Source organism: Astatotilapia calliptera, chromosome 9, assembly GCF_900246225.1.
Source record: "Astatotilapia calliptera chromosome 9, fAstCal1.2, whole genome shotgun sequence".
Lineage (NCBI taxonomy): Eukaryota > Metazoa > Chordata > Actinopteri > Cichliformes > Cichlidae > Astatotilapia > Astatotilapia calliptera.
Genome location: NC_039310.1, coordinates 33,314,974 through 33,378,259, shown reverse-complemented (window position 1 = coordinate 33,378,259; position 63,286 = coordinate 33,314,974). Strand labels below are relative to the sequence as shown.

The 63,286-nt window shown below is 40.3% G+C and overlaps 2 protein-coding genes and 1 pseudogene across 3 annotated transcripts; all 3 read left to right on the top strand.

The window, feature by feature from the left end:
- Nucleotides 1-27,746: 27,746 nt before the first annotated feature.
- Nucleotides 27,747-31,291, top strand: LOC113029636 (zinc finger protein 239-like; the record flags this gene model as incomplete). The annotated part of the gene is made up of 2 exons (XM_026180611.1): nt 27,747-28,439; nt 30,815-31,291. Coding segments are annotated over 2 exons (1,098 nt in total), but the record flags the coding sequence as incomplete, so codon positions are not given.
- Nucleotides 31,292-33,945: 2,654 nt separating this feature from the next.
- LOC113029633 (zinc finger protein 239-like) lies at nt 33,946-37,316 on the top strand. 2 transcript variants are annotated; one of them, XM_026180607.1, is made up of 4 exons: nt 33,946-34,058; nt 34,606-34,729; nt 35,805-36,560; nt 36,698-37,316. In XM_026180607.1, exons 2-4 carry the CDS (start codon nt 34,712-34,714, stop codon nt 37,112-37,114), a joined length of 1,191 nt encoding a protein of 396 aa, XP_026036392.1. In that variant the 5' UTR covers nt 33,946-34,058; nt 34,606-34,711; the 3' UTR covers nt 37,115-37,316. The 2 variants fall into 2 exon arrangements, with proteins under 2 accessions (XP_026036392.1, XP_026036391.1); XM_026180606.1 differs by having other exon boundaries at nt 33,947-34,058; nt 36,695-37,316.
- A 16,039-nt stretch (nt 37,317-53,355) lies between these two features.
- LOC113029631 (zinc finger protein 271-like) lies at nt 53,356-59,888 on the top strand (annotated as a pseudogene).
- The last annotated feature ends 3,398 nt before the right edge of the window (nt 59,889-63,286 follow it).

The window sequence follows — 63,286 nt, the reverse complement described above, 5'->3', positions numbered from 1 at the left end:
GCTCTTCAGATATAATTCGAGGAAGCACATCCTCAAGGCGAGATGAAATTACTTTAGCCAATACCTTTGCATCGGCATTAAGCAGAGATAATGGCCTGTAGGAACCACAGGAGGTTGGGTCCTTGTCATTTTTGAGAAGGAGCGCTATGGTTGCTTGTGTGAGAGTAGGTGGTAATGAACCGGTTTCCAAGGATTCGTTAAACACAGACAAAAGCAATGGTGCCAATTTACCAATAAATGTTTTATAGAATTCAATTGGAAACCCATCCGGGCCCGGGGCTTTATTAGACTGCATAGCTGTAATAGCTTTTAATACTTCTTCAACAGATAATGGGGAGTCCAATTGCCCCGCATCATTAGCACCAATAACAGGGTTTGAAAGATTATGAAGAAATGCATTCATTTTAGCTTTATCCGTGGGAAATTCGGACCTGTACAACAAAGAGTAAAATGTTTTAAAGGTAGAATTAATTTCCAAGGGATCTGTAGTAATATTGTCATCAGAGTGTTTAATAATGGGGATCACACGCGAGGAGGCCTGACGTCGTAACTGATGTGCCAACAAGCGACTAGCCTTGTCACCATATTCGTAATATGAGCCACGACTGCGTAGTAATAAGTGCTCAGCCTCTTTGGTTGACATAAGATCAAATTCTGCTTGCAAATCAAGGCGCTGCTTCAGTAATTCTGGAGAAGGGTTCAGTGTATAACTTTGATCAAGGTTACTAATTGCAGCTATAAGTTCTTTAAGCCTGGCATTAATCTTTTTATTAGCACGGACAGAGTAAGAAATAACTTGACCTCTCAGGTAGCATTTAAGAGTCTCCCATAGCAGAGAATATGAGACAGAATCATCCTGATTGAAGGACAAGAACTCCTCAATAGAGCCTGAAATAAATTCACAAAATTCTTTATCCGCCAGAAGGAGAGAGTTAAATCTCCAAAGTGGAGGGCTACGTTTATGGGTAGAAAGATGAACATCCAATAGCAGAGGAGAATGATCAGATATTACAATACCAGAATAGTCGGAAGAATTAACACATGAATTAAGAGTTCTGTCGATGAAAAAATAATCAATCCTGGAATAAGACTGGTGGACCTGAGAGAAGAATGAAAATTTTTTGATTGAAGGGTTGCGAAATCTCCATGGATCAACAAGATCATTCTGTTTCATAAAATCTGAGAATGTTTTAGACATAGATGATTGAGTCAAATTACGAGGACTAGATCGATCCAGAATTGGATCAAAAACACAATTCAGATCACCACCAAGGATAAGCAAATGTGTATTCAGAAAGGGGATGTTACTCAGCAATCTATTAGCGAATTCAGCATCATCAAAATTCGGGGCATATACATTTACCAACAAAACCTTTTTCTGCATTAGGGTACCAGCAACAATGATGTATCTACCGTTCCTATCAGCGACAACATTGGTCAAAGTGAATTGAACTTTCTTATTAATGAGAATGGCCACTCCTCTAGCCTTCGAATTAAAATTTGAGTGAAAGACCTGACCTACCCAAGGGCAATATAACCTATAATGATCCTTAATGCGAAGATGAGTCTCCTGTAAAAATGCTATGTCAGAATTTAGACGTTTCAAGTGAGTAAAAACCTTAGATCTCTTAACAGGGTTACCCATACCTCTGATATTCCAACTAATGAATCTAAGAGGCATACCTGACCCAGCAATGCTGGGGTCTATATTTCCATTAACCATTTACAAAAAGGAAGAGGAAAAAGACCAAACCAAAATGCCAGTGGCCATGAAGAGCCGAAATGGGACAGCCCCCCCCCCAACCCAACCCTGAACACAAATACACCCCCAAGTCTCCACAGAACAGAACAAAGGAGACAGCAGTGTACCCCCAAAGTAGCAAAAATGATTCACCAAAGTGACTGGACTAATTGTTGTCTAAACAAAAATAAAAGCGAGAGAGGGAAAAATAACCTCTCACCAACTTCTCTACAGCATAACAGTGTGCGCGTAACAGTAAACATGTTTTTTTTTTTAAAAAGGAAAAAAATAAAAAGGAAACCAACCAACCAAAAAAAGATCACAGTACAAAATATGACTTCCTCAGAAGGAGAACTTTCCAACAAATCACCGAACGTGCATAAAATTTAAAAAAAGACAAAAAACAAAAACAACATACATAAATAGATAAACAATTAAAACAAAAACAACCAAACAAAAAAATAAATAAATAAAAATTTAACAGAAACGAAAAACAACTCAGTCCTATGCAAATCAATGCAGCAAGCTTGGAGAAGATTGTGCCGGACCGGTCCGAAGTTCAAGAGTATATTATATGATCCAGTTTCAATAAATAACAATGAAAATAAAAGGAACCAGCACACCAACAGTACAATAACCAGCACAATGGCCTAAGAAAACAATGCACAGGTGGCGTTAAACCTAAGGAGAGCGTGAACCCTTAGCAGCATTACAGTGTCAAACTGAGGAGCTAACGAGGCTCACCCAGAAATCAAAGTTTTGACATAATCACTGGCCTCCTCTGCCGAAACAAAGTCCTTCTCGACACCCTTATATGTGATGCGGAGTCGCGCTGGATGAAGCAGGCCATACCGAACACCGTCAATGCCACGGAGTTGCTGCCTGACCGTGTTGAATGCAGCACGAGCCCGTGCCACCCTGGCGGTGTAGTCGGGGAAGACTGAGATGGTCCGATCTCCAACTTTAATCTGTCGGCGTTCTCTAGCACGTCGTAAAATGTCGACACAGTCAGTGTGGTAATGAAACCTGCATACAATGGCTCGTGGACGGTCGCCAGGCTTAGGTGCGGGTTGGAGGGTCCTGTGCGAACGATCCAAAAGCGGCTCCTTCCCCAGATCAAATGCTTCTTTTAGCAAGGAAGCTACGGCGGCAGTGGTGCACGTGTCAGGGCCCTCCGGTACTCCCACTATCCTAACATTGTTGCGCCGCGATCTGGACTCCAAATCTTCACACTTACTTTCCAGCTTGGCTACATGAGCTGTGAGACCCTTGATAGTGTTTTTCATCTCAGCTATATCATCAGAGCAGACAGTAAGTGCGTGCTCCATCTCCTTCACCGTACCTTTTAGCTCAGACATGGTAGCGTCATTTGCAGCTTTATCGATCGCCAGCTGCGTCTTCACCGCCTGCAGGTCGAACTTAATGGTAGACAAAGCATCACCCAGAGTATCCTGAAGTTCCTTTTTAAAGATGTCGGCGATATCTTTCCTCAGCGAAGCCAGCAACTCGACCTTGAGAGCCTCAACATCAGGATTAGCTTGACATGTGGGGGGCTTTGCAGGAGACGACGGCTCACTCGAGGGTGTGGTCGCGGTTTGCAAACTAGGCCTCAGTTGTGTCTGAATAGTACTGCGGGTTTTAACATTTTTTGCTGCCATTTTACGCCGGCCCGAGTAAAACTTCTCAACAAGACAATCCACAAACCAAAACAGGACTGAAAATACGGCCAAAACGCGCGAAGCTGATTTTTTTCCTGAAAGCTGCTGCATTCACACAAGAAAGAATAAAGAGAAACAGGAACACAATCGTGTGAATGCCTCACGGCATTTGCACTTCTGCTGTTTTAATTGTGTGAATGCCGTGTGGCATTCACACAATTAAAACTAAGTAGCTGCCACCATAGTTGAAAACTGGAATTGGCTGAGCCACGCTATGAATTCTGGGATAGGCTGGTCACGAAGAATACACCTGACCCATCCTTCAAATCTAGTGAAATGAAGCACGCATTTGTCGACTGCATTTGGAGAAGTCTTCTAGTTTGGACAGCCTTTGTTATCACCTACGATACTGGAAACTGCTTCTTCTTCTTTGGCGTTTAACGGCAACTGGGATTCTTGTAGATGCAGTGCTGCCATCTTCTGTTTCAGTCCGTTAGTACACTCTTGAATCCTACGTATTCCTGTGTCTTTCAGGATCTTACAAAGCTTCAAAGGATGCGTCAACTATTAAATTAGTTGTCAGCAAATTTAATAGTCGAAGTAATCGTGACTAGTTGACAAATCCTGGCAGCCCTAACGGCTAATGCCTCCTTCTCTATTTGAGTATATCTTTGTTGTGTGGGGGTTGATGCTTTTGAAGTGAAGGTCACTACCTTGGTTGAGTCTTCCTCTTGTTTCTGAAGTAGCACTGCTCCCAGTCCATAGGAGGATGCTTAAGGCTGATACTGTTGTTTGTGCTTTGGGACTGTAGACTGCCAGGTACTCAGTACTGACTTAATGCTGTCAAACACTGTTTGTTGAGCCTCACTCCAACAGTACTTTTTTGCTACGGAGTAGTTCTCTCAATAGCTGTTTTTTCTGCTTGGTGGGGAAACATTGCCTTGATGATTAACCATTCTCAGAAATTGTCTCGCTCCACTTACATCAGCCTCCATGTTGCTGACCATGTTCACTTTTTCTGGGTCTGCTTTGACGCTTGTACTGTCAATGATCTGTCCAAGCAACTTGATCAAGGTTTTTGCAAAGTCGCATTTCTCACTTTTCAATGTCACACCTGCTTTTGTGAACCACACAAGGACTGCGACTAGTCTCTTGTCGTGCTGGGCCTGTGTGTCCAAAATGTCATCCATTTGGCAGACAACTTCGTCCAGCCCCTCCAAGACTTGAGACATTCATTTTTGAAAATGCTCAGGAGCTGAAGATATGCTGAAACAGAGTCTATTGAAACAATACCTTCCAAATGGCATGATGAAGGTTGTGAAAAGAGCTGACTGCTTGGAAAAAGGTATTTTCCACAATTCTGAGTTAGCATCGAGTTTTGAGAAGAACTTCGCGCCTTCTAGCTGTCCTACGGTGTGCTATACTGATTGCAACATGTGTCTTTCTCTTTTCACAGAATTGTTACGTTTGGTCAAGTCAATACACACACTTCTTCTCTGTTTGGTTTGGGTACTGGAAAGATTCCTGCACAGCAGTCCAGTAGACTGCTACACTCTGGAGATTACCCCTAACTCTTCTATACAAGCTAGCTCCTTTTTGATTTTAGGCAGTAGGGAAGTGGGACCCTTCTTGGGGTCAACAGGTAAATGGCTTAGCATCTGCTTTAAGCTCAATTTTGTATTCCCCCTCCATTTGTCCTAAACAGCTAAGTAGCTTCAGAAACTGCTGCTTTACCGCCTCTGCTGAAGGGAGTGACGCTGCTTCTATTCTGTCCACTAACCCAAGCTCTACACTTGTTGGGCAGCTAAGTAACCCTTGTGTCAGGTCTGCTACTACATACACAGTATTGTAGTGTTGCCCGGAGTACTCAGGTTAGCTGTAAATTTCTCTGTAACTGCTAACTGCTTTCTTTTGTAACTGCTTTTTTCTTTCAGGCAAGACTGTTACGTCCGCTCTTTTGTCAATTTTGAGCCAACAGGTCTATATTGTTAACTTTTTTTTTTAGTCATCCATGCATCCTCAGTTCTATCAGATGCTACTGTGCTACTTCCCTCTCTTCAATGTCACCACCTGCTGCCCATATTTCTCCCAGTGCCCCCGACCTGCACACTCTTGCATAGTGACCTTTCTTTTTACACTGATTGCAGACTACCTCTTTGGCTGGGCACAGCTTTTTGCTGTGAGGTGTTGTCTTTCCACATCAATTGCATTGCCTTGTGTCATGTTTCATGTTCCTCTCTGTGTTTTGTGGCACAGTCTGTTCTGGTTTGAAATGTTTTATCTTTGCTAATGATGTCCACGTTGCAAGGATTCTCCTGCTTGAAGTTGTTTTTAAGAAGATGCTGGTGCTTCTTAACAAGCTCACTTTGGGGAATCCCTATCACTGCTTTTTCTAACATGAGCTCTGCATCCACTTACAGTTCCTCCGAGAGCCTCTTGTCTCTCATTCCGACAGCGAGTCTGTCAATTATCATTTCACTGTACAGCGCCCCGTAGTCACAATGCTACGCCAAGGCATATAGGGATGTAATAAACCGATCTGCCGTCTCTCCCACTTCTTGCTGCCTTCGGTTGAACTTTTCACGTTTAAAAGATAATGTTTCTTCTGACTACAAAGTGTGCCTTAAGTTTGTTTTTGAGAGTGTGGTACTCACCTCCGTCAGGTTCATTGAAGTGATCATGTCTTCAGCTTTATAGCCCAATGAATATATTAGAGAACCAGGGCTGGCCATTATTCTAACTCACCCTGGTGTGTGATGCTGTGCAGCTTCCTCACAGAAGCTGATGTCACAGGATGTCACAGCATCTCTATAATAATCCAAACTGTTAATAACAATCCTGAAAACCTGCCAGTCGGTGCAGTCCAGACACACCTGCAGATTCTCCACAGCCTCATCAGTCCACTGCTTCAGTGTCTTCACAAAAGCTTTCGAGAGTTTCAGTTTGTGCCTGCTTGCAGGGATCAAGTGAACCATGACATGCTCTAAGAATCTTGACGTAATGTCAGGTAGGGCTGCCACAAACGATTATTTTGATAGTCGACTAGTCACCGATTATTTTTGCGATTAGTCGACTAATCAGATCATGCATCCATTGGACGTAAAACGTGGAGCTTATTGCACCAGCAGCATCTGCTCTTATATAACTATCATTAGCTTACAGCTTTAAGTGTTTAAGGTATGTGCTAACTAAAAATAAAGACAAGATGATAGTTTATCAAATTTTAATGAAATTTGCAGATTGTTTCGGTGAAGTTTAATAAACTCCTTGCTATCTAAAATATAACGGGACACCGGAGTATATTCTCGAGCATCTCACACTTCTGATAATCAGCTGTCTGCTTGACGTTTATTCAGCTGTAAAAAAAAAACAAAACTATAACTTTAATCTCAGCCAAACCGATTTACTCAGGAACAAATAAAATACTAAAAAAAAGCCAAACAATAACATGTTTAAGTTATCTAAGTGACTTGTATATCATGTTTAACCTGAGTAGCGAAAGACGGCGGTGGGTTTGAAAACGATTTGCCGGGAGTCCGGTGTTCCCACGGGCTCTAGTGAGCCTTGCCCCCGGCTAGCTATTGAAAATATGCGGTGTCTTGATAAACTGAGCAGATATTTGAGGTTTCCACAGCTACATTCTCGCCTGAAAATATGTTAAACGTTTATTTTGTGACCCAGAAAGAATAATAAGAGTAATATTTGCCATTGTTGGAAACTGAGCTGGGCTGCGCTATGAATTCTGGGACAGAGCTACCTCTTTTCCGGGGTTTAATGGCAGCTGGCATCCTTGTACATGCAGTGCTGCGATCTTCTGTTTCAGTCTGTTATTACACTCTTAAATCCTACTACTTATTCCTGCGTCTTTTGGGATCTTACAAAGCTTCAAACGACTCGTCGACGATTTTGATTTTCGACGTAATTGTGACTAGCCGACTAATCGTGGCAGCCCTAGTGTCAGATGATGACCCTCTTACTATCAGCTCACCTTCAGTTTTTCAAAGTTTTTATCCAATTTGTTTAATAAAATCTATGAGGTTCAAATGAAGCACCAAACTAAAGTTATTCAGTCAGTGGAGGTTCAGTAGTGCAGTTTCTCATCACTGTCGTTAACTGGAGGCTGACACACTGACTGAAGATATTTAGTTTGAGTGGATTTGAGCTTTCCATCTCAGCTTCTTTTGGTCAAGGATGAAATACATATAAATATATTTTTTGTTCCAGCTGATCATCAGGAGGAGACAAGCCATTTAGACTCAGCTCAGCCACTACAGAGGAAACAATGACTTCAACCCAAAAGGTGAGCAAGAATATCTCTGTTATTGAAACTGTGTGCAGGTTACAACTCTCATTGTAGCTCATAATTGTAATGTGATAATATCAGCAGAAGGTGGCAGTAACCAGTGTTGGTCAAGTTACTTGAAAAAAGTAATCAGTAACTAATTACTGATTACTTCCCCAAAAAAGTAATCTCATTACTTTACTCATTACTTATTTTCAAATGTAATTAATTACTTAGTTACTTAGTTACTTTTTAAAAACACGATTTACAACCTGAAGAGGTGATAAAGCGATAGATCTTTCAGCCCAATTCTACTTTTTCTACATAATCCATCATACAAAATGTGATCAAATGGAAAAGTCTCTTTTTTAAACTTGTTTTATTAGTTTTAATCTTTTAACTTTATGCATCAAGCAAAAATGTAATTATCTGCAACATTCTCTGAGTTGAATAAATGAGTTTAACATTTAAACCTATTTTCTGCACATTCCAGCACATAAAATAAAATATTTTTTTTGTTTACACTCACTCTTTCAAATAGATGCAAGTAAAACACAGCAGAAAATAAATAAAGTCAAAGACTCAGCGGTCCTGTTGCTCTATTTTCACCTGTATAGCAGGACTGGGGTAGGCGGAGGGTTGCCCTGGTGCAGGTGTGCCGCAGCGGTCAGTGGAAGAATCCGCGAGTTTCTCTGTGAGTTTCCCATTACGTCGTTGTGCACTCGGTGCTTGTTTGGAAGTTTAGGGCTTTTTTTCGCTGTAAAAAATAAGTTTTCTTCCAACGCACGATGGACGCTAATGTTTTTGTCACTTTTTATGGAATCAAACTCAAAGTAAGGTCAGTACTTCCACGCTTTAAACGCTGCACGCTCATACTCTCTCCCGCACTCGATATATTATTCATTGTTGATCTGCACACAGCTGTTGCCACGAACGTCGCACTCGCTTACGTCACTGTCATGAGACATTCTGGCAAAAAATCACAGTTTTAGTAACGCAGTAACGCAGCGTTCCTACGGGAAAGTAACGGTAATCTAATTACCGTTTTTGCAATAGTAATCCCTTACTTTACTCGTTACAAGTAACGCGTTACTGCCCATCTCTGGTGGTAACACACCTACAATGTGTTTGTTGACATCTTTGATTCCACTAATGGAGTTTCAGTTTGTTCCACGACTGCATTTCACTCACTGCCTCTGTTTGTATCTCTGTCACTGCAGGACCAACATGGAGCGAGAAGTCAGCGCTCTCAGGAGGCCGACAAACCTCACAGAAGAAAGGGAGAGAAAACATACAGCTGTGAGGAGTGTGGGAAGGATTTTGCCTGTTCTAAACACTTGAAAACACACCAACTCATCCACAGTGAAGTTAAAGTGTACAACTGTGACGAGTGTGGAAGATCTTTTACTGATCCTGGAAACTTAAAAAGACACCAACTCATCCACAGTGAAGTTAAAGCATGCAACTGTGACTTGTGTGGAAAATCTTTTGCCCACATTGGAAGCTTAAAAACACACCAACTCATCCACAGTGGAGTTAAAGCATACACCTGTGACTTGTGTGGGAAATCTTTTGCCCAACCTCGAAACTTAAAAGCACACCAGTTTGTCCACAGTGGAGTTAAACCGTTCACCTGTGATCAGTGTGGTAAAACTTTTGCTCGCAGTAGCCAGTTACAGTGTCATCAGGTTACCCACTCTGGAATTAAGGCATACAGCTGTGACATTTGTGGAAAAACTTTCAGTCGTGTAGAGACCCGAAATAAACACCTCCGCATTCACACTGGACATGACGTTTGGTGCTGTGATCAGTGTGGCAAACTGTTTACAACACATGCACGGTTACAAAACCACAAGTTTACCCACACTGAGGAGAGACCTTATAAATGTGACCTGTGTGAGAAGACTTTTAAATCTCCACGTTACCTGAAAGAACACCAACAGATCCACACCAGGAAGAAACTCTGCAAGTGCAGTTACTGTGAGGTATGTATGTATATTCTTGTCTTCTAATTTAAGACTGACTGTTTGGATCAACTCTGCTCATTAAATTATGTTCGCATGTAGTAATTCTACTGGACTCAATGGCATCTACTGGAATTTTGAAAACGTCAGTAAAGAACATAATAAGTCTTCAAACTAAGAACAATCATTACTGTAACTTTGTATCCATATTTGAGGATTTACAGTTGCACTTGTTCTGATTCATTATTTAAATTATTTGTAATTTTCAAATCTCAACAGGACATAAAAACTTTATGCCAGGGGTGTCAAACTCATTTTAGTTCAGGGGCCACATGGAGAAAAGTCTATTCTCAAGTGGGCCGGACTGGTAAAATCATTGTATATACTAACTTAAAAACAACAAGTTCAAATTGTTTTCTTTGTTTTAATACGATCAACATAAAAATAAAGCTAGAGCCTGCGGACAGTATGTTCAAAATAGTACAGGCACAACATAGCTATTAATTACAAAACACCTCAAGTTATTTGAAAATTCTGAGGACTAAGAACACACAAGCACACAGTGCCTCAGTGATTCACAGAAGTATATCACAGATCACAGAACTACATCAGGGTGTCTCATGCAGCACTTTCAGTGGGGTTGCATAGTTTATTTGACTCCTAATACCTGGCATCTTTTAGCTTTCACCAGCTCATCAATATCAGGCTTCACATCCTGAGCGGCAGCTAACTTCAGGATGTGATTCGAGTGCCTGTGCGTGAGCCTTGAGCGCAGTTTTGTTTTATTTATGCTCACTACAGAGAAAACTTGCTCACAAAGATACGTGGTTCCGAACATGCACAACAGTTTTGCTGTGAGGGCTGTCAAGTTGGGGTAACCTGGCAAGAGATTCTGATAGAATGTGTTCAAGCCAGCTGCGGCAAATTTGCCCTTCAAATCCGAGTCACACTGCAAGTCTATTATTTCAAGTTGGATCCTGACAGGCAGATCAAAGGGATTCACGGTGAACAGCGAGCAAAAACCTTTGAAGTCTTTCTCCAGTTCACCAAAAATCTGAAATCGTTGATCAAACTAGTAACAGTCCCGTTATTTTATCTTTAAACCGCTTCATATCTGCCACACTTTGGAAGTGAGCTGCATCACCACCAGCGAGCTGCGTCTCCCACAATAACAGCTTCAACTTGAAAGAACGTATGCTGTCATAATACTGCGTGACAACGTGCAGCTGTTTGTTCAAGTTATTCAGGTCCTCTGTAACATCCACCATAAATGCAAGGTGCTGCATCCATTCTGCGGAATGAAATTCTAACACTGGTTTGCCCTTTTCTTCCATAAACTGTTCAATTTCTTCTCGTAAATCAAAGAAACGCCTCAGCACAGCACCTCGGCTCAACCATCTTGCCTCAGTGTGGCATGGCAGGCCATAGATGTGGTCTTTCTCTCTGAGAAGACTGTCAAACTGACGGTGATTGAGGCTTCTGGATCGGATGAAATTAACAGTTTGGATGACCACCTTCATGACGTTATCCATTTTCAGTGACTTGCAACACAAAGCCTCCTGGTGCCAAATACAGTGAAAAGTCCAAAAATCACGTCCTCCATTTGCAGATTGCACTTTATCTCTGAACTTTTTTACAACGCCTGCTTTGAGGGCGCACCATCTGTAGCCAGGCTAACAGCGCGCGACCAGTCCACCCTGTCCAGCGCGCCGACGAGTGCAGTGAAAATATCAGCTGCGGTCGTTGTATCTGTCATCGGTACCAACTCCACGAACTCCTCGGTGACGGTCAATGTGTCATCAACTCCGCGGATGAAAATTGCCAGTTGTGCAACATCTGTAATGTCCGTGCCTTCATCAATTGCAACTGAAAACATAATAAATAACTTTACTTTTTGCTTCAACTGGCTGTCCAAATTCCACTGAAAGATCAGAAACCCTGTCTGCAACTGTGTTTCTTGTCAGGCTGATATTTGCAAAGGCCTGGCGCTTTTCAGGGCACACAATCTCCGATGCCTTCATCATACATGTTTTTACAAATTCACCCTCACTAAATGGTTTTGAAGCTAGTGCAATGTCGTTAGCAACGAGGTAGCTAGCTTTCACTGCAGCGTCACTGATGTCTCGGCTGTGAGTAAACACAGACTGCGGTTTCTTCGGACCCGCCAACAGTTCATTCACCTTCTCTCTTCTCCGCTGTCCTTGAAAGTTGTCGGCATGAAGACTCACATAGTGGCGACGGAGGTTATATTCTTTCAGCACTGCAACATGCTGGGAACACACCAAACATACAGCTTTCCCATTCACTTCTGTGAACAAATAGGAGGATGACCATTTTTCTTGGAACACTCTGCACTCTGCATCCACTTTTCTCTTTTTTGACAGAGACATATTGGGGCAATAAGGGTGCCAAAGCACATCAGGTTTAAATTTCGCGGGCAAAACAAAGTAGCTCACAATTGCTATTGCGCCATCCAATGGACACAATTGGAACAGCAGCTTCTTTATTGAAAAATTGCTGCTCATTTTTATACTTTACAAAATCATCTCACGGGCCGTTTTAAACCCGTTTGTGGGCCTGATCCGGCCCGGGGGCCGTACGTTTGACACCCCTGCTTTATGCACAGCACAGGTGTCCAAACTTTTTGTAAAAAGGGCCAAATTTTATAAAGTGAAGATGCACGGGGGCCAGTGGTTGCTTTTGACATTTTTTCTTCATAACAATGTTACATGTAAAGACAGGGTGGGCCATTTATATGGATACACCGTAATAACATGGGAATGGTTGGTGATATTAAAGTCCTGTTTGTGGCATATTAGTATATGTGAGGGAGCAAACTCATCAAGATGGGAGGTGACCATAGTGGCTATTTAGAAGTCGGCCATCTTGGATGCAACTTTTGTTTTTTCAATAGGAAGAGGGCCATGTGACACATCAGATTTATTGGTAATGTCAGAAGAAAAACAATGGTGTGCTTGGTTTCAATGTAACTTTATTCTTTAATGCATTACTTTTAATAGTCTATAGGTTTTACTTACATTTCCTCAAAGTATGGTGAGCCTCTGTTTGCAGCCAGGGTACCAGTGCTTGTTGCTGTTCCTCTACATCAAAGACAGTTATTGTAGCCCAGTAAGCTGAGTGTTATAATGTAAACAGAAGAAATGTAATTGGACGTTGGCAGAGATGCTCTTTATTTCAGGCAACGTTCAGGATGATAAAGTTGAAGGAATTCCCTGACTTACTCTGTCTTTGTGTCTTTGTTTAGAAGCAGAGCGACACAGATGGATCCACTTCTCAACCCTGTCGTCACTGTGGTGGTGGGAAAGACTTTCGATGTGACCTTTGTGGAAAAACTTTCACTCTGCAACGAAACCTAAAAATACATCAACGTAGACACACTGGAGACAAAATGAACTACTGCAAAGAATGTGGGAAAGGCTTCCCCACGTTAGGTGATTTAAAAAAACACGAACTCTTCCACAGTGGTGTTAAAAAGCACATCTGCGACCAATGTGGGTCATCCTTCACCACTGCAGGTGAGCTTAAATGTCATAAACGAGTCCACACAGGAGAGAAACCATACAAGTGCAGACACTGTGACAGAAGCTTTTCACATCCAGGGTCTCGTAACAAACATGAAAATAGACACATGGAAGAGAACTTCAGCTGTGACCAGTGTGACAAGAGTTTTAGGAATCTCACTACATACTCCGATCACAAACGATCCCACGTTTCAAATAAACTCTTTCACTGTTACCAATGTGTAAAAACGTTCACTTCATTATCTGCTCTGTGCAAACATCAGCGTCATCATGAAATCACTCCCATCTCTGGATCACAATGAATCTGAAGATCCTCTTCTGGTTTCTGGGTCAGACTTAAAATCAGATCAGGCTCCACAGAGTTCAGCTGGAATCTGCTGCAAAAAGTGTCAGCTGATGTCAGACTTGGATCTGATGATGTAGCTTTGATTTCTGGACCTGCAGGAAGTAATCCTGAATGTTTAATTTGGGAAGGTGTAAGTAAAGATATGCACATCAATTTTCCTTCTTTTAATTTTGCATAAATAAGATAAGATAACCTTTATTTGTCCCACGCGTGGGAAATTTTATTGCTCTAAAATGTTATCCCTCTTACATTCAAATAATTTTCCTTCAGGAAACAATAGTGTTTAGCAGTAGTGCTTGTAATATAAATCTATAGAAATATATTTTACATCCAGTTACTATTACAGCAAAAGTTCAAACTTCATGTTTAAAGAAGAACACTGCAATAATCTAATCAGTTCAATATTTTTCTAGTTTTATATTTTCATTGTTTTTGAAGTCTTTATTTCTATTTTACTGTTTAAAATTCTGTTTGAATCTGAATTGGCTTTGGCTGCATTTCAATGCAATAATTTATAAAGAAATTTATACCACAAGGTGGAGCAGTGAGTCTATTTATGCTTTATTTAATCAAGCAAAGAACACATTCATATATACAGTGTTGGCCTGCAGAGGGTAAAGTATTTTTAGAAAATTTGGATAAAGCATCAAAGAACTGTTAGAGATTAAAGTTCTCAGAGGACTGTTGTTTGTCAGCTCAGGGCTTATTTCTAATTGGTTCTTTAATTGTTTAGTGTGAGGGACATGAGTGATGTCTCTGTCAGCAAAAGAACTGCAAAGCTGACAGTGATAAAGATGCTAAAGAAAACCTTTAAAAACATTTTTTCAGTAGTCAAATGAATAAATCAGTTTCTATATTCTTATTGTGCAGTGTGGAGGTTTTTTTTTCTTCTTTTTGTTTTTTCTTGAAGGATAAAGTGTCATGGTCCTGAGTCTGAGGACTCAGTGTTTTGTGTTTCCTTATGCTTTTGTTCATTCCGAGTATGTATTCTGTTGTGATTTTGCCATTTGTTAGGTTTCTGTTCTTTGCCTGGCTGCTCCCTTCTCTGTGTTCCCTCTGTCTGTCCATGGTGTTATTGTGTCTGCTCATGAGTCTGCCTGTCAAGTTCAGTGTCCTGTCTGGTTCTCTGTGTCTGTTAGTTTCCTGTTTTATTCTGAAAGTTCATGTCTCATGTCAGTGTGTTCAGTTTTACCTCTCCCTGTCTCGTTAGCCTAATTGCTCCCAGCTGTGTCTCCCTCCTGTGGCCCATTCCCTGATTACTCCCTGTGTATTTAAGCCCTGTGTTTTCCTGTGCTCTGTCACGTCGTCTGTTTAGTTCCATGTCAGTCTGCATTATTCTGTTACCCGGTATTCATTCTGCATCTCTCTGCCATCTCTCTTTGTTCATTTTACTCCTCCTCCCGTGAGTGTCTGCTTTAAGTTTTGTTCTTTAGTTTTCCCAGTTTAGGTTTGTTTACTCCCTGCTCTGCTCTTCCTGTTTTGTCACCTTCTCACCGCTGTAAATAAAAACTCACTCGAACCCCAGCCAGTACCTGCATTTTGGATCCTTTTTTCAATACACCACACGACTGCCCCCAGCCGTGACATAAAGGTTACTCTTTCAACTTTGGTAAATGACTCTCCAAAGGAAACGCTTGTACTATAGCGTAAAATCTGGGATCTCCATCAATTGGTCTCAGAACTGAAGAAGTCCCTCAAATTATAGGTGAAAATGCTTGAAGAAACACAAAGAATTCCAGTCACAATTCTTTCAGTCACCATTGCCTTTTCCTCTGGTTCCTCTACAAATATTTGGATCGGTATCTGCATCGATCTGCGCACCCTTGTCTCCTGGATCGTAGCTGAGATCAGCGTGAACCACGTGGGTCTCTGCTCCCTGATCTGTTTCCTGTGTTTGGAAAGAGTTCCAGCTTCATCACGGAGTTTCTACCAGGGTGAGATGCTGGAAGCAGATGTGACCTACCTAGCTAGAGAAGCTCTCGTGGAGGCTGGCTTAATTTTGGAGGAAGAAGGTAGACAGCAGTTAGCATAAGCTGGCCTTTGACTGGACTACAATGAATGAATTGACGACAATGAAAGTCTGGTTGGAACGCTAAGTTGGAAACGGGCGATAGGGGAAATTGGTTCAAATGAAGCGAGTGCTTCAAATAGTAAGAGAGGAATTCAAATTAATATTGAACCTTAAGAAGAAGAAGAATGAGAACATACGATTAAGTCCAATTGTGGTATCAAGAGAACTGAAAAAGATGATAGGAAATGTCAAACAAGCAAGAATTCTAAGGTATGGGAACCTGTTGATGTCAGGTAAGACAGAGGAGGAAATAAAATAATGCGTACTGAGAGGATATGTAAAAAGACTGTTGTAGAAAGGAGGCTTGAGGGAGAAAATAAAACAGTCATTTATGAGATCAGTCGTTGTTGATCAATGGACATGATAATTTGCATATTAATGATCAAGGAACTGACCTCACAGAATATTGTTCAGCTGAGACTGAAGTCACTTAGATGAGAGATTAAATGTTTCTACCGCTGAAAACACTACGTTCAGATAAACTTTTTAGGATTTACTTATGTGGAAGATAAATTAATATCATTAACAAGCTCTGTGACATAATATTGGGTCTGTTCTTTAGATCTGTTGTTTAACTTCTTTCACTTGGGATATCACCTCTCTCGCGACATTCATCATACTCCAGCCTCTCATTATCACCTTGACTGCATCCCAAACTAAAGTGGGCTCAACCAGGCTATTCTTATTCTCTTGTAAATATCCAATGATTTCTCTCCTAGTGTCTTTTATAATACTTTCATTGTTTAGTATACTCATGATCAGTCATTTTACTCCTGGATAAATGGATTGATTGTCTTATGGTCAGAGACATCTGCTGTGTTGGTAGAAGACTAATTGTTCTGATGCCTGTTCACTACATTCATAAGAAAGTAATCAATACCAGAACATATATAATGAGTAACTGAGAAGTGTGTATCTCCAACAGTTGATTCTGTTCATCTGGACGTAGCGTTTTGTGGAACAAACGTTTCATCACTCATCCAAATGACTTCTTCAGTCTCAGCTGACTGCAGGTTTCCCCAATCTTATAAACAGTACATTTGCATAATGACTGAAACCAGCCCACTGAAGGAACAAATGGGCTGGGAGGTCAGTTCCTTAATCATGATTATGCAAATTCTCATGACCATTGATCAACAACCACTGACCAAAACCCACTGATCAAAGAGTACCGAGCCATGAGTACCGTTCACAGAGAATTGTGGAATGGCTGAAATCACAGCATTGTAAGATGGGGAAAGATGTACCGTTAGGCCCCCTCCTCGATTCAGAGATGGTCTTTCCCTTTTCACATAAATGGCCTCCTTGACTCCGCGGCTTTGGCTGCATTTCAATGCAATAAATGCAACTGGCCGCTGTGTCAGTGGGGATGGTGTTCGCTCTGTGTTGTAGCGTCCTAATGACACCCAGTTTGTGCTCCAGTGGATGATGAGAGTCAAACCTTAAATATTGATCCGTATGTGTAGGTTTACGGTGCACGCCAGCTTCCATCAGTATGGGGGACATCTAAAAGCTGACGTGTACCGTAAACCTACACATACGGATCAGTATTTAAGGTTTGACTGACTAAATATTTTTATCCCAGCTGGACTTTTGTCAAAGCTGGAAAAGCACCTAAAGAAAGCTCCAGCTGATCCAGGAGAGAAGGACAACCGCTGCCTAAGCGAAAACCTGTAGTGATCCCATATGTGTCAGGAGGATTGGAGCAGTTGAGACACATTTTTTCTAAACACCGGGTCTCTGTGGCTTTTAAACCCCAAACACGCTGCACAAAAAATTGGTCCACCCCAAGGATCGGGTCCCCCGACACAAACAGAGTAACATAGTGTACGCTGTTAAGTGCCAGGAGGATTGCCAGGATTTATACATCGGGGAAACCAAACAACCTCTGGTCTATTTACACCTACAGGCCAGTGGACACTCTTTCAAGGATGAGGATGTACACATCTTGGACAGGGAGTAGGGATGGGTATCGTTTTGGTTTAATCCGATACCAGTACCAAACCGGTACTTTTGAAACAGTGCCGGTGCTTAAATAATGGAGAACACACAATTTGTCCAAAAAACTCTCACGTTTAGCTGGGGGGGGGGGGGGGGTGGTTTGTGAAAAGATAACAATGTTAACCTTTTCTGCAGATATGGGGCATAAATAGTATCACTTTCGGCTGGAAGTTGTGCATAATCAATGGAGAAAAAAACACAAACTTTGTCCAAAAACCTCTCATGTTCAGCTGTTTTCCACTTTTTCTTTGGTCATTTTAGCCTTTTTAGCCAGGGTGAAGGGAGTATCTGCCATCAAACAAGAAGACAGCTGCATGTAGCTATGATGATGTTTGCTAGTTCACCTTACATGCATTAATGTAATAACGTGGTTAGCCTACTCAACGTAAATTACACACGAACAACATTAAGCTACTCACGCAGAGAAGAATGGCTGCTGCTGCATCATCATCCTCATCATTTCTGCTACACTGGCAGGGCTAGGGGCCAGGACTCTCCTCTTCGGGTTTTTGGGGATGTTGCTAACTCCGGGTCCGATAACAGGCACCACACCCACAGTAGATGTGCTCGGTGTGAGGTCTCGCAGCAAGCTATCAAATACGGCGCATTTCTCGGCTTTTAACAAAATGCTATACGTCACCAGGTGTTTCATCAGATTCAAGGAGTTACCTCCTTTGCACAGTGTCAGCTTGAAGCACTTGTTGCAGGCTGCTGAGTTTGCATCTTTTGCTGTGAAGTACAGCCAGACTTTTGACCTCTTCGCCTTGGGCATTTTTAATCTGTAGCTCTGCTCTAAAAGAACGTACGTACCTGTGCCCGCCTACTACGCTCGCAAAGGTAAAATGATTGGCTAGAATTCAAAGCATATTACATCTCGGGGGGGGGGGGGGGGGAGCACTGAAAGAAAGCACAGAAATGTGCTGTGAATGTGTAACACAGTCATGTGTGTACAGAGTGTACAGTAGGGGACTCAGTACACAGCCTTGTTGAGAGCCGGTGTTGAGGCTGAGGGCTGAGAAAAGATGAGGCCCCACCCTAACTCTCTGTACACGATCTGAGAGGAAGTCTCTGATCCAGCGGCAGGTGGTAGAAGGAAGTCCAATTTCCAGCAGTTTAACTATTAGTCTGTCTGGAAGTATCGTATTGAAAGCAGAGCTAAAGTCAACAAAGAGCAGCCTGGCGTAACGGCCCTGCACTTCCAGGTGAGAGATGGTGGTGTGGAGCGTTGTAGCGATGGCATCTTCAGTTGATCTGTTAGCTCTGTATGCAAACTGGAGCGGGTCGAGTGTGGGTGGCAAGCAGGACATTTTGTGACATCGGACTAGTTTCTCGAAGCACTTCATTATAACAGGTGTTAGAGCAACTGGTCGGTAGTCGTTGAGGCTGCTAATGTTAGTACGCTTTGGCAGTGGGACAATTGTGGCTGACTTTAGGCACGGCGGGACGCAGGACTGGGACAGTGAAGTGTTGAAGATCTTAGTGAAGACCCCAGCCAGCTGGTCTGCACACTCTTTTAGGACCCTTGCGGTTACCCCATCTGGTCCGGCGGCCTTCCTGGGGTTCACAGCCCTCAGTGTGCGCCTCACCTCATATTCCTGTACTATGAGGCTTGGGCTGCTGTTGCTGTCCGATGTTTTTGCTGCTGCTGCCTCTGGTCCCTTCACCTCTAAGTGTGCAAAGAGCAGCACAATTTAGTGGTTCAACAATACAGAATAAGCTCATGATTCATATATGAGTCTCTCCCCGACAACAGCGAGGAAATTGAGATAAATACGAGGAGGCTGAAGGAGAACCAAAATGCTTTTGATATAAGAGACAACTGTTCTGATAGAAATCCCTGAGCACTGTGCAAAGTGTTCTGAGGATTAGGACCCAGGTACAGATTTATCCAGAGGACAGATGCATCAGTACAAACGGTTTCATCCTATAAACCTGAACTCTATGAAAACTGACTGTTCAATGTGCTAAAGAATGGAAAACATTATTTCCCATCATACCATGAGCAACATTCAGGCATGTAACACAGTAAAACTTTTATTTTTTACATATTCAGCAGAGAGAGTTAGCTGTGTGCACTGCAAAAACAAAAGAAGTGTAACTCATTTCTGCTTGATTTCATTAAAAACTGTGTTATTAAGAAATAATAAATGGGGCTAGCCTCAAAACACTCAGCGTTGGGACTGACTGGAGAATTTCAGGACAGAGCCAAAGTTTTGGAACTGAAATAAAAACTTAAGCCAAATTACACAGTTGTTCCACAAACATTTCCCATCATAAAGTTAAACTGTCCTAACACCTACAGGCATAAGACAGGATACGTTTTTTTTTTTCAATGTTGGATTTTGTGCAATTTGCAGTAAATTGTGTGCCACAGACTTTGTAATTTACATTTGTGTGACTTATTTAATTATTTTTCTCCTGAAAGTGAACCTCTTACAAAAACATATGCCAAAACTTTTAGTCGCAAACTAACACTGAGCCGCTTCAGTAAATCCAGAAGTTTTTTAACATCAAAAGAAGTCTTTGCTGCTGCAGACGTTAGTAAATCTGACCCAAAATGTTACTTCCTCTTTAAAATTCAAACTTTGTAAAGGAATATTTTTAAGAGACGGTTCTCATTTATATGACCACCATAAAACAACAGGGTTAGAACATATTGTGGCGAAATAAGATGTTTGTTTTGTAATCTTCAGCACATTGTAGTTTCAACAGGGCGGACAGCCGGTGTCACATTGTTAAAGAGAGATGAGAGTAAGGCTGTTCAAATTCTCAGCCCGCTCTTCTCTTTTCCTTAATCCTTAACAATTCTACTTCCAACGATAACTTTCTCATAGAACACAAGGAAAAGAAGAAAGGGGGTCGCTTTGGAACACACCCCACGATGTTGCGCTGTGCAGCTGATTCACGTGACCGGACACCAACAAACCACGGCAGAGCAGGAAGAAGAGGGCGGAGCAAAGTGTGTGAGCAGGAGAGGAGTCGAGCAGAGAGCGCTGCTTTGTCATGAAACGGACGTAAAGGACTGAACTTAGAGAAGAGAAACTAAAGCATCGATCATAAACCACTACCAACGTCCTGATCGATATCTGCATCGATCTGCCCACCCTTGTCTCCTGGATCGTAGCTGAGATCAGCGTGAACCACGTGGGTCTCTGCTCCCTGATCTGTTTCCTGTGTTTGGAAAGAGTTGCAGCTTCATCGCGGAGTTTCTCTCGGTTTGTGGGCTCATCTAAAGGTAAGCACGGAAGCGGGGCTAGCGATTTTTCCAGTCGGGTTAACAAAATCTATCTCTGCCCGTCGGGCTGTCATAGGAAGGAAAAATATATGTCAATGCTTTTGCATTCTTTCAGAAATGTAGCTGGGTAATTATGTCTTTGGCATCGGTGAGCCACTGCCAATATGTGACATATTGAAATCACGTTTGAATTTGCGCTTGTTTTTTGCTTTCACGTTGCAATCGCGCGAACTGTGTATAGAGAGCGACAGCACTGATTGGTGAGTGATGATAATTTGTGCACCAATTCCTCTGACGTCGTCTTATTAATCGTTAGCTTACTATGCAAACATGACGAGTGAAATCTCCCGCAGCAAGCTTAAACATGTGAGAGGTTGATCGCGCAGAGAATCGCTGAGCTTTACAAGGAGTGCAGAATTATTAGGCAAATGAGTATTTTGTCCACATCATCCTCTTCATGCATGTTGTCTTACTCCAAGCTGTATAGGCTCGAAAGCCTACTACCAATTAAGCATATTAGGTGATGTGCATTTCTGTAATGAGAAGGGGTGTGGTCTAATGACATCAACACCCTATATCAAGTGTGCATGATTATTAGGCAACGTCCTTTCCTTTGGCAAAATGGGTCAAAAGAAGGACTTGACAGGCTCAGAAAAGTCAAAAATAGTGAGATATCTTGCAGAGGGATGCAGCAGTCTCAAAATTGCAAAGCTTCTGAAGCGTGATCATCGACCAATCAAGCGTTTCATTCAAAATAGTCAACAGGGTCGCAAGAAGCGTGTGGAAAAACCAAGGCGCAAAATAACTGCCCATGAACTGAGAAAAGTCAAGCGTGCAGCTGCCAAGATGCCACTTGCAACCAGTTTGGCCATATTTCAGAGCTGCAACATCACTGGAGTAGTGATGGGCAGATGAAGCCCCATGAAGCACTGAAGCTTTTCATCCAATTGGTTCACCCCAACGCGAAGCTTCATGAAGCTTCATTTGCTCTAGTAGGACACCTACTGGACGTAAAAATAATAGCTGGCATGAATTTGAAGAGTGTGGCATTTTGCACACAGCCTGTAAATGTCAACAACAAAAGGAGTGTGTAAAACATCTATATTGTAGTGATGCAGTATACTGTGTATATTTATAGTGGCAGTATGGGAAATGATTATTTGGAAATGCTTGAAATGGAAACGATCATTTACTGTGAGGTGAGGTGTGGTTGGGGTGTGGACAGTAGTTGTGCTTTTGTAACGTTGAGGTATGGACAGCTACACACTGAGGCTTTGAGCCTCAGTCCTGCCTGTTCACATTTTATTCTGTAAAAACTAAATTTTCACTGCTTTTATGACCTTTTTAGTGGGGAGAACATAGCTAGGATTTAATGATTTAACAAATCTTTTGAATCCTTTGTCCTCCACAATGCTAAATGGCTGGGAGTCCTCAATCACCATGCTGACCAGGTCTTCATCTATTTGAGATTGTTCTCCTGAGGAAAGACAATAAAGACAAAGCACAAATATAAATATCACACACGTAACTTATAACAGTTGTATAATATTGTTATATCATTTAGTAACATTACTGCATGCTATATTATCATTGCATTTGATGCTCACCTGGTCTTGCTCCACAATCGGTGTCCCCCTTATTCTCATGCAAAGCTCTGTAGTGCCTAAGCATGGATGAGGTGTTGTTATATCCCAGCTCCCTGGCACATAGCAAACACTTCACCTTGTACAAAAGTCAAGACAGCTTAACATAAATTGTATTGCACCATCAGTATTATGAAAATACATCTTCTGTAGAAATGTACATACCTTGTTGGGAGGAATAAGATCAAAATGTTCCCACACAGGGGAGGACATCCTCCTCTTCTTAGCTGGCCCCATTCGAGTGCCAAAAGCACAAGGTGTGCAATACTCAGAGACATGGCCAAGGTAAGAAAGGCTGAAAGACGACCACCACTGAACAAGACACACAAGCTGAAACGTCAAGACTGGGCCAAGAAATATCTCAAGACTGGTTTTTCTAAGGTTTTATGGACTGATGAAATGAGAGTGAGTCTTGATGGGCCAGATGGATGGGCCCGTGGCTGGATTGGTAAAGGGCAGAGAGCTCCAGTCCGACTCAGACGCCAGCAAGGTGGAGGTGGAGTACTGGTTTGGGCTGGTATCATCAAAGATGAGCTTGTGAGACCTTTTCGGGTTGAGGATGGAGTCAATGGTGAACAGATCAAAACACTGACAGAATCCATGGATGGCAGGCTTTTGAGTGTCCTTGCAAAGAAAGGTGGCTATATTGGTCGCTGATTTGTTTTTGAATGTCAGAAATGTATATTTGTGAATGTGGAGATGTTATATTGGTTTCACTGGTAAAAATAAATAATTGAAATGGGTATATATTTGTTTTTTGTTAAGTTGCCTAATAATTATGCACAGTAATAGTCACCTGCACACACAGATATCCCCCTAAAATAGCTAAAACTAAAAACTACTTCCAAAAACATTCAGCTTTGATATTAATGAGTTTTTTGGGTTCATTGAGAACATGGTTGTTGTTCAATAATAAAATTATTCCTCAAAAATACAATTTGCCTAATAATTCTGCACTCCCTGTATGTGAGTCCGTGTGTAAAAGCAGCAGGATATATATTTCAGTTCTGCTGAGCCAAATAAGACAGGTCAGGGTGAAGAAGTGACAGCCAAAGAAAAGCTTACCACAAAACGGAGAAGTTATGACAAATCAGACTATAAGGCAAAAAGAAAGTGCAGCTTTATGGTTTCATGGACAAAAGAATTTCTGTGGCTGCAATATGACGAGCTAAATAACCAGGGCTGCACATAAGTGGTCCACAGGTGCGCATTCGCTGTCAAAATAAAAAAAAACGTGCACAAGATAAGAAGTTGCAACGCCTGTTTGCGTACATAAGATTTTCTGGAGGAGGACAGACATTTGTTTAGAACTCTTAAAGATGTCGAAGAAGCTCCTTTAAGCAGTTACTTTGGTTTTCCTCTACCTCCAAAGAAATGTCAGGAGTACAAACCACAAAAGAAGCGCGTATTCTCGGAAAAGTATTTGCAGGAGGTGAGCTGGCTTCAAACAAATGATGAACGCACAGAGATGTGGTGCAGAATGTGCCGTGAAAATCCCACTCTAGTGGACAAAAACAGTGCTTTTTATATGTACGCAAACGCGCGCTGCAACTTCTTATCTGGTGCGTCTTTTATTTTGACAGCGAATGCGCACCACTTATGTGCACCCGTGTAAATAACATAATGTTCTGCCGGGTGTGTTGTTGGTTTTCCCTCAATTTCTGAGTCAAGTGCCTTTGTTACTGGGACCAATAATTTTAAGAAAGGCCCCCATTAAGACCCATTAGAAATGCACGAAATGCATTATTGCTCAGTCTGCAATATCTTTCCCAGAACAAACACAATTGCAAATAACATACTAAAAATACCTTTAGAACTAATTATTGTAACTCAAATTGGCTTGGTAAGCTCAGTGACCCCTGACCTACATACACAGGTGAATCCAATAATGAGAAAGAGTATTTAAGGGGGTCAATTGTAAGTTTCCCTCTTTTAGTTTGTTCTGAAGAGTAACAACATGAGGGTCTCAAAACAACTCTCAAATGACCTGAAGACAAAGATTGTTCACCATCATGGTTTAGGGAAAGGATGCAGAAAGCGGTCTCAGAGATTTAAGCTGTCTGTTTCACAGTTAGGAACATATGGAGAAAATGGAAGACCACAGGCTCAGTTCAAGTTAAGGCTCGAAGTGGCAGACCAAGAAAAATCTTGGATAGACAGAAGCGACGAATGGTGAGAAGAGTCAGAGTCAACCCACAGACCAGCACCAAAGACCTACAACATCATCTTGCAGCAGATGGAGTCACTGTGCATCGTTCAACCATTCGCCGCACTTTACACAAGGAGATGCTGTATGTGAGAGTGATGCAGACGAAGCCTTTTCTCCGCCCACAGCACAAACAGAGCCGCTTGAGGTTTGCTAAAGCACATTTGGACAAGCCAGCTTCATTCTGGAATAAGGTGCTGTGGACTGATGAAACGAAAAGTTATTTGGGCATAACAAGGGGCGTAATGCATGGAGGGAAAAGAACACAGCATTCCAAGAAAAACACCTGCTGCCTACAGTAACATATGGTGGTTCCATCATGCTGTGGGGCTGTGTGGCCAGTGCAGGGACTGGGAATCTTGTCAAAGTTGAGGGACACATGGAGTCCACTCAGTATCAGCAGATTCTGGAGACCAATGTCCAGGAATCAGTGACAAAGCTGAAGCTGTGCCGGGGCTGGATCTTTCAACAAGACAACGACCCGAAACACTGCTCAAAATCCACTAAGGCTTTCATGCAGAGGAACAAGTACAACGTTCAGGAACGGCCATCTCAGTCCAGACCTGAATATTATTGAAAATCTGTGGTGTGAGTTAAAGAGTGCTGTCCATGCTCTGAAGCCATCAAACCTGAATGAACTAGAGATGTTTTGTAAAGAGGAATCGTCCAAAATACCTTCAACCACAATCCAGACTCTCATTGGAACCTACAGAAAGCGTTTAGAGGCTGTAATTTCTGCAAAAGGCGGATCTTCTAAATATTGATTTTATTTCCTTTTTTGCAGTGCCCAAATTTATGCACCTGCCGGATTTTGTTTAAACAATTACTGCACACTTTCTGGAAATCCAGTAAACTTAATTTCACTTCTCAAATATCACTGTGTGTCTCCTATATGATATATTTAACTGACATTTTTAATTGTAGCAACCAACGATTTATACAGGAAAATAATGACTATTAACAAGTTGCCCAAACTTTTGCATCCCACTGTATATGACTTCATAGTTTTATGAGTTGTCCAACTGAAATGTAGATGTTTTGTATAGACAAATGGTCCTTCAACCAGAATCCAGACTCTCATTGGAAGCTATGGGAAGCATTTAGAGGCTGTTATTTCTGCAAAAGGAGGATCTACTAAATATTGATGTCATTTTTCTGTTGAGGTGACTAAATTTATGAACCTGCCTAATTCAGTAACTATTGCACACTTTCTGTAAATCCTATAAACTTCATTCCACTTCTCAATATTACTGTTTGTCTGCTATATGATATATTTAAATGAAATTACTGATCCAAAAAAACAATGAATTATGAAGAACAATCCTGAATATTATCAGGGGTGCCAAAACCTTTGCATACCGGGAGAAACGTTTCATCACTAATTCCAAGTGACTTCTTCAGTCTCAGCTGACTGCATAAACAATACTTTTGCACAATGACTGAAATTCACCCACTGAATAAACAATGGGCTGGGAGGTCAGTTCCTTGATCATTAATATGCAAATTCTCATGACCACTGACCAAAAACCACTGATCAATGGCCATGAGTACCATTCACAGAGAGTTGGGGAATGGCTGGAATCACAACATTGTAAGATAGAATAGAATAAACCTTTAATTGTCCCACAAGGGGAAATTTAGTGATCATGAAAGATGTGCCTTTAGGCCCCCTCCTCGATTCAGAGATGGTCTTTCCATTTTCGCGTAAATGGCCTCCTTGACTCTGCTCAAACTAGCGTTCCTCCCGGTCCAGGATGTCTCATCATTGAAAGAGTTCCCACTGGCCTGTAGGTGTAAATTGACTGGAGAGTCCTGGCCCTACTAAAGAATGTTATCTTGTTTCAGGATACATAATACCTGCCATTATCCAACCCATTCACAGTGTTGAGGAAAGCCTAAGCTGAGAAGGCACCTAAAGTAAGCCCCAGGCGGTAGAGAAGGACAGCTGCTGGTTAAACGAAAACTCTTAGTGATCCCTCATGTCAGCAGTATTGAAACAGTTCAGACATGTTTTTTTCTAAATGTAGTCTAAGTGTCAGGAGGAATGCCGTGATTTATACATTGAGGAAACCAAACAACCTCTGGCAATGCAGATGGCACAACACAGAAGAGCTACCTATGTTCACATCCACAGGTCAGTGTGGCCTGTAGGTGTAATTCTTAATTCCACTCTGCCTAGATGATACCCATAAATCAGGTGATGTTATGCCATCATTTCTTAGTACACAACAAACACTTCACATTAGAATGAAAAAAAAATCCCAAGTGTGCGGAAGTAGAGGCAGTAGTAGCACATTTAATTATTTACAAGCATAATGTTTGTTTATTGACATACATGGGCAATCAGAGCAATCTGCTGCAGTATCAGGGTCACAATAAACTTTATTGTCCAGTTGTGGATGGTGGAGAGTACCAGCTTTTTAAACCCTGGTAGGGGTTCTCCCTAAAGAAGTGTAATTGACCCACTTTTGATCACATGCCTTATCACATAAGGGATAAAATGCATATCTATACTTTTGTGTCCCAGCTGAGTAACAGGAGGAGAAGAGTCTGGTGGAGCAGCAGAGGAACAGTTTCAGCCATTTGGACTCAGCTCAGCCACTACAGAGGAAACAATGACTTCAACACAGGAGGTGAGAAAAATATCTCAGTTACGCTGTTATTGAAACTGTGCACAGCTGGTTGTTAACAGCAGCTTTATCTTTTCCATCCTGGGCTCCTACATACATACAGAAGCTACATTCACAAACAAAAACCACAGAAGTTACAAGAAAATACAAAGATCACATTTTATCAGAACACATTGAAACAACAATGTCATCAGTTGGACTCAGAATTTGTTATGAAGTACAAGATTTTCTCAAGTAATCAATATTTCTTTAATAATGTCATTTTCAGTCCAACTCTCATTGTAGCACATAATTGTAATGTGAAACTATCACCAGAAGGTGGTGGTAACACACCTACAATGTGTTTGTTGACATCTTTGATTCCAAAATGGAGGCAGGTTCAGTTTGTTCCACGACTGCATTTCACTCACTGCCTCTGTTTGTATCTCTGTCACTGCAGGACCAACATGGAGCGAGAAGTGAGCGCTCTCAGGAGGCCGACAAACCTCACAGAAGAAAGGGAGAGAAAACATACAGCTGTGATGATTGTGGAGAAGATTTTACTGGAAAGTCTAACCTGAAAATTCAACAACTCATCCACACTGGGATGAGACCATTCAGGTGTGACTTGTGTGGAACGTCTTTTACCAAGACAGTAAACTTAAAAAGACACCAACTCATCCATAGTGGAGATAAACCGCACAGCTGTGACTTGTGTGGAAAATCTTTTACCCAACCTGGAAACTTAAAAAGACACCAGCTTGTCCACAGTGGAGTCAAACCGTACGCCTGTGATCAGTGTGGTAAAACTTTTAATTGCAGTGGCAACTTACTAAAGCATGAAGTTACCCACTCTGGAATTAAGGCGTACAGCTGTGACATTTGTGGGAAAACTTTTAGCCTTTTAGGGAACAGAAATAGACACCAACGCATTCACACTGCAAATGGTGTTTACTTCTGTGATCAGTGTGGGAAACTGTTTACAACAGATGCACACTTACAATTCCACATGTTTACCCACGCTGATGAGAGACTTTATAAATGTGACCTGTGTGATAAGGCTTTTAAATCTCCACGTTACCTGAGAAAACACCACCAAATGCACTCCAGAAAGAAACTCTACAAGTGCAGTAATTGTGAGGTATGTATTTATATTTTTATCTTCTAATTTCAGTGTCACTGTTTGGATCAACTCTGCTCAGTAAGTAAGTAACTTGTTAGCAAGTTAGTAATTCTGCTAGCTATAACAGCAGTGCTGGCTGATGATCAGATTTCAATCATTATTTCTTTTCATCCATGATCATGAAAAAAGTTCATTATTACTTTTCTGTATTCACAATATCCACGTTGTACCATATTTAGGCCCACATTACATTTGCCATGGCTGCTGGAATTTTGACAGTGTCAGTAAAGAACATAATAAGTCATCTAATTAAAAACAACGGTTACTGTTACCTTGTAGCCATATTTGAGGATTTACAGTTGCAATTCTTTTGAAGCGTTATGTTAATTAACCTTAAATTAAAATCTCAATGGGATATAAAAATACTTCATTTACAGAATATTCAGTCAACTCTCTCACAAATCTCTTAAAACATTCCTAATATAATACAAAGTGAAAATTTCTCCCTCTTCTATCTAACATTCACACTCCATTGGATCCATCGGAGAACAGCTTGGGGTTAGTATCTTGTGACATGCAGAGTGGATTATGTAGATCAGCAGTCGCCACTAATCATTTTTATCGTTAACTGGGTTTCCCTGGGTCTTTTCCCGTTTTTTTTTTTGGGGTACTGGTTTTATTTTGTTGCATTTATCCTCCCCTCCTTGAAGGCCGATTCGTGAAAATATACACAGACATCAAACAGTCCGTGGCACAAAAAAGGCTGGGGACCGCTGAAGTAGATGACCTGCTCTACCTTCTGAGCTACAGTCACCCTTGAACAGTGGTTCTTAACCTTGTTGGAGGTACCGAACGCTACCAGTTCCATATGCACCTCTTTAGCGAAAAATAAAATACAATTTTTTTTTTCAAATTCAAGACATAGATGAGCCGTGCATGTCACGGCGGAGGCTTTACCGAAACCCTGAAACAGACTCACCGAACCCGTAGGGTTCGATCAAACCCAGGTTAAGAACCACTGCCCTAGAAATTCCTCAAGTATAGAAAAACTATCTGTATTATATGGTGTCCGTAGAGGTGTTAAAGATGGGAGGCAAAAGCAGAGAGGGGCTTTTTCTTCTAGTCCCGAGCCGGTAAGTAGGATGCGAGAAGACTGAAGATCTGCAGTGAAAAGACTTAGAGAGAGGGACGACAGAGGAGAAGTCATAACCCTTCACCGTGGATCGACTGATTGGATTATGAATTTTAAACTGCGTACTCATTGTATGCTGAGTTAGGATCAGAGTCAAGAAGGTGAAGTCGGGGAGCCTTGTACTGGAAACTGGATTCTATCAGTGCGCACGATGATCCTCCTTCCCTCCTAAAAGAAGACACACCTCAACAACGGTTGTAGTCACTCAGCAACAAAATAGTTAGTTTATAGTGTGATAAATTGATTATTTGGATTTGATTGATTAAATTGCAATTAAGCTGTTTGCTAACGCCTGCTGAAATCTTGCTTTAATAAAAATTATTTATCTTAATTCAAAGTCAGAATTGTGGACATTGATTCTATTACCTTCTTAAAACAGTAAATGGTAAGACTTTGTGTGTTAACCCATAACATCAGATTTAGGTTCTTATAGGTTATTCTAGTACTTCATTATAATACGTCCTTGGGATGTACTGTCCAGGTCACAAAATTTTACTCAGCACAATAACAAGTGCTATAGATCATTAGAGGAGAGCTGCCGTTAATAACTGTGGCTTACAAATATGTTTCATTAAGGTTGCAAATGAGAGCATAGAGTCAAAGGAAGTGCAGGGCGGGCACTTAGATGAAGGCAGTTAGAGGCTGAGCGAATCTCCTCGCCGCCGGCTTAAACTAGTCTCAACTTCACCTATCAGGATAATACCCGTAGGGAGTAAGCGACTCTGATCCAAAGGATGGAGAGCTGTCCAGACCACCTGTACAGGGGTAACTGGGATCTAACAGTGTGAATGAGGTATGTTGCATAAAGCACTTTGAGTGCTCAGACAGAGTAGAAAAGTGCTCTGTAAGAACCAGTCCATTTTACTTGTATTCACTGACTGAACAACAGGAGGGTCATCTAACTAAAACCAATCAGTGCATCCCACCTGACCCCCTCAAAATCAAATTCTTTTTAATGGTCTGTAAGTTTTATTTACATGTCCTCATAGTATGGTGAAAGGATGTCTGCAGACAGGGTACCAGTGCTTGTTGCTGTTCCTCTACATCAAAGACATTTATTGTAGCCCAGTGAGCTGAGTGTTATAATGTAAACAGTAAAATGTAATTGGATATTGGCAGAAATGCTCTTTATCTGAGGCAACGTTCAGGATAAAAATGTTGAAGGAATTCCCTGACTTACACTCTTTGTATCTTTGTTTAGAAGCAGAGCAACACAGATGGATCCAGTTCTCGACCCTGTCGTCACTGTGGTGGTGGGAAAGACTTTTGTTGTGACCTTTGTGGAAAAACTTTCAGTCATCAGTGGAACCTTACAATACATCAACGTAGACACACTGGAGACAAAATGAGCTTCTGCAAAGAATGTGGGAGAGGCTTCCCCACTCCAAGTGAATTAAAGCGCCATGAATTCATTCACAGTGGGGTCAAAAAGAACATCTGTGACCAGTGTGGGTCATCATTTTTCACTGCAGATGATCTTAAAAGACATAAACGAGTCCACACAGGAGAGAAACCATACAAGTGCAGACATTGTGAGAAATGTTTCACACAATCAAGTAGTCGTAACCTTCATGAAGGTACACACGGAAGAGAACTTCAGCTGTGACAAGAGCTTCAGGAATCTCGGTTCATACTCCGAACATAAACAATCCCACGCTGTAAATAAACAGTTTCACTGTTACCAATGTGCAAAAACATTCACTTCATTTTCTGCTCTGTGCAAACATCAGCGTGATCATGCAGGACTGAAATCACTGTATCACAATCAATCTGAAGATCCTCTTCTGGTTTCAGGGTCAGACTTCAAAAGCTTGAGATCAGGCTCCACAGAGTTCAGCTGGAATCTGCTGTAAAACGTGTCAGCTGATGACACACTTGGATCTGATGCGGTAGCTCTGATATCTGGACCTGCAGTGAATAAACCTGAATGTTAGGAAGGAAGGCACAAGTATAAATATTTACATTAGTTTGTGTGTGTGCGTGTGTGTTTTAAAAGGAATTTTAACACTTATCCCCCTACAAAAAGTAGTGTTTAGTCTCAGTACTTCCATGGATGCTTTTGGTGTTTAATAACCAGTAACCATCATGGCTTGATAAATAGACAAATAGATATATTCCCACTCTTAATACACCCAATCACTGCAGTGTCATTAGATAAACATTTACAGGTGGCATGTTTCTGCTTTCTACTAGAAATCTGAGGTGTATAAGGTAAACGGCAATGGAGATCAAAATCCTTCGGCACTATTATTCGCCCTGCAGTGAACTGGAACCTGTTCAGCATGTACTATTAGAATGTCAGGTCTATGTTCAAGAAAGGAACAAGGCATTAATAGCAATTTTTAAGAAGCTGAATGTGACTAGGCTCTTTGACATTCATTTAAACACGAAGCTTCAGAAGGATTTCATAAGATGATCTATACCGCAGTTAGACTTCGGTCTAGCAAAGAGGTGATAAAGATGATTGTGTTACTAACTCTATTGTGTCTTTTTCTTTTACTGTCTGTTGAATTCCCAGTGCCACCAATCTAGGCAACACAGTGGTATAGGATAGTGATGTGCAAATGAAGCAAAGAACCATTTCATCAACTGAACTGAAAATGGGTTCATTAATTCAATGCTTTGTTTCAGCGCATCTAGTGGCGAAATGGGAAACAGTGGAAAAAAAAAGTCTAAATAATCATGTACTAAGCATAACTGGGGGTTGTGCAAAAGATACAAATATACTTGTGTAAAGATGGATTTACTGGTCAGTTGATTCTGTAAATGTACGTACTGTAGCTGAAGGAAGGATGTGCTGGGATGGTATGGTGTGCTCATGTAACTAGGGCAGGGTGTGAGAAGGGATGAGGTGCCGAACATTTAGTTTTTATTAAAAAATAATATTTTTTCCTCTTTTTAGAATTGCCTCATTTTTTGCTGACAGTTTCTTCATGGCACTGATGAGGCTGGGTGTTGCTTTGCTACCACAAACAAATGTAAGGAATTGCTTGGACATGTTCTCTCCCATCAGTTCTGCTGTCATGTTGGTGGTATTGCCCATTATGGCCATCTTAATAAAGATCTATCTGTCTATCTATGTCTCCGTGACTCTCTTCTGCTGGAACATTTCCACTGTTACCATGTAAAATGGGTTGAGCAATGCTAAATAAGATGCTATTTTTCATGGTCCTTGGAAGAGAGAAGATTAACTTCTGTTCTGAGTGATGCCGTATGTGTTAACAGACCTCTCTGCATTGAATCATATCTGTTATTAACCTCTGTCTCTCTTCCACAGCATGTCTTTCATCCTGTTTTCCTTCTCTCACCCCAACCGGTCGCAGCAGATGGCCCCGCCCCTCCCTGAGCCTGGTTCTGCTGGAAGTTTCTTCCTGTTAAAAGGGAGTTTTTCCTTCCCACTGTCACCAAAGTACTTGCTCATAGGGGGTCATATGATTGTTGGGTTTTTCTCTGTACCTATGTAGCGCCTTGAGGCGACTTTTGTTGTGATTTGGCGCTATATAAATAAAATTGAATTGAATTGAATGCCCGAAGTCCTTGAGCTGTCTGCCTCTCATCAGGTAGCGCTGTAGCATTAAGAAGGTGCTGTTCCAGGGCCTGTACATAGGAACATGCAAACAAACATTTTTAAACATTTGATACATAACTATCAAGGTACATAAGCTGTGTCCAGCCTACGAATCCGCCCGACAAATGTGTCCTGTTTTTTTCCCCAGATTTGAAGGATGGGTCATTGTGTCCTTTGTGGTCCACCATTTTCCAGAATTCATAGCACGGCCCAGCCAATTCCAGTTTCCAACAACGGCGGCCACTACTAAGTTTTAATATTACTCTTATTAATCTTTCTGGGTCACAAAATAATCTTTTAACATATATATTTTTATTTTTAAACCCATGAAAGCATCCTTTTTCCCAGTAGCTAAATCACTTTTTTTTTTTATCTTAAATTGTGTCGAGTGGAAAGTTTAGATTTTTAATGTCATGTGTGATGTTCTTGTATGTGATTTATTTACTCAGAAATTCCACAAATGTGCCTCTTTTGACAATAATCATTGTATATCTCAGTTTTAACTTTCAGTTCAGTTCCAGTTCAGGGTCACCTACACGGTATCTGCCCACCCCGAGTCCATCACAGGGTTAAATAATTTTGGTCTAATTGAGTAGGATTAATGTGAACTCATCATAAGAAGGTTTTAGGTTTATTCTTTAGTCCAGGCACTAGGACTACCTCAAGCCTTACTTGAGTCAGGATTCAAAGTTCTGTCTGTCATTTTCCTTAATTATGTTCAGCTGTGTCCAGTTCCCAATTAGCCCTGAGTGTGTGAGAGAGTATTTGTAGCCCTGTCTCATATCTTTTTAGTTAACATGTTAGTTTATGCTTCCTGAGATTCTGTTGCTCTTCGTTTTCCTTGCATTGTGGACTTGAGTGGATAACCCAAATAAAGGTTAGTTTGTGTTTATTCTGTATCCCTGTGAGTCCTGTGCTTTGACTTATGCCTTGCTGAGCCCTGACAATGTAAGAACTTCTGAATGTGCCAGAATCTATTTGGGTCTTAGTTACAGAGAGTTCACTCTGTTATGGCGAAGCATGTGGTCATCATCATGACTGGTCCTTAAAAAACGCAGCATCCAACAGGAATACATGCCTTCTCCAGAAGTCTGCACTAAAAGGCAAGATTTTTATTGTTGTTAGGTTTTTAAAAAACCCAAGTTTTCTGTGTCATAAGAGTGGTTCACCCGTTACTGGGTTACACTGGCATACTGTCACTAACTGGCTCAAAGCAATTTATGTTCAAGTTTGGGGGCAAATAAGCATGAAACACTGCCTACAGACCAATAAATTCTCTGATGATGGTCAAAATCTGTAGAAAATCACTGAGACCTGTGATTGGATAGTAGGTGGGTCTAAAGTCTGTTCTGTAGAATAAGCATGTGTTTGAAATATTTTCGTATTTTTATTTTTTACATGCCTCGATACTGAAACGCCACCAGATCTGTTTGTGTCCCTGCTGGTTAGCAAGTGGAGAAGAGTCTGACGAAGCAGCAGAGCAACATTTTTGAGTCATTTAGGCTCAGTTTAGCCACCACAGAGGAAACGATGACTTCAACAGAAAAGGTATGGAAAATATGTTTCAGTACTATTGAAACTGTGCCCTTCATCGTCTTCGGTTGGTTTGCTTGATGATGGTCACAATTTGCTCAAAAGTTGACACAAAGATGACACAAAGTTCATTTTAACGGGCACCAAAACACAGGCTAGGTTTATATTAAGCCCCCAATAGTACATCATGTAATGTTATTTGTATATATTACTCTTTCTATAATATAATTTTAATTACTGTTGTAGCACACATTACATTTACACTTTTCCTTCATTAGATATTATTGTATTACAGTTTGGAAATGTTATACAGTAGTTGTTGTGGTAATCCCTAGTCTCTCATCCTGTAGTTCAGCAGACTTGAACGCCACTGTGTTGGAGTGCAGCTGGTGGCAGTAGTACTTGCTCTGCTCTGCTACATGCTTTAGGGTCACTCTAACCAGAACCTGCAAAAGTTCCACATTTTACTATTGTAATTCTTTATAAAATTCTTGTCAAAATAATGTGAAATTATTTTAGGGTTTGGCCTAGTAGTCTCATTAAATGTAACTCTAGGGATAAACAAATGCTGGTGTAATGACGGTGTCAGCAGTCTAAGGTGTTCTAGAATACAATTTAAAAACCTGTAGAAATATAGACCTCTCCCTTTCCTATCCCCCAGCCATGTCTGCCCAGTCTGTAACAACTGAAAATAAAATGGAAAAATAACAACAAAGGTTGATCAAATGGACCAAAACGGCAAGGCCGTGATGATCCGTTGGGTATCCTTGTTGGCTTTCAGCTAAATTTGTCTAATCTAAGCAGTCAAATCAAAGACAAGAACAAGACTGAATATTTGTGTGTACAAGCACTAGGAATGGCGATGACGTGAGAATATTTAAATACTTAAATCTGATAGTTCCATAGACTATACTACCAAATTATTGTTTGGTTCTTCTGACCATTTGTATATAATGTACTACCACTAGTAGATGGTTGAAATGGGCCTCTGGTTTAAAATTATACAGAAAACTGGAGGGAGTTTGACTGTTCAGTTTGTTCCATGACTGTATTTAACTCAATGCCTCTGTTGGTATTTCTGTTGCTGCAGGATCGAAATGGGCAAAGATGTCAGCCCTCTCAGGAGGCTGACAAACCCCACGGGGGAAGAAAATACAGCTGCAATGAGTGTGGGAGAGCTTTTACTCGAAAGGAGTCCCTAAGAAAACACACAGACTTCCACACTGCAGAGATTCTGTTCATCTGTGACTTGTGTGGAAAATGTTTTACTTGCTTTGGTAAATTGCAAAGACACCAACTAATCCACAGGGGATATAAACAGTTTAGATGTGACTTGTGTGGGAAGTCCTTTACTCAGCAAAGTGCCCTAAAAAAGCATAAAGTCTCTCACAGTGATATTACAGCATACCGTTGTGATCATTGTGGGAAGCGTTTTACTCAGAAAGAAGGCCTGGAAAACCACAAGTTCATCCACAGTGGAGTTAAACCATACAGATGTGATCAGTGTGGTAAAGATTTTACTCAGAGTGGTAGCTTACGGAGGCATAGAGTTACCCACTCTGGAATTAAGGCATACAGCTGTGACATTTGTGGGAAAACTTTCAACCATTTAGGGAACAGAAATAGACACAAACGCATTCACACGGGACATGATGTTTACAGCTGTGATCAGTGTGACAAGCAGTTTACAGAAAAAAGATACTTACAACAACACATGTTTACCCACACTGAGGAGAGACCGTATAAATGTGAACTGTGTGAGAAGACTTTTAAACTTTCATCGTCCCTTAAAATGCACCATCAGATCCACACCAGAAAGAAACTCCACAAGTGCAGTTACTGTGAGGTATGTATTTTTATTTTTATTTTCTTTCTGGGGTGTCAACGCTCGTTTCTGTTCCTCTACGTCATAGAAACAAAATTTATTTTAAAGTTTATTTAAACGTGTAACTTATGTTAAATGTATTTGTCTTTGTTTAGAAGCAGAACAACCCAGAAGGATCCAGTTTTGAACACTGCTATCGTTGTGGTGGTGGGAAACCATTTCGTTGTGACATTTGTAAAAAACCTTTCAGCCAGGAAAGGACCTTAAAATTACATCAACGTAGACACACTGGACACAAAATGAACTACTGCAAAGAATGTGGGAGAGGCTTCCCCACTCCAAGTAAATTACGACGACATGAACTTATACACAGTGGCATTAAAAAGTACCTCTGTGGCCAGTGTGGGTCATCATTCGCCACTGCAGGTAACCTTAACATGCATAGACAAATCCACATGGGAGAGAAACCATATAAGTGCAGTCACTGTGAGGAAAGCTTCTCACATTCAAGTACTCGTAACTTTCATGAAAGAACACATAAAACTACACCTGTGACTAGTGTAACAGGAGTTTGATCTTAAAAGTATTTTAAAGTGTAAATAATTTGTTTTATCTTTGAGGAATTAAATGTGGTATAACCTCCACACACTGTCCTGCTTACCATTAAAGTTGAATATTGGTAAGTGTGGCTGTGTGGTGCTTATACTATTTTTCTCCACAAAGAGAAGGTTCCCAAGTTTCTTTAAGAATTGTTTTTTTTTTTTTTTTTTTTTTTTTTTTTACTTTAAATGAATAGAAATTTCCTACTAATTTTATTTTTTATCTTGTATAGAACTTTTTAAATGCTTATTTAACCTGCTGTGGTAATCCCCACTACTTTTCACAGAACTGATCCAGAAAGGTCAAATGCAACGTAAGAAAATGTTAGCGAATGGGGAGAACTGCTGATACAACGGTAGAATACAAAATCACAAAAGACAATGCGCTTCTGGGGAGACAATTTTGCCAACGAGCTTCAGAAGGGGGAAAACTACAAATAATGGGACATATTACACTTAAACACATTTAGAAAGGGTGGCGAGTTCTCAAGTTCTTTGACGGGGGAAAAAAATAAAAATTTGGCGTTTTTTCATCACAAAATTTATGTAGTATTGTAGATGTTTAATGTTAGTGGTTTACTGTTAGCCTGTTACTTTTGCAGCTTTGCCATTACATGATTGTCTTCTCACAAACGCTTCCATTGAGACTTGTCCAGGATGCTGGGTGTAATTTATTTATTAACATTTCTAGGCCAATTTAAGATTTGAAGACTTTTTTTTTTTTTTTTTTTTTTAAATGTTCTGGGGATGTTCATCAAATATGACTAAGGTAACACTAATTTGGTGTAAAAATAAATAATTGGTTTCATAACAAATATTTGAGCCATGATTTCACTTCCACCGTCTGAGTAAAGACTAACATGACAAATGGTAACATTTAACAGTCTGAATCCAATTTTTATTTATTTTTTTTATTTTTCTCCCCCTGACACAGATGGACGATTATTGGAGATTGTTGTGTTTTTTGTTTTGTGTGGGTTTTTTTTTTTTTTTTTTTTGGGTCCCATTTGAAATGAATGAGAAACTTTATAAATTCTGCTAAAACTTGCTTGATTAGATTATAGCTTTTCTGCTAAGACAAAGGATTTCATGTAAATCATAGTATTTTTACAGAGTCAGTGTTTCTGCTAAATCATTGTATTTCTGCAAATTCATAGTATTTGACACTGCAAAGTATTTTTATTATTTTTTTAGCACAATCAATCTTTATTTATAAAGCACTTTTCATACAAAAAATGTAGCACAAAGTGCTTTACATAGTTAAAAGCAGCCCACCCCACCCTCCAATTCACTCCCCACACTCTCATTAACATAAATGATGTGAATACACACACACACACACACTTAAACAGTAAAAATTGGGCTGGGTCAATCAACGTATTTCACCCAAATCACAATATTTAAGCCAAATCATAGTATTACTGCTAAATTGTAGTATTTGAGCCAAGTCATAGTGTATATAGGCTAAAACATAGTATTTCTGTCAATAGCAGCAATACTATGATTTCACACAAATACTATGACTTAGCAGACATACAGTTGACTGATCTAGAAACTGCCAAATTATATTATTTCTGCTAAATCATAGTATTTGTGCTCAAACATGGTAATTCTGCCAAAGCATAGTATTGGTGCCAAATGGTAGTATTTTTGCTTAATCATAGTATGACCGAGAAGGTTAAGTGTCTTAACTTCTTTTCAGCACAAAGTTCTGCTTCACCTGTTTCAAGCACAAATTTAAGTTAATTCACCTCATTTCTGCAGAAAGTTCAACTTTGTCAGCTAATTTTTCAGCTCCTTCAGTTGAAGCCTGCTATATCTTTTGGTGCTCATAACTGTTATACTTTTTCTTTTTTTTTTTTTTTTTTTTAATATATATTTTTAGATAGATCAGTTTTTCAGCAGATTGTTCTCCTCCTTCTGCTGTTTTCCGATTCCACTACAAGGCATTTTCGCAGGAAATGCAAACTTTTCTAGTTGCTTCTTTCTTCTTTGCCATGGAACTACTTTCGCAGTTTTTGTGCTTTTTTTTTTTTTTTTTGTTTTTTTCCCCCCCTCCGGTCCCATTGAAATAAATGGACCACATAATCAGTGTGGTCACTGATTTTGTTTGTGGGGTTGAGCTGTGTTCTTAGCTTGGTGAGATGAGCAGCTGTTCTCAGAGCGGGAGGCCCGGGTTCAAATCCCGCTTATGGTAACAATTTTTTTTCAGTTTAACATTTAAACTTTTTAACTGTTTTCAATACAAATTTCAGCTTCTACACCAGTTTTCAGTGGATTTCTTTCCCCCTCCCTTCAGCACACAGTTTTACTACTTCTGCTGTTTTCAGCAAATTCCACTACAAGGCATTCACCAGAGGTGGGTCGAGTATCCAGAAATTGTACTCAAGAGTAGCATTACTTTTAAATATTATTACTCAAGTAAAACTGAAAAGTAGTTGTCAAAAAAGTTACTCAAGAGTCAAAAAGACTACTCAAGTAGCGAGTAACTGTTTGAAACGTCAGATGTATTTATTTATTTATTTTTAAACTATTGTCACAACCTGCGGGATCGGCAAGGCGCTGGTCAGAATCTCTCCACTCCTAGCCCCCCTTCTCTTCTCTTTTTTCCTCTCCCTCTCCCCTGTTTTGCCGGGGCAGAACTCATGGCGGGTTCACGCCCTCGGTCCACGCCTTCCCGGATCGTGCACACCTGGGCCTCATCAGACCAGCCGGTATATGAGAAGGAGATCAGCTGTTCAACGCTGGATTGTTGTGAAGGCTCTTGTCAGTACACACCTAGCTCAAGTTTGCCGTGCCTCTGCCTCAGACTTAACGTGTTCCTTTGTTCCTAGATTCCCCGGACCCGTCCCCGTGTTTCCCCGTGTGGAAGGTGTGACAGGTCGCTAGCGGAGTGGAGAGAGGCTGTTCTGAGCACGTGTGTGATTTCCCCGTTTTCCCTGGAGCCCTGGACCCCTGCCCCTCACGTCTTGTATATAGCACTAACCTTGCACTGTCTGTACATTCACTTGGTGAAGATCTGTAATAAACATCTCTGTTTTAACGCTACCCAGGAGTCCTGCAAGTGGATCCTTTAAGCAACGCGTGGCACTAATTTCCAGATTTCAGTTTTTCACAACATGAAGCTTTTTTTTTTTTCACTAATACCGACAGTAAATAATACAAATATATATAAACAGTTCAAACAATTTCCAGTGACAAGATATGCTGTTAACTTCATATTCATTTTTGCTCCAAATGGCACAGCAGCCTCAGAAAACATTAGAACCATTCATCTTGAACATATGTACATACAAGGCAGCCCAGTTTACCATATATTGTTTGGGTGTGTGTCTATTTCTGCATATTTAACAAAAATGTGCCATTTCTTCACTCAGTGAGGTGATGGTTACGCTTCAGCAGCAGTTTGCTCTCAAGGTTGTTTTTGTGAAGCTGTGTTACGTTCCCCTGAGGCGTCTAGGCGGGGAGGGGGAAGTAACAAAAAGTGACCGGGTCAGAAAAAGGAGGCAAAAGGGTTAAATTAAAGAGTTTTATTAAAGTTTCAATTTATACTAACTAAAAGAGACAGACAAGCCACTATGACCATTTAAGAAAACAAACAAAACTCAGGCGTTGGTCAATAAAGTAAAACGTAAGCCAAAAAGAAAGAGCAGCTCCTAATTTCTCCTGCATTAAGGAAAATCCCTTCACATGGAACAGAGGAGGCTGGAGTGCAGAGAAACTGGTAGAGATGCAGTTATACAGTCTACCTGGGCCCCACAAACTATCAGCTAAAGAGATTAAATACATTAAATTGCTGCACATTTTGCAGACTAACAGTTTAAGATTATTTAATAAATTAAATATATCTTTCTATAACATTAAATGTAACGAGTCAAATAGAAGTCTTTCTAAAGTTATTTAATTATATTTATATTATGAAAAGCAGATTTGTTGACATCTTAAGTTTTTTCCGTTTTCAGATAAAATAAAAACGCACAAAGCAAATACAAAAACAAGAACACAAAGCTGGAAAACCCACCCGATTGACCAAAATGAACTCAAAATTCTCCCACACAATAGAAACTCCTCTATTCCTCGCTGGCTCCATGTCTCTCAGTAGAAATATCAGTGGTTTGCTATCTGTCACCATCAAAACGCTCCACAAATCCTGTGAAAGATTCACTTCCTTATAAAGCATTGAACGAGACACCGAAGCAGTCACGTTCTAAACGAAGCTTCGGACGTCACTGATCACGTGACTCTGGCCAAACGAATCAAGCTTCGACACAGAGCTTCTGAAGCAGTGTGTTGATTTTTTTGACACAGGCACCGGAGCATCAGCTTCAAGCAGACCATCACTATCAGTTTGTTTTACTTTTAAGTGGGTGAGTGATAGTGTTAATAATAATAATAATGGATTGCATTTATATAGCGCTTTTCTAGGCACCCAAAGCACTTTACAATTCCACTATTCATTCACTCTCACATTCACACAATGATGGAGGGAAGCTACAGTTGTAGCCACAGCTGCCCTGGGGCAGACTGACAGAAGCCATATCGTGCAGATAAGATGACATGTTTAAAAATGCCAACTAAGACCATATGAATATTTAGTTGTGTTAGGAGAGCTGGTAATAAAGTACTCAAGTTTGTGCTTTGGCTCAAGCTTATTTTGGAGGGATCAAGGTCCAGAGGGGCTTTTCAAAAAAAATTAGGGGTCCTAGAGGAACCCTTTTGAGGGAGGAGGTGTTACGTCCCTCTGCATCCCCTAATCTCCTCAGTATGTTCAGCTGGTGCTAATTGGCCCCACCTAGGCAGGTGTTGGTAAAAGCATATCTGAGGCAGGCTTTCAGGAAGCCTTACTAGCCATGCCTGGGTGGTAGCAGCCATGTTAGCCAACCTGCTATGCATTTTAGGATTAAAACCTCTTCTCACTAACACTCTGGTATTCATCTCCTTTTTTGTGTTGCGGCTTTTGAGCCAGGTAGTAACAGTGCTTGAAACTCTTTGCGCAAAGACCTGATAGTTTTATTGACAAAAGAAAAAACAACATATAAATGAAAATCAATTTGGATTTTGTAAAAATAGATCAACGGCATTGGCATTATTGACTTTCATTGAAGATATTTAATCTGCAACCCATAATAATAAATAAACAGTTGGGGTATTTGTTGATTTAAACAAAAAAGCTTTTGACACGTTACAACATTATATTTTGATTTCTAAATTGTATAATTATGGTGTGAGAGGAGTGGCATTGAATTGGTTAAGGAGTTATTTAGAAAATGGGCTGCAATATGTACATTGTTTCGAGAACACCTCTGAAAGATTGAAGATTGTATTGGGCGTTCCTCAAGGTAAAAAGGTTAAATTTTATTTTATTTGCAGGTGACACAAATTGCTCAGGAGAGAATTTGAAAGATATGAAATCATGGTTTCTGAGATGTAAATTTTTAAGAAATGGTTTGATGTAAATAAATTATCTTTGAATCTGACAAAAACGAAATTGATGATATTTGACAATTGTGTAAAGGAAGAAGTTATTATGCCCATTAATGGAGAACTGATTGAAAGAGTTTCGCTTTTTGGGTGTAATAGTAGATGAAAATTTGACATGGAAATCACAAATTGAGTACATTAGAAAGAAAATGGTCAAAAACATTTATATTTTGAGAAATGTAAAAGATTTATTAGACTACAAATCAATGAGCAACGTTTTTCGTTGGTTTTCTCATACTTTAGTTATTGTGTGGAAGTCTGGGGAAATACATTGGTGAATACTAAAAACCCTCTAAAATTAATACAGAAGAAAATGATACGAATGATTCATAACGTTAAATATAGAGAACATCCAAATAAATTATTTATAGAAAAAAACTATTAAAATTAGGATATTTACTGAAACTACAGACAACATTAATTATGTTTAAGGCTAAAAATAATATTTTGCCTTTCAAGTTACAAAGTTTATTTTCAATGTGTTTGGAGGGAGAAGACAGAAGGAAATTTCATTTTAAGCATCAGCTAGCTAGGACTACACAAAGATTAATGAGTCCAACGGTTAGGGGTATATGACTGTGGAACTCTCTTCTTTATAATCTAAAGAATTGTACAAATTTACATTGTTTTAAAAATTGTTAGATGATAATTCAATATGAAGAATATGAATGAAATTGGAGTTAATTGAAGATTGAAATTTGAAAATTGAAGATTTCTTTTTTTTCTTTTTTTTTTTACATTTTTTGCCTCATTTTATTCTATTCACTTATCTTTTCTCCTTGTTATTATGTGATGTGGTATATTGCTGATTGTAAATTTGTTTTGTCTGCGTTAGGACCTAGAGATATATGTTCGTTTGTTTCTCGGTTTTTGGTGTCCACTTGTAATATAAGTTGGATCACAGACAGGGGGCAGGGTTTAATAAGAATATTTTCTTCTTCTTGCTCCCACTCCACGCATGGTTGCAGTGCTATACCGAAAGAAAGTATGGTTTGTTTGTCTGAAAGAAAACTGTTGAAACTGTTGAACCAAGTGTGAAATAAATAAATGAAATGTGTGTGAATTTTGCTTTCCACTGTTTGTGTGTTTTGTTGTTGTTGGGTAGATAGCTTGTACTGGAAGGACTGTAAGGTGCTAGTTCAGGTTTGCAGCTACCACTCCCCGGAGTGTCGGCCAGAACACTGCTCAAGGCCCGGATGAATGTTCAGAAGGGAGACAATGAAGACACCGAGGATAGTGCAGACTTGTATTGACTTCACACAGTTGAAGGTAACAGGGATTGTCAGAGGAGCAGGTATTGCATACAGGTTTAGGTGCGTGGGCATGGGTGTGTGTGTGTGTGGTCTCTGAACGGAACAGAAAGAAAATACTACATTACTAAAGTGTTCACAACAATATCTCCAGAGTACATCAACATAAACACAGGCGGGAAATAAACTAACATCCCCTTTAATACCATAGGCCATATATTACCCACGACTCACACATAGACCCCCTGAGAGAGCTAACCAGGTACACAGCTATACCCAACCACACGGCAGGAAAGTTAGCTTAGCTTAGCACCCGCTAGCGGAACAGACAGAAACATAGTCATTTCCCCCCTAACCTTGGTTACAGTCCCAAACACATCTTATTATCACATCCTCACACATCACCAACTTACGTTGCTCATTAACGCACACTTCTCACGGAATAACCACTTCTCTGCCGGTAATCTGGAGTAGAAAAGCTCAGGTGCTTTGCCCACGTTTCTCCCTGGACATAGTCTCTCATACAAAGCGGTGGGGTGACCTCTACTGGCCACTCTAAAAACTACAGGTGAACTAACAACTGAACAGAATAAAACCATAACTATGGGGCCTTTTGTACAGTTGTGTTGATTAAAACAACCAATGCAGCTTTCACAGTTTTTCACATTTTGAAACTGTGATCTTTGGAGATGTGGAATGTAAATGTGTTTGTCTGAAAAACACTTTGGATCAACTTCTGTTGTTTTAAATGTGCTACATCAATAAGAATGATTTTTACAAGAAGTGTTTACATTATTTGGACATAAAAACAATTAAAGTTTGAATTCCGAAATTTTTTAATTAAATTCCAATACAATAATTATACATTGACACGAAAGCTGACATTACTTTTAATGTTAGCTTTTAGTTTATAGGTAATCAGCCCATGAAGGTCCAACATGAGACATAACTGAAACTTTACTTTTAGCACTAAATGAGCGACCTGAATATTCTTTCACTCTCTGAGAGGACTCTGTCAGTGTCAGTGACCTCTGACTGGATTGTCGTTTGCATTTACAGCAGTAAAGTATCTCCACACGATTCTCCTCCATCTCTGTAGCCCAAATGTAGTTTCCAAGTCACGTTACCGCACAGCAACGATTTAAAGCAGAGCAGGAAGAAGGGGGCGGAGCAAAGTAGCAGAGTAGTCGAGCAGAGAGAGCTGCTTTTTCATGAAGCAGTGACCTTAGAGGAAAGAAAAAAACTAAAGTATCGATCATAAACCACTACCAACGTCCTGATCGATAACTGCATCGATCTGCCCACCCTTGTCTTCTGGATCGTAGCTGAGATCAGCGTGAACCACGTGGGTCTCTGCTCCCTGATCTGTTTCCTGTGTTTGGAAAGAGTTGCAGCTTCATCGCGGAGTTTCTCTCGGTTTGTGGGCTCATCTAAAGGTAAACACCGAGCTAACTTTACTGTGAGTTCAGTTCATGTTGAGTTTAGCTCCTGAATGAGGTCTTCTGCTGCTCTCCTCGGTGTCTGTGAACACGTTGAGAGTGAGAGAGTGTATTGCAGTGTTTTTTGGTTTTTTTGGATAGCGGCGCGGTGGGTCGCAGGGTCCAAACCATGGTGCTATTTCGTCTTTTTCTATTTAAGTTCTGGTTTAATGTAAAATTGTAAAGTCCGTCGAAACTACAGAAAAACCGTCTATAGCCGACCAAAACGTTTGGATTTAGTAAAACGCCAGCAAGCGCAGCTAGATGGAGACATGCTGCGCTGCTGCGGCATTTTGTGAGCTCCAAATAGACGGGATAGGACGCCGCGTCTCAGCGTCGGCCCGTCGAAAACTGTGTGCGCGAGGTGGATGCGCGACAAGCGAGCCGAGATCGATGTTGGGCTAAAAGCTAACCGTAGCTAACCGGTGTTCCAGATTAACTGGCGTAAGTCGAACAGCTGTATGGTAAACATGCTTTTGAGGAGCCGCTGATGAAAAACCAGCAAAAACACCAAATATTTTATCTGTGACATTTTTGAGGTTCTCTCAAACACAATCCGTTAGTCTACTTGCTGTTGAACCACAAAGTGTTTTAAAATGTCGCGTTTACCTTGTGATATTCTCACGAGGCGATCGCGAAAACGGCAAACAATAAACGTCACCACAATGATGCTCTTCACGGTACACCAACAGTAAACGATATGGAGAATCTTGTCTTCGTTATCGCTACTCTTGTACCATTTATTACTCAGATTTCAGTGTTTTCGCTTCACAACTAAAGCGTGCAGTTTACTATGTGTGCACTCTAGTGATGTGTCTGTCGCGAACGAAACGGCTCTTAGAGTCGGACCTTTAAAGTGAACGATGCGAGCCGACTCCTTATTGGGAGCCGTGTTGTTGTTGTTGTTGTTGATTTTTTTCTTCTTTTTTTTTCTCTCACCCTCTCTCACACACTTTTTTCCGCTTCACTCTGCACACGAGCCTGTGCTTTGCACTGGGAGGAGGGGGGAGGGCGGTAGTTAGGCAGTAGCACAGGAACAGAGCTGGAGGGAAAGAGAGAAAGAGAGCCAGGGACAACAACGTCACATTAGAAAGGTATAGTAATCATACACAACTATTTTCAGTTGCGGATGATAAAGGATTCAGAAAGTTTATTCATGCAGGTCCATATGACAGAGAATGTGCATCTTCTTTTTGTTTTCATATTTTAAATTAGGTTTAATTAGGGCTGGGTATCATCACTGATTTCTAGATTCGATTCCGATTCACAAGGTCCCGAATCGATTTGATCCACGATTCGATTCTATTTGAATCTGGGAAATTTTGCTTCAGTCAGAAATATTCTAATTCAGATCAGTACATTTACATATTTTTGTATCTATAAAAAGGAAGCTGACACTCGCAAAACTTTATCAAAGGTGTGAGCGTCACAACAGAGGCCTTTATGTCAAAGTAGCTGAAGATAAAACACAGAAAAACATGAAGGTGATTTTCCTGGCCTGGGATTTTATAAAAATATTCTGCAGTACGTCAAAAACAAAAGAAAACCATTAATCAACACATGAACATTACCTCTGACCTTACAGCGGTTTTATTAGAGACACCGCTAAGCTCGAAAGTAAGTAAAAGGAAAAAAAAAACAGCGGCCGACAGCGCTGTAAACAACGGTAGACTTGTGCGTAACAAGCAAGCCAATAATGCAGAAAACAGATTTTTAGAAAGGAATGAAGTACAGAGAGAGAGAGAGAGCTGTGCATGAAGTGTGATTTTTATCATGGTGGAAGCAAAACGGCAAAACTAAGAGGGAATCCATGGCGAAGTTTATGGGAAGCGTAGTTTGGACCTCCTTTGCTGCTGGTTCGGTCAGTATTGTTTGGTGAGAGATAAAACCTGCAGCTTTAGAATCAGCGCAAAAAGGGCGTGAACACAAAGCGCGGACCCGCCGAAACATTAGAATCAGCGAGCTGTCGGCTTTCAGCCCCGACCGTGTCCGTGCCGTCAGGTGAGAAAGGCGACATCTCACTGATTCTGATCCACCGGTCCGCGCTTTGTGTTTACGTCTTTGTGCAGAATCCGTGTACCTGCTGTCATTTCCTGTTTTAGCTGTTTGGTGGTTGTTGAAATTTTGTGAGGTTTCACCTGAGGGCAAAATAAATTTATATTAAAAAATCGATTCAGGATTTTAATGAATCGATATCACGTTATCCAAGCCAGAATCGATTTTAATCGATTATCAAAACCCACAAATGAACATTTTATTTTTAATTATTTGAATATATGTGAGTGCTTGTGTATAAATACACAAATAATACACATATGCTTTCAATTGTGTAAAGTGATCTAGGTAGCTCTGTTTTGGAAGTTCAGTTAATGCTACAAATGTGTTTTGGAGTTTGTACATGCGTTGTCTCTAGCATACACACATACATACATACATATATATATATATATATATATATATATATATATATATATATATATATATATATATATATATATATATATATATATATATGTGTGTGTGTGTGTATATATGTGTGTGTGTGTGTGTATATATGTGTGTGTGTGTGTGTATATATGTGTGTGTGTGTATATATATATGTGTGTGTGTATATATATATATATATGTGTGTGTATATATATATATATGTATATGTGTGTGTATATATATATGTGTGTGTATATGTATATATATATGTATATGTGTGTGTATATGTATATATATATGTATATGTGTGTGTATATGTATATATATATGTATATGTGTATGTATGTATGTATGTATAAAATCATAATCAGTAGGGCTGCCATGATTAGTCGACTAGTCACGATTACGTCGACTATCAAAATCGTTGACGACTGACTTAATAGTCGACGTGACGTTTGAGACTTTGTAAGAGCCCAAAAGACGCAGGAATAAGTAGTAGGATTTAAGTGTAATAACGGACTGAAACAGAAGATGGCAGCACTGCATGTATAAGGATGCCAGCTGTCGTTAAACCCCGAAGAAGAAGAAGCTGTGTCGCAGAATTCATAGCATGGCCTTGCTCAGTTTCCCACAATAGCGGCAACTACTTAGTTTTAATATTACTCTTATTATACTTTCTGGGTCACAAAATAAACGTTTAACATATTTTCAGGCGAGAATGTAGCTGTGTAAACCTCAAATATCTGCTCAGTTTATCAAGACACCACATATTTTCAAAAGCGTCCCGACGTTTTTGGAGACGTCTGTTACACAACAGGTCAATACCTAGCCCGGGTTCAAGGCTCACTAGAGCCGTGAGAACACCGGACTCCCGGCAAATCGTTTTCAAACCCACCGCCGTCTTTCGTTACTCAGGTTAAACATGATATATAAGTCACTTAGATAACTTAAACATGTTATTGTTTGGCTTTTTTCAGTATTTTATTTGTTCCTGAGTAAATCGGTTTGGCTGAGATTAAAGTTATAGTTTTTACACAGCTGAATAAACATCAACCAGACAACTCAATATACTCCAGTGTCCTATTATATTTTAGATGGCAAGGACCAGACAGCTGAGTTTATTAAACTCCACTGAAACAATCTGGAAATTTCATTTAAATTCAGTAAACTATCATCTTGTCTTTATTTTTAGTTAGCACAGACCTGAAACACTTAAAGCTGTAAGCTAATGATAGTTATATAAGAGCAGATGCTGCTGGTGCAATAAGCTGTACGTTTTACGTCCAATGGATGATGATCTGATTAGTCGACTAATCGCAAAAATAATCGGTGACTAGTCGACTATCAGAATAATCGTTTGTGGCAGCCCTAATAAACATATATGTAAAACTACTTTTTTTTTTTTTTTTTAATTAGTAATTCATTTTGTGCATTATTTTATATTGTTGTTAATAATAGTTTAATTAAAGCAACAAAACAACATGAAGAGCTGGTTGGGAGCCAAAAGAGCTGGATCTTTGTAGTGAGTCGAGCTGAAAGACCCAGTTCTCTAAAAAGAGTCGGAATTCCCATCACTAGTGCACTCAAATGGTGTCGAGTCAACTAGCGCCACCTGTGGCCAAGTGCCATAGTCTACAGCCAGAGTAACCTGTTACACACATCTTCCCGACGTTTGAATTTGTTTCATACACAATACATTTGTAACTTTCAATTTTTTCTCTTTTTGCGTCTTGCAAATAAACCTTTAAACTGAATGAAATCATTATGTATTTATTTACATCAGTAAGAAATGCCAAATTATATTCACAAAGAGAGTTGGTAGTTATATACAGTTTAATAAATATTTGTAAGGAGATGGCATTTACTGTGAATTTACAGTGATTAGTTACACTGTGATTAGTAATAAATAGACCCAGTGTGATTGAGTCGACCCTGTGAGAGTGGGTGGATTTAAGAAAGTGAGTGACACAGGTGTGTCAGTTGGTTTGTCATCTGTTTTTGAGTGTGGAGGAGAGTTAGAAAACTTTCTTTTTAATGCTAAGTTAGGAATATTCATGATTTAATTTGCAAAACTTGCATATGATCTCCAGTTTGTAGCAGATCTACTGACTATCATATAGCAACTGGAGCAGATTCAAATGTTGTTCAGTTCATTACTGCCACCCGGAAACATGTTGAAAGATGCAATGCCAGCGATGTGGAATGTAAAGACCAAAACCAGTCATTGTTAGAATAGAATGGAATAATCCTTTAATTGTCCCACAAGGGGAAATTTGGTTGTAACAGTAGGAAGAAAAACGCATATACAAACAAACAGGACACAGAACAGAAACATACACAATTTTTTAACAAATTTACTTCAAGGACAATAGTTACCAAAAACAGAGTACTGTACAGTTACTAAAATTAAATACAGATAAGAGGCAAACCCGGGTTGTAGTTTGAATCGATTGATAAAATAGTGCAGTTACAGCGCTGATGTAAACATCTATGTTTGTTGGGAGCAGTGTTGATTGTACAGTCTGACACTGCAGGGAGGAAGGACCTGCAGAAACACTCCTTCATGCATCGAGGATGCAGCAGTCTGGCACTGAAGCAGCTCTGCAGCAACATCTACATGCATGGGCTGGGAGACTCTGTCCATCAGAGATGTTATTTTGGCCAGAGTCCTTCTGTCTCCACCACCTGCACTGGGTCCAGGGTGCATCCCAGAACAGAGCTGGCCTTCCTGATGAGTTTATCCAACCTCTTCCTCTCATCTGTCGATAAACTGCTGCTCCAACATGCAACACTGTAAAAAATGACAGATGCCACCACAGAGTCATACAAGGTCTTTAGAAGCACTCCCTGGACTCCAAATGACCTCAGCCGCAGTGTTGTGGCTCCAGTCCAGTTTATTCAAGTGAACACCCAGGTACCTATACAGGTGAGGGCTCATCACAGTCCTCACCTGTAGGTGGCAGCATGGGGAGTTGATGGAGAGGTCTGCAGCGTAGAGGGTGAAAGGAAGACCAACTTCCTAACTGGCAGACCACAGGCAGTAAGGATGGGCGGACATGTCTCAGCCTCCACCACTCTCAGCACTGGAGCCCCCCAGGGGTGTGTTCTGAGCCCCCTGCTGTACTCTTTGTACACATATGACTGTGTGGCCACTACCAGCTCCACCACCATCATCAAGTTTGCTGACGACACCGTCGTGGTGGGCCTGATCTCTGATAACAACGAGACGGCCTACCTGAAGGAGATTAGGAATCTGGAGAACTGGTGCCAGAGGAACAACCTCCTTCTAAACGTCAGTAAGACAAAGGAGCTGATAGTGGACTTCAGCACTAAGCAGGAGAGGAACTACCAGACCCCCGTCATCAACGAGTGCCCAGTGGAGAGAGTGGACAGCTTCAAATACCTCGGAGTTCACATCACGCAGGACCTGTCATGGTCCTGTCACATCAACACCGTGGTGAAAAAGGCCCGACAGCGTCTCTACCACCTCAGACGCTTGAGAGACTTCCAACTGCCCTCCAAGGTGCTCAGGAACTTTTACTCGTGCACCATAGAGAGCATCCTGATGGGAAACATCTTAACCTGGTTCGGGAACAGCACCATGCAGGACAGACGAGCTCTACAGAGGGTTGTGCGGTCAGCTGAGCGCACCATCCGCTCCGAGCTCCCTGACCTGCACTCAATCTACAGCAGGCGGTGCTGGACCAAGGCCAGGAAGATGGTGAAGGACCTCAGCCATCCCAACAACAGACTGTTCTCTCTGTTGAGGTCAGGAAAGCGATTCCGCTCCCTGAAGACCAACACAGAGAGACTGAGGAGGAGCTTCTTCCCGCAGGCGATACGGTCTCTCAATCACACCACCACACAGTACTGACCCACACATATAGTTCTTACACACACACTGGACTTTCTGGACTTTGGTTTTGCACAACACTGGTCACTATATTCTTCATTTCCGGTTAATACTTGTACAGCTGCTGTTATTGTGTATATATTTATTTATATTTAGATTTCTTCATACATTCTTATATAGTTCTATATTGTGTATTGTGTCTTTTGTTGTACAGTTATTTTATTTTCAACTTTAATTTATATATTTATCTTTATCTTATTCTTCCCAGTTAAATTTACCCTTCATTCTAATTTGTGTTGTACAGTTATTTCATTTTTAACCTTAATTTATATTTTATTCCTTCCTAGTTAAAGTTACCCTTTTTAATTTTTCATATTTATTTCCTATCTTATTCATAGCCTTTTCCTTTTTTGTTTTCTTTAGGTCACGAGCAGTTGTCCAAGCATTTCACTACATATCGTACTGTGTATGACTGTGTACGTGACAAATAAAATTTGAATTTGAATTTGACAACAGGGATCATTTTTTGTCTGTTCATTATACAGTCAGATTAGCTTGTGAGAACCATCTCTATCACCATGTTTGAATTCATAGGGAACTAAACTTTTTTTGTTGTTGTTGCCACTGAGGAGAGTAGTAATTTTTGTTTGATAATCCAATGTGTTACGAACAACAGTTGTCTTTTTCTCAGGGATGTGACTGCTTTCTCTTCTTGTATTATAAGGTTTGATGTAGGAACTTTTGCACTGCAGTGGCTGAGACTTTGGTCCTGATTTGTTCTGATTTAGGTTGTGGTAATTTATTAATCTTTATGGTGGTTTCCCTGGCTGTGATGAGCTCCACTATGGGCAGCAGTTGTGGAAATGTGGCAAAATCGAGTCTTTTGGCTGGCATAGTGTAAGCTCCTTAAATTACCACAATCTGGATGCCTGAGAACCTTCACAGAGACTGATAGGTTTGTAGCTTGAACCTATTCGCTGGAACGTTGAAGGCAATATAATTACACAGCAAGCAAGACACGAAGTAGGCAAAGTTCTTCTTGTTACTCATGCATGAGGGAGACCTCATTAACATATGACGTCTACATACAAACAAAGAGGTGTGTGTGTGTGTGTGTGTGTGTGTGTGTGTTGTGTGTGTGTGTGTGTGTGTGTGTGTGTGTGTGTGTGTGTGTGTGTGTGTGTGTGTGTGTGTGTGTGTGTGTGTGTGTGTGTGTGTGTGTGTGTGTGTGTGTGTGTGTCAGGAAGAGGGTAGCCTCCCCCTCACCCTAGATGGTTCACCCTAGATAACACGGTGAGGAAGTCCTGCAGTTCATCTAAACAAAAAGCACTTAGACTAGAACAGACGTAGCTACGTTAATCCTACCGTAAAACAATAAGACAAGGTACGACCTCTCTCGTGCTCTCTAATGCACACAAAGTTTGCAGACTATCAAGGATCAAGCCTCTACCAATCTACAACTAATTATAAAACTCTAAGCATATATAAGTAGATGTTTCTAAGCATAAATGACAATTAACAATACAAAACCTAACAGAGACGTTATTTTTAGAATCCAGACGAGGATTTTACAAACTGTATGTGTGCATGAGAGATGTATAGAAAGAATATACATGTATTTTATCCCTGACAAAAATATATATATATATATATAAATAAAAATATATATATACGTCGTTTTGTGTGTTTCAGCCATTTGGACTCAGCTCAGCCACTTCAGAGGAAACAATGACTTCAACTCAAAAGGTGAGGAAAAATATCTCAGTTACACTGTTATTGAAACTGTGTGCACAGCTGGATGTTAACAGCAGCTTTATCTCTTCCATCCTTGTTTGAATTCATAGGGAAGGGATTTGGTGTGTGGTAAACAGGTAAATGAACTTTTTTTTTTATTTTTTTATTATTTGAATATATATGAGCATTTGTGTATAAATACACACACGATACACATATGCTTTCAATTGTGTAATTTAAGTGATCTAGGTAGCTCTGTTTTGGAAGGTCAGTTAACGCTAGAAATGTGTTTTGGAGTTTGTACGTGCCTTGTCTCTAGGGGCCACCACATATATAAATAAAACCACTGTAGTAATTTTCTTTTTTTTTTTCTTTTTTTGCACAATTTTATATTTTTGTTAATAATAAATTAATTAAACCATCAAACAACCTGAAGAGCAGGTTGGGAGCCGAAAGAGCCGTCTCTTTTTAGTGAGCCGAGCCGGAAATCCCATCACTACTAGCAAACACGCTTTGCTTGTGATTGGGGAAAAAAAGGAAAAGCACTCCTTCCCTATTGGTGGGAAAATATACCATTTCAACCAATCAAAAAATTATATGGCAACATGTGGCATCTGGTTGTTTGGGAAGAGGGGGAAGTTTTAGGAATGACCAGTGAATGAGAGAGAGAGTTTTGATACGTGAGAGATTTGTGACGTTTTACCGTATTTGGAGTCTCAAGTTAGTGTGTCATCTTGTGTAGTTAGTGTGTAGTGTAGTCATTGTTTTCTTTTGTGTGTCAATTATCAGTGTTGGGTGTAATGCGTTACTAAGTAATGCGTTACTGTAATTAAATTACTTTTCCACTGAAAAAGTAGAGTAACTAATTACTGTTAAATGTACTTTCGTTACATTGTAAAATAATTAAACTCGCTGAATATCATTATTTAATTTCAGTAATTTGTTTTCTAAACGTAGAAGTAAACTCAATCGCTGTAGTGTAGGTGCACGTCATTTCGCGCCAGTTTGCTGCACAGTCGTATTCTAAAGCGGAAGATGTCGGACTCGGCTGAAGCGAGTGGCTGTTTTATGAAATGGACATATTCCCGTCTCTTCACTTTTCTGAAACAAGCAGACCAGAACATTACAGTGAAATGTAAGCTATGTCCTGGGGAGAAAAAACTATCGGCTGCTGTTAATAGCACGAGTAATCTACTGAAGCGCCTGACACGAGAGCATAGACGAACACTTCTGGGTGATTCTTGTTCGTCATCCACGGATAACACCGCGGCAACTCCTGCTAAGCAGGCAAAACCTGATTTTACTTCAGCAGCACAGAAAGCGTCTGAAGGTGAGCTTAAAAAGATGATTGCAGGCTACATTGTGGAAGAGATGCTACCTCTGCGTACTGTACAGTCTCCGTCTTTAAAAAACTTTATTTATTGTTTAAAGAGTTTAATTTCTATTGTTTGCCCACTCAAGGTTTATAGGGATTTTAAGAAGTATTTAGTTAAATTATTTATTTAGCAATTAAGTTACTTTTCTGACACAGTAATTAGATAAGTATTTTAAATACAATATTGACTAAGTAATTAGTAATTAATGACTTTTTTTAAAGTAACTTGTATATGAATATTTCATACTTTAAGGCTGCCTGTTTATTTGGGGACATGAACAAAATACATTGGACTTGTACATAATAACATCACAGATGATAAATTAAAAAGATTTTAAGTAAATGCTTGTGCATTCTTCAAGTCTTGTTGAATATGTTGAATTGAACTATGTGATCTATTTAACGCCTCTCCCAGTCAGTGCTGTTCTCCATGCCTGTGTGACTGTACATGATGTTATTAGCACAAACGCTTTAAAGGTAATCATTTAGGACTTTAGCAATAATACAGACAGCAATGTAGCTAGCAATAAAACTGTTTTATTGGAAATGAACTTAAAAAAAAACATCCATCCATCCATTCGCTTCCGCTTATACTTTTTCAGGGTCCCGGGGGGCGCTGGAGCCTATCCCAGCTGTCATAGGGCGAGAAACAAACATCTGTCTCCTATTTTTTTTTTTTTTTTTTTTTGTCACACAGGAAAGAAGCATCATTATCCACTGATAAGACTTATTTCTTTCTTTTATTTTTTCTGTTTTTTCAACAGAAGAATATCTCTAACAAGTTGGTTTATTCACATTTTCACATCTTTAGTTGTAAGTGAAATGTGCATTTTGAGTTTATACACTATGTATATAAGGCGACCGTTCCTTTTGCAGTATTTTTGTGTGGTGCGTTTTTCTATGTCTTAACAAAGGGGTTACAAAGGTGTTTAAGTTCACCTAGGATGATTTTTTTTTTATTCCCACATGGTCTTACTGAGGTGATGAGAATTAAAATTCGCATTCTTTTTCTTTGGGGGGGGGGGGGGAGGGGGTGCTGGAAAAGCTTGAAAAGGGACCTTGAAAGTGCTTAAAGTGCTTGAATTTGACACTGAAAACGGCATATAAACCCTGAATGGAGTTTCAGTTTGTTCCACGACTGTATTTCACACACTGCTTCTGTTTGTATCTCTGTCACTGCAGGACCAACATGGAGCCAGAAGTCAGCGCTCTCAGGAGGCCGACAAACCTCACAGAAGAAAGAGAGAGAAAAAACACAACTGTGAGTTGTGTGGAAAATCTTTTACCCGGGCTGAACGCCTAAAAACACACCAAGTCATCCACAGTGGAGTTAAACCTTACAGCTGTGAATTGTGTGGAAAGTCTTTTACCCAGGATGGAAGCTTAAAATCACACCAAGTCATCCACAGTGGAGTTAAAGCATACAGCTGTGATCACTGTGGTAAAGCCTTTGCTCACAGTAGGTACTTACGAATTCATCAAGTTGTTCACTCTGGAATCAAGCCATACGGTTGTGACATTTGTGGAAAAACCTTCACCCAGTCAGGGCACCGAAATGTTCACCGGCGCATTCACACCAAAAATGATGTTTACTGCTGTGATCAGTGTGGAAAAGTCTTTGTGAACTCAAAAGATTTAGAGAGCCACATGTTTACCCACACTGAGGAGAGACCTTACAAATGTGACCTGTGTGAGAAGGCTTTTAAAGAGCCACGTTCGCTGAAAAAACACCAAAAAATTCACACCAGAAAGAGACTCTACAAGTGCAGTTACTGTGAGGTATGTATTTATATTTTTACAGTTGCAGTTATTTTGAAGTATTAAATGAATGTAGTTTAATTTTCAAAAGTGAAGTGAAATTTATTTTGGTCAACAACAACACAGGTTATTGTCTTGATGCATTCTCAATCATCCAGGAAGGTAAATCTCCAAAAAGTTGATTCTGTCCATCTGGACGTAGCGTTTTGTGGGACAAACGTTTCGTCACTCTTCCGAGTGACGTCTTCAGTCTCAGCTGACTGCAGGTTTCCCCAATCTTATAAACAGCACATTTGCATAATGACTGAAACCAGCCCACTGAAGGAAAAATGGGCTGGGAGGTCAGTTCCTTAATCTTAATTATGCAAATTCTCATCACCATTGATCAACAACCACTGACCAAAACCCGCTGATCAAAGACCACTGATCAATGGCCATGAGTACCATTCACAGAGAGTTGGGGAATGGCTGCAATCACAGCATTGTAAGATGGCGAAAGATGTACCAAAGAATGCATTGAGTAAATGTGTTTATCCCAGCTGGACTTTTGTCAAAGCTGGAAAAGCACCTAAAGAAAGCTCCAGCTGATCCAGGAGAGAAGGACAACCGCTGCCTAAGCGAAAACCTGTAGTGATCCCATATGTGTCAGGAGTATCGGAGCAGTTGAGACACATTTTTTTCTAAACACCGGGTCTCTGTGGCTTTTAAACCCCAAAACACGCTGCACAAAAAATTGGTCCGCTCCAAGGATCGGGTCCCCCGACACAAACAGAGTAACATAGTGTACGCTGTTAAGCGCCAGGAGGACTGCCAGGATTTATACATCGGGGAAACCAAACAACCTCTGGTCTATTTACACCTACAGGCCAGTGGACACTCTTTCAAGGATGAGGATGTACACATCTTGGACAGGGAGGAACGCTGGTTTGAGGGTGGAGTCAAGGAGGCCATTTACGTGAAAAGGGACAGACCATCTCTGAATCAAAGAGGGGGCCTAAGGGTACATCTGTCACCATCTTACAATGCTGTGATTGCAGCCATTCCCCAACTCTCTGTGAATGGTACTCATGGCCATTGATCAGTGGTCTTTGATCAGTGGTTGTTGATCAATGGTCATGAGACTTTGCATAATTAAGATTAAGGAACTGACCTCCCAGCCCATTTGTTCCTCAGTGGGCTGTTTTCAGTCATTATGCAAATGTATGTTTATAAGATTGGGGAAACCTGCAGTCAGCTGAGACTGAAGAAGTCATTTGGATGAGTGATGAAACGTTTCTTGGGAGAAACATTATGTCCAGATGAACAGAATCAACTATTGGAGAACACAGATTATCGTTTTACATAAAAGTAGTCAATCATACAGTAACTGAAATGTCCATTCAAGTATTCAATTTCACTCCCAAAACTGACACACATCTATACGTAACATTGGTTCTCACTTTAGGTATTTCAAACTTATAAGACCCCCTCAAATCATATTTTCCATCTCTTAGTTTAAACATACTTAAAATACAAATTGGAACATTCTTTTTCATCACTAGATACATTATTTCTAAAGTTTTAGAATGTATAATGTCCATGAATTTTAACATAGATGATCCTACAAAAACTGGTTGGTGGACTCCTTAAATCCAACTTTATTTATTATTCCAATAGCTCGTTTTTGCAATTTAAAAAGTGTGTGTGTGTGTGTGTGTGTGTGTGTGTGTGTGTGTGTGTGTGTGTGTGTGTGTGTGTGTGTGTGTGTGTGTGCGCGCGTGTGCGCGCGCGCCCAAATTTCTGCACAATAGGTCATATAAGGCAAACAAAGGGAAGTATACAATGGTTCAAAGCTAAATAAGACATGAAAACTTCATGTACAGAATATTCAGTCAAATCTGACACAAATCTATTGAAACTCCTGATGATGGAAAAAGTAACGTTTTAAAAGCTCCTCCCCTTTCTATCTAACATTCACACTCCAATGGATAAATCGGAGAGCAGCTTGGGGTTAGTATCTTGCAGCATCCAGAGTAGAGCATCTAGGTGTTTAACCATTCCCATTAGGTAGATTACTTACAAATGAAGAGTCTATTTTGTCCAGTAAGCTGAGCGTTATAATGTAAACAGTAAAATGTATTGGATGTGGGCAGAGATGCTCTTTATTTCAGGCGATGTTCAGGATAAAAATGTTGAAGGAATTCGCTGACTTACACCGTCTCTGTGTCTTTGTTTAGAAGCAGAGCGGCACAGATGGATCCAGTTCTCGACCCTGTCATCACTGTGGTGGTGGGAAAAACTTTCACTGTGACCTTTGTGGAAAAATGTTCAGTAATCAATGGAGCCTAACAATACATCAACGTAGACACACTGGAGACAAAATGAACTACTGCAAAGAATGTGGGAGAGGCTTCCCCACACCGAGTCAATTAAAAAACCATGAAGTCATTCACAGTGGGGTCAGAAAGCACGTCTGTGACCAGTGCGGGTCATCCTTCACCACTCCAGGTGACCTTAAAGTGCATAAACGAGTCCACACCGGAGAGAAACCATACAAGTGCAGACACTGTGACAGAAGCTTCTCGCAATCATCTGGTCGTAGCAAACATGAACAAACACACTGGAAGAGAATTTCAGCTGTGACCAGTATGACAAGAGCTTCAGGAATCTCAGTTCAAATTCCAAATACAAACGATCCCACGCTGTAAATAAACTGTTTCACTGTTACCAATGTGCAAAATCATTCACTTCATTATCTGCTCTGTGCAAACATCAGCGTGATCATGCAGGACTGAAATCACTGGATCACAATGGATCTGAAGAGACAGAAAGATCCTCTTCTGGTTTCAGGGTCAGACTTAAACACCTTGAGATCAGGCTCCACAGAGTTCAGCTGGAGTCTCCTGTAAAGAGTGCAGCTGATGTCACACTTGGATCTGATGCGGTAGCTCTGATTTCTGGGCCTGCAGTGTATATAATCCTGAATGTTTCATCCAGGAAGCTGGAATAGAATAGAATCCCTTTATTGTTGTTATACAGATGTACAATAACATACAGAGCATCTCCTACTCGGTACAAACATGTAAGCAGGGGCTTACAGTTGCTGCAGTACTATATACCCATTGGACAGTGTTTGCAGAAAACCAAATATATTAGAAAATATCCAAATATAGAATTGGTGGTTCAAAAGTTACAATTTGGATTATTGAAAAGTACTTGTTTATAGAGGGAATAATGACCATTTTAAAGATTTTGAAACCTGTCGTTGCCTAGTTTCTCTTTAGTGTCTTTACGCTATCCTTGAAGTCCACATGTTATTGAATGTATTTTGATTCACATGTTCTGCAGCTGTTTTCTTGTTGATTTGAAGTTTGTGTTATGAAATCCTGATACACTTAGAGTTCATCAAATATAACTAATGCTTTGTCTAGTGTTTTCTTAAACAGTTTGATGTGAAAAATGTGTAGTTTGAGCCATGATTTCAGGTTCAGATCAACTGTTTTCAGTGGCAGAGGTGGAGGTTTATCAGAGGAGACTTGGCTGTTCTCCGATCACACTGAACAGGGTTCCTGCAGCTTATTATAAACTGAAATTCTCTTCAAGGAAAATAAGGTCATAAAATTTTATCTCAAAACCTTGCTGTAGGTATGAAGTTTGCAAAGGGTGTGTTTAAGATGCTAAACGGATGAGTTTTCCTTCCAAACTGCAAACAAGCTGTGCTTTCTAACAACCAAAGTGAGATTAATCAGACTACTTTCATAATCCATAAGGACATTATTATGTACAGAAGGGTAAATTGAACTTAAGAGTTTTTAGTGTCATGAAAATGACTCTCCTTTTACCTGACTATAATCACTATGGTAAGCAAGGATGCACCAATACTGGTATCTGGTATCGGCCTCAACACCACATTTTCTAAAGTACTCGTTACAAGTCCCCCGATAACGGGGACCGATACACCGGTCTGAGAAATGTCTATGTTTGAGCGGCAGGTAAGGGGTTAATCACAGGTGCCGAGTTCCCACGCGCTGGAACAGCACGTCTTACATGCTCCAGTCCCTCATTGAGCAAAAGCGAGTGGTGGGCGTGTATGTGTCCGAGCATGAACTCCCTGGCTGTATCCCAATTTAGGGACCATCAGAGACCCTTGTCTAGTAGAGCGCAGTCCTAGGAACAACTAAGATACTACGCAGGACATTCAAGGGGCGAGAGGGAATATTTTAAATATTTGATATGTACCATGTCTGCTTGAGCAGAAGTGTGGTGAATGGTTGCTTGTCAGTGTTGGTTCTCTTTCACTCTAGCTGTGGCTGTCCTCCAGATTTTTGAGCCTCTGTTTGCACCCACAAACTTCCATTAGTCAACTAAAATGTGCTTCATATTTTGTCTGTCACAAGTTTCTTGCTCTGATATTCAAATCATTGGTAATTGTTAGAAAAACAGTAGCTTGGTGTACATGTACTGAATGTGATTCTAACTGCTTTGGATAACATATAATAATGATGGAAAATAAGCATTTGGTCAATAACAAAAGTTAATCTCAATACTTTGTTATATACACTTTGTTTTCACAAGCCCAACAATAACACTTCTCACTATTGCCAATATTAACAAAACTAAAAAGGGTAGGCCAAGTTATATATATTAAGAAAAAGAAAATAAATAATGATGCTGTAGTGTTCATTTGACTTTGGGACCTGAAGTGGAGTTTGTACCCGGAAACGGCTAATGACATCAGACTTCTAAGACCAGATTCCAAGTTCACCATCAGGATCGCTCAGCGTCGACATCATGAGAACTAATTATAATGAAGGCCGTTACATTTAGAAACATCATCGTGTCTTATACATAAATATATAATGCTACTTTAGCTTGTCTCACATATTCAGTGAAGTTAAATAAGTTAAACCATCACGTACAATGGTTTGCAATAACATGTTTATCAAAATGGGTGGTGTATTTGGGATCATTGTCATGCTATAAAACCCAGCCACCTTTTATGATCAATATCCTTGCTGATGGAAGGAGGTTTTTCACTCAAAATCTGACAATAATTAATGAAAATTGTAAATAATTAATGAAAATTGTAAATAATTAATTAAACAAATACTTTTGACACATTTAATTATTTATTTCACATTTTAATTAATTATTGAGACATTTCAATACTTATTTAATAGTGTATTTAATTAATTCATTTTGGCACACTTGACTCTTCATGTCTTACCATGAATTTATTTTATCTGTCAACCTCACCCATCAAACCCAGGGGGCGGGGTTAACGCTAATCAAGTCAAAACCATTGCTTTAGCCTGGTGGCCGTTGTTTTTAGAAGGCGTTACTGGATATCAACAACCGGCATGTGGAAACTAAGAGAACTGAACTTTGAAAAACCCAGTTTGTGTGTCACCAAATACCATTGTAATATTTTTTTAGCTGAGAATGTAGCGGTTTAATCTTCATGTGTCTGGTCGGTTTGTCAAGATACAGCCTCTTTGCAAAAGTGCTTTGATGATTTCGGAGATGTCTGCCCAGCCCAGTCTTACGGCAAAGCGTGCGAGAGACCCGCTCGCCTCAAAGCGCAGGCCCCGGTACTCAGCTGCCATAACCCCCGCAGTACACTGACTTCATTTACTGAGGTTATATTTATCAGGTTTTTATTTCATAATGTTCATATGCGTCATAAATGTTTAAGTCGCCAGTTCTGAATCATAACTAACATTAAAAACATGTTTAGGAGGAGAGAGAGCAAAAAAATCAGATTATTTCGGGGCGATCGTGGCTCGAGAGTTGGGAGTTCGCCTTGGCCTTCGCCCGACTCCGACAGTCTCGGTCGTTGTGTCCTTGGGCGAGACACTTCACCTGTTGCCTACTGGTGGTGGTCAGAGGGCCCGGTGGCGCCAGTGTCCGGCAGCCTCGCCTCTGTCAGTGCGCCCCAGGGTGGCTGTGGCTACAATGTAGCTGCTATCACCAGTGTGTGAATGGGTGGATGACTGGACGTGTAAAGCACTTTGGGGTCCTTTGGGACTGAGTAAAGTGCTATACATATACAGGCCCTTTAACATCTGATCTTTGGGTTTTTGTTGAATACTCAGCCTGACCTGTGTATAAGATAAGATAAGATAAGATAACCTTTATTAGTCCCACACGTGGGAAATTTGTTTTGTCACAGCAGGAGTGGACAGTGCAAAAGTTATGACGCAAAAATTAGAATACAATAAGAATAAATACAGTACACAGCTGTACAGAATAGAATAAAATAATATACTATATACAGTAGAATAAAATAGAATAAAAATATACAATAAGATAAAAATAGAATACGAATGCTATATACAACTGAGTAAAAATACAACGATGCCAGAAAGGATTATTGCACTTAGTGTTATTGCACATGTGTGGATGTGTGTGTTTGTTCAGTTAAAGTCTTTGTTGTGGAGTCTGACAGCAGTGGGGAGGAAAGACCTGCGAAATCTCTCCGTCCCACACCGTGGGTGCCGCAGTTTCCCACTGAAGGAGCTGCTCAGTGCTGTCACAGTCTGCTGCATGGGGTGGGAGACGTTGTCCAACAGGGATGACAGCTTAGCCGCCATTCTCCTGTCACTCACCACCTCCACTGGGTCCAGAGGGCATCCTAGGACAGAGCTGGCCCTTCGGATCACCCTGTTCAGTCTCTTCCTGTCCCCAGCAGAGATGCTGCCGCCCCAGCAGACCACACCATAAAAGATAGCAGAAGCCACCACAGAGTCATAGAAGGTCTTCAGGAGTGGGCCCTCCACCCCAAACGACCTGAGTCTCCGCAGCAGGTACAAC

What these genes read in the sequence shown, in the direction of transcription:
- LOC113029633 (XM_026180606.1), top strand. An exon ending in ACAAGTGCAGTTACTGTGAG is followed by an intron (nt 36,561 to 36,694) that starts GTATGTATTTTT and finishes GTCTTTGTTTAG; the next exon opens with AAGCAGAACAACCCAGAAGG.